The sequence below is a fragment of the Gossypium raimondii genome, chromosome 3 (assembly GCF_025698545.1).
Source record: "Gossypium raimondii isolate GPD5lz chromosome 3, ASM2569854v1, whole genome shotgun sequence".
Taxonomy (NCBI): Eukaryota; Viridiplantae; Streptophyta; class Magnoliopsida; order Malvales; family Malvaceae; genus Gossypium; species Gossypium raimondii.
The window spans coordinates 53,710,055-53,762,463 of record NC_068567.1 but is presented as its reverse complement, the minus strand read 5'-3'; the positions used below and the strand labels follow the sequence as shown (position 1 = coordinate 53,762,463).

Here is a 52,409-nt window from a genome sequence, read left to right as displayed (position 1 = left end):
AAAACCGAGAAGCAATTTGAAGTATTGAGGTGAACTAAATTTCAGCCTAAGACGATCCAAAATTATATGTATTAATTTATAATATAATTAATTTTAATTTATATCAAATTTAATTTAGGTTAATAAATTATTATTATTAATTAATTATGAAAAACTGGTCCAGTTGAACTGAACAGAGTGAACCGAACCAGCCAAGAAATGGACAGCCCAAAAACCGTCCCAAGAGCTGACCCAAATCAGCTTATTAGCTGATTATTTAAGCTTGCAAAGAGGCCTTTGAAGACTTGTTCAAGTTGCATTCAAACCCCTCCACAATTGGTGGCTTTATAGATTTGCCTCAAGCCTAAATTAGCAAAGTTGAAACTATCAACCTTGCCACATGTGTGGCCGACCAAGGGAGGGCTCTTTGGCTGATAATTTTAGCTATTTTTAGCAGCCCTCCTCAGCTATAAAGACCCCCTTAGGCTGGTCATTTGGAAAAACACACCTCAAGCATTCACATATTTCCTCTCTTCTCTCCATTTTCTCTCTTCTTTTCCATTCCAAAATTTCCTTGCTCTCTTACCGATTTCTCCTCTTAGGAAAGGGGCATTCATCAACTATTTGGAGTAGCAATTAAGTGTTCATGGTAGCCTTGGTCGACGAGGACAACGAAGAAGGAAGAACGAAGCAACTAGTCAAGCCACGGAAAAACACCAGATTTGATTCTTGTTCCCTATCTCTTTAATTTTTGTTGTTATGCTGAACATATCTATGAATATTTATGTTGTTGGAATGGTTAATTTAATCAATTTAGCTTGAATATAATTTGTGTCAGGTTGATTGCATTTTGTTTGTTAAAATTATTGAAATTGTGTTTATGTTGTTATTCGCCTCAATAAGATGCTGGATTAAGTAAAATCATGACTAAGTTATTCTTGCATTACAATTGTTAGGTAACTAATGAATTAATTATTTAAACGGATTGAAATTGTAATTAATGGATACAGTACTTAATCAGTGCATGTTTAATCATCTAAGGTAGCTGAAGGCTAGATTAGCAACGGTATCTGACGATACATTTGCCTTGCATAACTTGCAAGATTATTGTGATTAAACTGTTTCAAGGTAAGGATACTTTGTTACCTCACATAGTCTTTTATGTGCTTATTAAATCGAGTTAATTGTTTGAATTGACATAGGGATATGTACAAGAGATTATTTGGATTTAATAAGTATGTATGTGCAATAACATATTTGGCTATTAAGATTTGTTTAATCGATTGAATTGACATAGGGATATAGTCAAGAGATAAATGGATTTTGGTAGGTGAGTATGCTCATAAGTTAGCAAATTACCGAGTTGTCGTGAACTTATTCGTAACAATATAAACATGAGTTTAATAATTCTAAGTTAAGAAATGTAATTAATTTAACACAATTATGTCATCTTGATTAAAATCGTATTTTGAAATCGTGCATTTGAGATTTATTTATTTAGTTTACTTAGTTTAAAATCTTAGTTTTTAACCACCCTCTTCAAACAAAATATTTTTCATCACCAAATTGTTTTAAATAGCACTCATAAATAATTCTTTTCACAGTCCCTGTGGGTACGATAACTCGACATTTACTTGTCACTTTATTACTTGTTGCGATTGTGTACACTTGCACATTTCCGTCGTTCCATATAGTTCTATTAAATAAATTATTAAAAATCATAAAAAAATATTTAAAAATAAAAAAATTGGTTCAATCAAATTTTTAGCCTACTTCAACTAGTTCCTATCGGTTCGCAGGTCAATCAGTTTGATGCCTCTCTCCAGACCAACACCTACTTAGTCCAGTTTAGTTCAAACAACCATGACTATAAGTCTCTACACTTCGTAGATTTGGAATTCAGTCCTCTTACTTTTATTTTCAAAGAATTTAATCGCTCTACTTTTTAGATTTAAAAATTCACTTTCAAATTATATATAACCACATAACATTTTAATTGAAAAATGAACGATATTAACTATTTAAATTAATTAATAATATTATAAAAGTATTCAATTAATTAATAAAATTATAAAAATATAGAGATCAAATTATGTTAGAAATTAAAGTATGAGGATTAAATTTCCAATTGAAGCATATTGGAAGGACAATAACTGAAAATAAACCATTTTCATAAAATGAAAGGAAAAAAAAGAAAATGAGCTTGGCTTATGCACGTGTCAGCATGAGAATATATAGGTATATAAATTTAACTTGTAAGCTGAAAATTGAATTGAATATGTATAATTACAAAATAAACTAAAATTGAAATGGAGTAGACAGAATCAAACTGATGATGTCCAATTGATTCTCATTTTTTATTGGTCGGAGAAAAGTTTCCTTCACATTATGCCACTACCCAATTAAACTTTTATCTATTTACACTGTTATTTTTAAAATTAAATTTAAATAACCTTAAAATATATAATAATAATAATAATAAATAAACTCTTTTCATTTACTATTTTTAAAAATAAAAATAAAATATTATTATTTAAATTATGCAACATGTCCCTCAAAAATTTCTTCAAGTTTATCTAAATTTAAACATTTTCAATTCATTTCCTAGCCTATTTGAATTTAAATAAACTTGAAAAAAAAATTTGAGGACATATAGAGTAATTTAAATAATAATTTTATATAGTTTTTAAGTTAATTTGTTTTTAAAAACTTTAAAAAATGACTATTTAAATTTAATTTCAAAATGAGACAAACCTAACATGCAAATAGACCAAAAATTCAATATGGTGCCGGCATTTTTTTTAGCCAATCTAAAAAGGTAATTACTTCATCAGGTCCCTGAACGTTTTGCCCATTCACATTTCGGTTCGGTGCCACCAATTTGTCAAGCGATACAAAAAAAAATGTTTTTTTTTTGTAATGATTAAAGCATGACTGGGAAAATTTTTAAAGTAATGTTACCTGGAGAGTGACGATATCAAATTCTATTATAAAAATCAGGTCATTCTCATAATTAATTTTAAAATTATGTCATTTTCATAGTTTTTTAAATTTATATGATCAAATTATTAAAAAGCCCCTCCATAAATAGGTCTAAATTAATGATGATATGCATATACTCTGCCATAATGTGATAGGTTTTTTGGGCGGATTTGGTGGGTTAGTGCTATCCGATTCTAATGAATAGCTTAGCTTAGCTACCCTATCATCTCTACTCGGAGTGTCGGGTTTGAAGCTTGAATTTTAAAGTTAGTGGTGGATTTTGGTATTATTATATTTTAAAAATTAATTAAACATTTTTAAAAAAAGAAACTTTTAAATTTATGAGGAGTTTAATTAAAATTTTTAAAATTTTAAGAGATTTAATGAGAAAATTTAAAAATTTTGAGGATAAGACCCTCAGCTTCCATGACGGTCCATCTTTGCTTAAGATGTTAACAGAAAACTTCAACCATTTACATTTTTTTTGGGGGGGGGGGGTACAATAGCAAGAAACAAATTGCGGGCTGGAGAAGCTAGTGAAAACTTTGAATGCACATGCTACCCATTGTTTAATTTCTTTTCTGAGTTGCAGGTTGTTCGTGATCCCTTGGTGGATTGATTGTTATCATTACCAAGAAGCGTATAAGAAGTTACATTAATACGCAGCAGTCTTGCGATTGCAATTCCACTTATCATGTCGTTTTGATTGTCATGGATAATATTTAAGCAAAGTGTCCAATGAAGAGTTGGGCCTTTCGGTGTCAAGAGATCTTGAGACCCTTGGTCGAGTGGTCAGAGGAAGATCAGAGTCAAAACAGCTCAAAACAAAGAAATCATTCATACTTTTGAGGACACCCTCAATCTTTTTTTTAAAAATGAACTCGTTTCTAGATTTCTAAATGATCCAAATGTACAAGTAAACAAGTGCATAAAAGCTCCTTGAATCATGAGAATTAATGTTATGGGACTGTAATCATTGAAAGGTTTTTTTCTAATAAATCTTAAGTTTAACTAAGTAGAAATATAATTTTTGGTATTCATTTTGGTTCTTAAATTTGAAGAAGTTTGATGATGTGATATTTTGAGATTATGCCACATCATCACTTTAAACTTAAAAAATTTATATAAATTTTCAAGTAATGACGTTATACAATCTTAAAGTGTCACATACAATGTTCTAATAGTTGGACCAGTGAACCGATCAGACCATAGTTCCCGATTCAATCGGTTTAATCAATTCAACTGCTAGACCAACAATAGTTAAATAATTAATTAAAATTTTAAAAAATAAAAAATTTATTAAATATGTTCAACTACCTGTTTTTGTCTCAATTTTTGATTTTTACCATTTTCGAGCAACTTTCGATTCAACCCCTTTATTTGGGCCAGTATAATGATCAATTCTCGGTCCAATCAATCTGACCAACCAATCTAATTATATTCCTAAAACCCTAGTTACATCATCAAATCTTAATGGAATACAAGTTCAAAAATCAAAATGAATTTAATTTTTCAAGTTCATATACCAAAGTGGAAAAAAATACGAAAACTAAAGTAAATTTAGGACAAAAAGTTATATTATGTTTTAAAAATAATAAAGTTTTAATACACAACAGGGTTTGAACTTCGAAAGTCAATTATATCTGCAACAAGGTATTTATCACTTTCGCAAGGTTAATCCAAATGAAATTCTCCATTAATCTTGTTAAGAAATGAATTTATAGTTATTTAGGGTGAGTTTAAATGAGCGACAGTGCATTTAGTTTACCTTTTATTTTACGTTATAATATTTAATCTCACTGTCACTGTTATCTTTATCTTGTTGAAGCAGATTTAAAATTTTCATTATCACCGCTTCAAAATAATTAACAAATAGTATACGACACCATTGGGCTAAACTCAATTAAGAGATGCGGTGAAGTGTAGGAACATGGTTGGGGTTCTAAAGCTCGAGTGACAAACTAGACCTAGAAACCGAAGATTGAACTCAAACATGACCGGGTAAAATTGTAGAATTGAGTTAATCCAGATTAAAACAGGTAAAAGTATTATGGAAGTTATTATATTAAGAGTTAGATTGTATTTTATTTTTATTAGAAAATTAGATTGTATTTTTATTAAAATTTTATCCATTTCTATATTAAAAGATGTTGTGACTAATAGAATAAACTAACATACAAGAACCAATTTTAATAGTAGAAATTAATAAAATTTTTAACAAAATGATCAATTTGCTATTTAATCTAACATATATAGATTAATTTGTTCATTTTAAAATAAAGAGAATAAAATCCAATCTAGATTCCATAATACTTTTACTGATTAAAATGAATTGACATAAAAGATAAAACTTTAGTTAATTATTGAACACAATTTAAGTCAAACTAAAGCTAATTAAAACAACAATAGGTAATTAACAAAAGATTATGGCAAAAGGCTCAGATTTCTTTTAATATTCTCCACATTTATCTTACAATATATGTTCAAAATTTATAACTATTTTTCTCAACAATGTTGTCCCCTTTGTTCGAATTTAAGTTCTTTCTCTAGGAGTGTAATGCATTTTATCATTGCATTCAATACTTTTTGGACAAAAGGCTTGATTTTAATTTAACTGAAATGCATGTTATTAAGTAAATTGTGGTTGTAAGGTTTAGGATTGGCAACAATAGAATTATAGCATCAATAGAACATTATGACACTGTTGACAATTAACTTTTTCATAACTCAAATACGACGTATTTGAGGTGATTTTATTGTTGCCAAATACTAATACAATAATAAAATACGAAAAATACAACATAGATAGAATGAGGTGGGAAAATCTAGAGGTTAAGGCAACCGTCTTAGCCCCTTAAATAAAATGATATAATTATATTCGTAATTTTAAAATTAATAATTCAATTTAAAAAATTCAACATATAATTTCTAACTTTTATCCACAAAAATTTATATTTCTATCCTAATAGTTAACAATCTTTGCCCCTAATATTGAATTATATTTTTCCCACCCTTAACCATATAATATCCTTAGATTGTCACACTTGTCATGAAATTAACTTTAGTTTGGGTTGGGCAGAAACATTTTCCCTCTCGTTTTGCTCTCCTCTGTAGTTGTTGGTTGTTGAATATTTGAGTGAAGACGATAGAATCGGAGACTTATATAAAAATAAACAGTAGACTTCGAGGCGTGAATGACACTTTCAAAGAGAACTATTTACCCCTACACAAAGTTGCTAGAGGGTTAAGACTAAGGTCCTCCCAAGATACAACGAAGTTTTGAATTTCCTTTGATTAGCGAAACCGAAGAATTCTTTAACTCTTACTCTAGTTTTTGAAAGTATGATTTATTGTAATTATGTGATTTATGAGCACCATAATGCCTCTATTTATATGCACTTAATGAATACAATTTGGAAGAGCCACAACCTTTCATATTGAACATACTTCTTGAGAGAAACATGTACCATGAAAATGTATCCATTGGATGATAAATCATCACTTTTAATTTGAATAGTGCTCATGAATAATTAATTTGTAATCTATAATTTCCAATAATCCCCCACTAGATTGCTAATTCCAAAAAATAAGTACACAACGATTATGCATAAAGAAGGTGGTCTGCAGATTGAACATTCCTTTAGTGCGAACTCTCAGAGTATCAACAAAGTGAATGATGGCTAGTCACTTGAACCATCACTCTTAAAGTCAATATCGAAACAATTTCACACATAATCGTAAAGTATTAGATTAAGAGTTTAATTTGCTTTAGCACCGTTATGGTCATGTGCTCATCCCGTTTCATGAACATGTATGAGAGGAAACCATAAAGAAAATCTCGTTGAAGCGGCACCACTTCATGTCTATATAGGTGGATTTCATGACAATTAATGTTCATCCATTAAGAGTAAAACTCATCCTCCTAAAATATAAACACTAAATCCTGATCCTTAGTGTACATTATCATTCAATAACTTGTTATTACCCTTTGAACCTTGAAACTAACTTTTGGCTAGAACAAGGTAGGATTTCCATTATCAATGACGTGATTAGAATGGTTTTAATCCCTTCTTAGTGGTCGTACTCTTAACCAAATCCCTTGACAAACCTTTTGTTAATGGATCTGCTAAATTGTAAATTGACTTAACATAAGTAACAATTATCACACCGTCCCTAATCAATTGTCTCACATACTCATGTCTCAAACTTATATGTCTAGACTTTCCATTGTACACCTTATTGTACGCTAGAGACATGGTAGATTCACTATCACAATATACGGAAATGGCAAACCTACGTTGTGGCCATAACTTTATATCTAGCAAGAGATCTTTTAGCCATTCTGCTTCCTTGCCAGTAGCGGCTAAAGCTATAAATTCAACCTCCATAGTTGAATGTGAGATGCAAGTTTGTTTCTTGGAGGCCCAACTAATGGCTCCACCTCTTATTGTAAAAATTCATCCCGATGTGGACTTATTGTCACTTAAACTTGTAATCCAACTTGCATCCGAGTAACCTTCTAGTACTGCGGGATAATCGCTATAGAATAATCTCAAATTTTTTCTTTCTTAATATAACCAAAAATCCTACAAATTTCTTTCCAATGATCGGTACTAGGACAATTTGTAAATCTCGCCAATTTGCACATAAGAAATGCGATATCGGGTCTAGTGCAATGCATTGCATACATTAGACTTTCGATTGCACTGGCATACTTAAGTTGAGCTATAGCCCTGCCATTAATCTCACTTAACTTGAAGTTCAAACTGTATAGAGTGTTCAAATCCTTGATATTAAAGTGTTTAAACTTTTACAATACTTTCTCAATGTAGTAAAATTGACTTAGTGCAAAGCCCTTTTCATGCTTTTTCACCTTTATACCTAGAATTGTATTTACCTCGTTAAGATTATTCATTTTAAATTTCAAGGCTAGATACTCTTTGGTCTCACGAACACCTTTTATATTCGTACCAAAAATCAACAAATCGTCTATATAGAGACAAATAATTACACTATATCTATAGGTGAAATTAGTGTAAATACATTTATCAACACCATTATGTAAAAAACCATATGACAAGATAACCGAGTCAAATTTCTCATGCCACTGTTTAGGCGCTTATTTTAAACAATATAATGACTTGATCAATTTACACACCTTATGGTCATTCCCAGGAAGTACAAAACCTTATGGTTGCTTCATGTAGGCTTCCTCTTTGAGATCACCATTCAAAAAAGCCATCTTAATATCCATTTGATGTACATGTAACTTATGGATAAATGCAAGTTCTATAAGAATTTGAATGGAGGTCATCCTAGCCACTGGTGCATAAGTTTCAAAATAATCTAGGCATTCTTTTTGTCTAAATCTTTTAGCCATCAACCTAGCTTTAAAGGTTGGAGAACCCCCTGTTGGAGTATTATTCCTTTTAAACACCCATTTACACTCAGCAGGCTTCGATCCTTGAGAAAGATCAACTAGAATCCAAGTATTGTTGGATAATATTGAATCCATTTCATCATTGATTGCCTCTTTCCAAAATGTTGCATCCCTAAAAGTCATGGTTTCACCATAGGATTGTGGATCACCATCCACATTAAACATTATAAGGATCTTCCTAATCACTGATTCTCTATTTCCCTCAACAATAAATGCTAGAGATTGCAAGGAAATGAAATTAGGACCAAAGTCTTTTACTTTTCTCACTCTTTAACTTTTCCTCGGCTCCGTATCCTTATTATCAAAAAGACTTCTTTTGGTTTGATCATTTGAGATCACTGGTTGATATTCTTTTTTTGAATCTGTTGAATCATTGAAAACCTTATTTTCAATAAATACAACATCTCTTGTTTCAATTATCGTATTTGGCACTAATTTAAGAACACGATAAGCCTTAGAGTGTTGGGCATATCCAATGAATGCACATTAACGGCTCTAGGACCTAACTTTGTTCTCCATTGGTCGGTAACTCTATAGTAAGCCAAACACCCTCACATTTTGAAATAATCTAAGTTTGGCATCCGACCCTTCCGTAACTCATATAGAGATACTTTGAATTTTCTCGATAGTATTCTGTTAAGAATATAACACGCAGTCAATAATGCTTCACCCCATAGATTATATGGTAGTTTAGCATTTAACAACATCGAGTTAACCATATCTACTAAAATACAATTTTTTTCTTTTTGTCCTACACATTCTTGGTCTTGGATGTGACCTTTCGCTTACCATTTCAAAAGTTCTTGGACTCGCTCACATGGTTCACTTTAGAACTTTGGGGAAGATACATCGCATCACACTTCCGAGTCTCCTCTTCAATACACAAATGCCTAAGTATTTTTTTCACCGTGAAGTCCTCTGCCATATGCAAAAAAAAATTTCCGTAATTATTCCAAGACGAGGGCAACTTCGAGATGATAGCCTCGACTTGTAACAATTCTGGAATAACAACTTTCAAGTCACGAAGCTTGCTTACAAGGACTTGTAATTCATGGACTTGATCCATGATCGGGATACTATCGAGCATTTTGAATTCAAAATATTTCATCATTAAAAATTACCAGTACCTTGCCACTCGATGTTGTATTTCTCTTCAAGAGCTTTCCATATTTCCACCGGGGATTGCATCGACATGTAAAGATCATACAATCAATCAGACAAGGTGTTGAGGATGTGTCTTCGACATGTGAAATTGTCTTCTTCGAGCTTCTTCTTGAGTTTAGCCGCTTTTGCAATTTCCTCGGAATTTGCATTGGGGGCGGGATCCTCCATAGGTTGTAGGTTTGGATCCAGAACGTACGCCACATTTAAGATAGTAAGAAGGAACAACATCTTGTCCTTCCAACGATTGAAGTTTGAACCATCAAATTGGTCAAGTTTCACAAACTCTTGGTTCATCACTTTGAATTCGGTGTTAGCCTTTGTCGCCTTCTCCAAAAATAGTTCTATTTGATTGTTGAATATTTGAGTGGAGACGATAAAATCAGAGACTTATATAAAAATAAACAATAGACTTCGAGGCGCGGGTGATGCTTTCCAAAGAGAACTATTTGCCCCCACACAAAGTTGCTAGAGTGTTAAGACAAAGGTCCTCCCGAGATACAACGAAGTTTTAAATTTCCTTTGATTAGCAAAATCGAGGAGTTCCCTAACTCTTACTCTAGTTTCTGAAAATAGGATTGATTGTAATTATGTGATTTATGAGCACTATAATGCCTCTATTTATATGCACTCAATGAATACAATTTTGAACAGTCACAACTAGAGGTGCCGCCCGGCCCGACGGCCTGCTGGAAATATGGGAGAGTTCGGGTAAAATTATAGGCCCGAAATAAGGGCTTGGGTAAAAAATAAGGCCCATTTAAAAATGGGTGAGACCTCGAACAATTTTTTTGGCGGGCATTGACCGACCCAAAATATATTAAATATATATATTTTTTATTTTTAAAATATATTAGTTTTAGTTTTATTTTAAGTTTTAAGTTACAAAATGTTAGATTTTGTTACAACAATTAATACAATTAATAATTTGATATAATTTGATAATTTTACTAACAATTAATACAATTAACAATTAATAATTTTACTAACAAAATGTTAGTAACAATTAATAATTAATAATTTGATATAATTTGATAATTTTAGTAACAATTAATACAATTAACAATTAATAACTTTACTAGCAAAATGTTAGATTTTACAAAATATTAACTGGTACAAAAAAATATAAATTGATACAATTTTAATAAAAATATAATTTTAATTTTAATTTTAAATAAAAAACGGGCCAGGCCGGGTCGGGCTCGGGTTCCATATTTTTTCCTTGAGCTGGGCCTGGACAAAATCTCAGGCCCATATTTCAGGCCGGCCCGGGCCCGAGCCCGGGCCTAAGAAGCGAGCTAAAAAAATTTTGGGCCTGGCCTGGCCCATAGACACCTCTAGCCACAACCTTTCATATTGGACATACTTCTTGAGAGAAACATGTCCTATGGAAATGTATCCATTGGAAGATAAATCATCACTTTTAATTTGAATAGTTCTTATGAATAATTAAATTTGCAATCTATAATTTAACTGAAATACATGTTATTAAGTAAGCTTTGGTTGTAGGGTTTAGGGTTGGCAACAGTATAATTATAGCATCAATAGAATATTATGACACGTTAACAATAGAACATTATGACACATTAACAAGTAACTTTGTCATAACTCAAATATAACGTATTTGGGGTAATTTTATTGTTACCAAATACTAATAGAATAATAAATAAGAAAAATACAACATAGATAAAATGAGGTGGGAAAATCTAAAGGTGAAGGCAGCCGTCTTAGCCCCTTGAATAAAATGATACAATTATATTTGTAATTTTAAAATTAATAATTCAATTTAAAAAATTCAACATATAATTTCTAACTTTTATCCCAAAAAATTATATTTTTATCCTAATAGTTAACAAGCTTTGCCACTAAGATTGAATTGTATTTTTCCCACCCTTAACAATATAATATCCCTAGATTGTCACACTTGTCATGAAATTAACTTTAGTTTGGGTTGGGCAGAAACATTTTCCCTCTCGTTTTGCTCTCCTTTGTAGCTGCTGGTTCCGGTGACTTCTCTAACCATGACGGTAGGGGTTCAATAGATCCCCCTCTCCTCTTCACAACGGTACGTTTGGCTGTCCCGTTTGGTCCCTCGACCCCTTTGTTATCGGTCGACTAAGTTTTGGAACTTGTGCTGCATTTTCTCCAGCAACCTTGTATATATCTTCTGCTTCCGTGTTTCCTCCAGGTAGAAGAAAGACGTCATCGGTGGTTTCAAGTTCAAGAGAGCCGCCTACATTTCAGGTAGAAGAAAGATATTGTCTGTAAGTCGGTTTCCGGCCATTATACTAGTAAGGTGAGGTCTGTTTGGGATTAATATTTTTCCGTCCTTTGTGTTGGATGGAGGTTTCCTCGAGTCTTAGGGACTCATTTTCCGAGTCTTTCACAACTTTGTTGTCTGTCGTATGGTGTGTGATTTCGAGTTTGTTTTCTTGTGCCTAATGTTACTTTTTACCAATGATATCAGGGGATTAATAAGGTAGGCGGGATCAAATGACACGTATAAAATCATATTTATCTCTGTCTCACTTCAATTAAAATAAAATGATTGTGGTAAATATAAACCACTGTTGAAATGATTTTAGATTTAATTAATTAATAATAATAATAATAATAAAAGAACCCACGAACATCACCAACCAATTTAGGCCGACCCGCTAATTAAGCAACAGACTATTGCCACATAAAGCCCACAAAAATTGTTGATCACAAATAAAGCCCATGGGATAATTTTAACCTATTGATAGCAAGTTTTACAATTTATTCTCTTTTTTTCTTTTGTTCATTATAAATAATTAGAACAAAAACAAACAAATATTTTATGTTATAAATAAATTGATTTTAAAATTTACAATTAATTATAAATAATTTATTTGAATTAAAATAAATTTAATTAGATAGATAAATACATAAAACAAATATATATATATACTAATTTAAAATAATTTTAGTAAAATTTTAATTAAAATATATTCATTTATATTAGTTTACTCTTTTCTATTTACGAATAAAATAATCATGTAAAACATAAATTATTTATGGAATATAAAATTTTATTTACCTTATTTAATTTAGAATACGTTTATTTTATTTTAAAAATAAATTTTATTTCAATTAATATAAAATATTTTATATTTTCTTTATATTTATTTATAAACAGACAAAAAGTGATAACAAATATAAAATTAAGTACTTCTATGAGCCACTAAAATTTATCGTTATGGTCTTTAGTTTAAAGGACAAAAAGTTATCAGGAGATAGATAAAAAAAATAGAAGAAAGAGCAATTTTTAAAAATAAATATAAATTAGTTTAATATTTTAAAAATAACTAATGCCTTCAACGCCAATACATATAATCACTAAGTTACACAAATTTCTATTGTTGTTTAAATTAGTTCTCTAGTTCGATAATTAATCTCAAACATAACATTTTAAACTCAAATAGTTATTTTCAATTTCCCTCGATATCATACATTGCATAACAAAATAAACATATAACAAATATAATTATTCAATTTATAGAAATAAAAACATAACCTGAATTAACTTAGTAAGTTCGATATGAACTTACCTGGCGAAACAGTAACCAAACGAGCTTTTAAGGACTAGTTGACAATTTTGATTTGGTTCAATTATTAGTCTATACAATAATTAAGTTCAAGTTATCAATTCCAAACATTTCATATCATCCTATTATTAGCATGTATCAGTTCAATTTTATTTTCAAATGTCCCTTAAACTTTTATATTTTATTTAATTTAGTCCCTAAAACCGAAATAGCCATATCTTTCAAATTTGACCTTCGTTTTCTAATCTTATTTCAATCTCATCCTTTATAAACTCTCTACTATCTATTTTTATCAAAGTCTCGTAACAGCGTTACAAATAATTCTTTTAGTCTTTATGTTACAAAACTAACATTTAAACTTTACAACTAGTCATTTTTCATATTTAAGCTAAAATCTACCAATTTAACGCAAGATACTTCAAGAAATCAACAATGTAAACTTTTAAAAACTTTAACAGTTCTGTAAAATAATACATGGGCTAGCTAAATCAAGCTTCCATGATCTTACAAATATAAATTAAAAAAAAGACTTGAAATAGCTTACTAATCAAAGGGTTAAAATTAAAACGTCTGAAACATTCTTATTCTCTTTAACATTAGGCCAAAGAGAATTGAAAAAAAAGATGATAAATATCACTAATTTTTGGGTTGTTACAAAATTAAAAGATAAATATATATATATATATATATATATAATTGTTTAGAATCTTAGTATACATGTGTATATATATTAAATTTACGTTAAATTAGATAAATCACTTAATTCCGTTTAAAGAAAAATTTTAAAATCTCTTGCATTAAAATTTGATAATTTAAATATAGATAAAATAAATAAATTCTATACTTCAATTTTAGTCGTCCACGTGACAAAAAAGTAGGTTATCCATGTTAATTAGGAACCTAATACCTTATATTATATAATATACTAGTTTTTTATTGTTTTACTTGTGCATTGTATAAACAAAAATTTGATTGAGATTTTAAATTTTGTATAAGTAAAAATATATAAATACAATAAATATAAGATTTATAATTGGAAACATGTAAATGAAATTAAGGAATTATTGGAATATTTTAAATTATTCATGATTATATTTATAAAATAAAATATTCAAAACTTCAAAAGAAATTAAAATATGTTTTTAATTCATTTGGTTTTCATTTAATGGAATAAAATTAATGTTTTAATATTTTTAAATATATAATTTTATATATCCAATCAAAATATAAAAAATCTAAATAGAATACAAATATTAATATTCTTCAACTGTAAAAGAATTTAAACAAAAAAATATTTGAGAGAATAAAATAACATTTTAGAAGTAATAAAATGAAAAGTGGATAACATAATATTCGAGATGTGCTTGTTATCAAGGCGAATTAGAGACCCGCCATTGCTAAATTATATAGAACACAAAAAAATTAATAAAAAAATATTTCTTGAAAATATTAATAAAAATATAATAAAAATAGAATTTGGGTAGAAATAAAATTTTAGTAAAAAATTTAAGAGAGAAATGTGAGAAATTAGTAGGTGGGGGTCTTTATATATATATAAATTTTACTGTTGGGGGAGGGGAAAAACGTACTGACCTGGACATGTTTTTACTTAGCGCGTTGAACTGAAAGCGCTTTACTAGTCAGAGGGGGAAAACGCTTCCAACTGGAAGCGTTTTTTTGATTTTCTCATAAAAACGACACTAGTTGGACACGTTTTAGCAAAATCGGCCCATTTCTGTCATTTAAAAAAAAAACTAGCCTATTTCTGTAATTTTGAAAAAAATGGGCTTTATTCCGTAATTTAGCCTTTTATATTTATTTTTTTATTTTGTTTAAATTAATTTGGGTTATTTATTGTGGGGTCCCCATAAAAACAACACTAGTTAGATGCGTTTTAGAAAAATCGGCCCATTTATGTCATTTAAAAAAAACTGGCCTATTTTCGTAAATTTGAAAAAAAGGGCTTTATTCCGTAATTTAGCCCTTTTTATATTTAATTTTTATATTTTGTTTAAATTAAATTGGGTTATTTATTGTGGGGTCCCTAGAATAATTTGAAATGACAATTCATTATCCTTATATATATATATATATATATTACGAAGTAATTTGTTAATATTAGAAACAATTAAAGGCTTTATGGGCTAAATAAGACTTTGGGTAAGTAAAATTATTGTTATTTGAACTTTAATCCGGTAGTATATAAATTAAATATGAAAATAATAATTTTAAATATTATACAATATTAATATCACAAACCATTTATAAATTTTATAATAAAATAAAAATATTTCAATTTCTAAAATTTTGCACGTGGAAAAAAATCTATAATCTATATAAAAATACAAGTTTAGAAAAACTTTTAAATTGATAAAAATATTCTTTATTGTAAATTATATTACTAAATTGAGATTAAAATAATAAATTATTAGTATTATTAAGTGATAATAATAAAAGTAATATTAATTAATATGATAGTGTACTAATGTAAAATTAATTAATTTGGTCATATATTTTAAAATTTTTACTTAAAAATAGCAAATAAAATCATAAATCTATAAAATCGTTTAATATATTTGGATAAATTAAAAATAATGAAAATTCAAGATTTTAATTAAATAAATATAATTTATATAATTTATTTTATTTTAAATACTATAATAATTAATAAAAAGTAAATATGTGAGATTAACATTATATATAAATCAATATATTGTAATGCTATCTATAATGTATAAATTTATTTATTTATTAACAATATTTTCATTATCAATGAAATAGTTAATACCAATTAATTAGACTTTGGATTAATATTAAATTATAGTTATTATTTTAGATTAATTATCACTTAATTAGTGGTATAGTTATATATCGGTTAAAACTAATATTTAGCATCATAAATATGTGCATTATCGGAACATTTCGATTGAAAATAACATCTAAAGAATTATTGGAAAAAAATTATATTTTAGTATTATTTAATAGGTTTTGTTTTCGTCACAAAAAGGGTATGATTTTCATTATTATTTGAAATGCTTACTTATTATTACTTGATATTCGACGGTTTACTATTATTTGATTATAATAAAATTTATATAATTGTGAATGTTGTTAACCATTGTGTTCTAAAATATTATGTTAAAGTCAACGAGTATTAAAGTAATAATTTTTGTAGGTGAAATTTTAATTCATATTCGAATGATAAGTTATTTTATCTAATTACTTAATATTTTATTACGAGTTGTTATCCACTTTTCATTTTCATTATTTCTAAAATGTTATTTTGTTCTCTCAAATATTTCTTTTTCAAATTTAATGGACTTCTATTATAAATTAGAATAATTCTCATTTAATTAATAAAAATATATATTTAAAAATAAAAATAAAAAACGTAAAATCAGGTACAAGTTACAAAATACGTAATTGGGCCTGGGGCCCTGGAGGCCATTAAACTCGCCTTTCGTGGTCCTTAAGAAAATCGCCTTCGGTAGTTCAATTCTTAGACCGCATATTGAGGAGGAGACAGTGACGTCACTTTGTTTGCCAATTCCCTCTCACTTTATATATTTATTGCCAAGGTTGAGAAGGGACAAAATTATTATTAGATATATCTTTTATTTTTAATATTGTATAAAAATTTTATTTATTTTATAATATAATTGCCCACTAATATATATGTTTTTTATTATTTAATATCTAAAAATAAAAATATATTTAATTGTAATTTGTTTGGTTTTTTTTTTCTTTTACCGTTCAAAAACATATTTTATTTTAATCTTGAACAAGTGTGATTATATGATTATAAGTATGTTCCCAAATATAATTACATTGATTTAATGTTCATTAACTTAAAAGAAAAAAAGAAGAATTTTTAATGAATAAAAAAATTAAAAATGAACAAATGAACACACAAAAAAACCCTCTCATTTAAGATGTTTGATTCATTAATAGTTATCTCAACGAGGGTTTTGGTGCCTAATTTTATACCAGAAGCCACAGAGCAGTAGCGCGTACCCAAGGAAAGCCGTGTTGCTGATTACTTGATATTGCAGGGTGCAGCTTTATCAACCGAAAAGCCGATTGCTTTGGTTGCAATAGGTCTTTGACTCAAGGCAATACATAATCATCGTCATTTAATGAACAAAATTCAGCAAACCATATAGGTCCTTATACTCTTCACACATTTAAAATTTAATCTCTATATTTTTCATTTTTAAGAATTTAGCACTTGTATTTGTATTTTTAAGAATTCAAAATTCAAGTCCCACTATTAAAACTTTTAAAGTTGTTGATATGATGTTTTGAAATAAATAAAAAACGTAACTAGAACAATGATGTTGTAATGAATTTGAAATTGAAAAAGTAATTGTCGGTGTTAACAGTTGGACCGAATTTTAAATCGAAAAATAAAGAAACTAATTTCCTAAAATAAAAGTACAAAGATTAAATTTCAAATTCATGAAAAGTATATATACTTAATTTTAAAAGCAAAGTTATAAAACCGCCATGAATCTCATTTATTTACCATTTTTAATTATCAGTTAAGGACAAATAAATTTTTTTAATTTCACTTGTGATATTAGAAAAAAAATTTTCTACCTTTAATATATAAAATAATCATGCTTATTATATATACTAATATGGTTCTCAATTAGACCTGATCATGGGTTGGGTTATGTGTCTTACACCCGAAGGCCCATCCAAAAAGTGAGAGGATTTGGACAAAAAATATAGGCTCGAAAAATAAGTTTTGACAAAAAAACAAGGCTTATGTTCTAAAAGGGTCGAACCTTGAGTAAGATTTTTTTGTTTAGGCCAGCCCAAATTTGCTTTTTTTTTTTTGCTGTTGTTTTCCTATCATTTTTCTTGCTAAATTTTAACTATCTTAATGTTATTTAAGTATAAATATTTTTAATGTATTTTCAATTTGCTGTGAAAAATTTATTTTAATGTTTTTAGTATATTTAATATATTATTTTTTTAAAATTTATTTTTATATAAATTAATATAAAAAAATTTAATGCAGGTAGGGTCGAGCTCGGGTTTAGCATCTTTTTATTTGGAATGGGCATGGACAAAAATTTTAGGCCCATTTTTTGGGTTGGATCAGAGCCTAAAAAACATGCCTAAATTTTGGCATCACCCCGATTCAAACTCGGCTTGACCCATGATCAGGTCTATTCTCAACCTACGTTTCGCATTGAGTTGGTTATTTGTTCGTGTCAATTTATAAAGTAAAAATTTGAAAGTTTAACATGCTCCAAGTCCCTACACACCTCCTACATTTGAAATTTAATCCTTCCTTTTATTTTTAGGAATATAATCTTTTAGTTTTTGGATTTAAAAATTGATATCCCAACAAATTAAAAATACATTTAAAAAAGTCTTTATACTTAAATAATACTAAGATAGTTGCAACTTAGCAAGCAAATATCTTTAAAATAGTAGCAAAATTTACAATAAAACAATAGTTATACAATATCTAAATAACAACAACAAAATAGTAGCAATATAATAGCGAAATGACAATAAAATAGCAACAAACAACAACATAAAAGAAAGTTTAGGTTGATTCAGGTCGGGCCAAGGAAAATCCTACCCAAGGCTCAATCCGTTTAAAAAAACAGGCATTATTTTTTTGTCCAATCCCATTTTTTGGGCCTATATTTTTGCCCAAGCCTCCCACTTTTCGAGTGGACCTTTAGGCTTGGACGGGTGGCTCGACTCATGATCAGGTCTATTACTACTGTTAAAATTCTTCTATTAAAATTTTAAAATAAAAAATATTCACTTGATAGTCACGTAACAATTAAAACAACGTTGAAAATATAGATTAGGATTTTTCTTAAAAGCACACATTCGAACTCGTTATGGTAAAAATAAAATTTTTGTTAGAATAATGTTCTTAAGAAAAATAGCAGTAGCATTTTGATTGAAATAGTTAATTATTTAGAGTAACTAATGATATTATAAAAGTAAAGGGATCAAATTATGTAAAAAATAAATATATAGATTAAATCTTAAGTTTCAAACGTAATCTAGAGGTTAAAATTAAAATTTGATTATCATCTTATAAATGGGTAACGGATATTAGTCTCTAGGACTCTTAGGATATTTCAATTATACATAATCATTCAATATTTTAATCGGAATAAAAATATTCTAAAACATAAGCATCAAATTAGGTTAAAATTTAAAATATAGAAATTTAAATTTAAATTGAAGTATATTAACTTGAAAAAGAAAAAAAGAAAAAGAAAGAGAATTGCCACTTGTATAACCTTCCTTCCTTTTATATATACGTATTATAAAAGTTGGATTTAAATTGCTAAAACATTAATTATAAAAGAAAATACAAACTAATATAAGTAGATCTCCTGTACAGAGAGCCGAACCGACAAGGCCAGCTTAACTTGGGTCAGCAATGGCGGTTGAACCTCGGGTAATCCATGGGCTTAGCCCTCACTTTATGTATTGTTCACTGACCCAGGCTTTCACCAGCCCATTGCTTTTCACTTCTAAATTTCCCTTTTGCAAGTAGTGTTAAGTACTAACACAAACCATCAAACAACTCAAAAACAATTCTTTCTCCAAACCATGTAAGAAACTGTTTTAGTGTTTTCTTTTACTTTCTCAATGTAAGAAAAACTTTTAATGTTTTGTTTTGTTTTTTTTATGATATACTCTTGTCCCTTATTTTTTCAAAGCACGATTGTTAACACTTAACATGATCCAAAAATAGAGAAGAAAACCCAGAAAAACATGAACATTGTCATTATTCACATTCAAAGTCTCCTTCTTCCTGTATTTGAAGTTGCAATTTTACAACATATCCTTTGCTCAAGTGTACTCGCTCCCTTCCCAATCCCTAACCCTAACCCTAATTTCAATCTCATTCAATTTACCCTTTTACCCTTATTTCCCCTTCACAATCTTTTAACCCTATTATTGAAGCTGCCACCCTGCTTTCTCGATGCTTAAGATTTCATAACTTGAGACCCTGTTTTTTTTCCCCCAGTTGTAAAATATATAATTATAACTTTAAAAAACTATGATTAAAACAACCGAAATTATTAAATTATTAAAATTTGAATTAAATATATATATGCATATTTTTGATGAATTAACATAATAGAATATGTTAATACACATATTTTTTAAAAAAGATTACGAACAATTTAGGAATTTTTTTTTAAAAAATTGCCTCTTAGAAATCCCTAACCATACCCTAATTTTCCTTTTATTGATGAAAATAGAATTACCCTTCCAGCACTAACCGACGATAACCGGTAAACCAAAACGAAAGCAACCGGCTAGCGGGCGTGTAATTAGCTATCCTCCCCATACCTCCTTTTCTCCTCTTCATAGTTGTAATGAGAGAGCAATTGATATCCATCGCGCACTTCCCATTATATAAATAAATCACAAATCTTAAGCTCTTTTCCTCACTTCAAAAATTTTACATCAACAACAAACTACACTGTTTCTCCAAAGCCAAAAATATTAAATAAAAATAAAATAAATTTTAATTCTCGTAAAATCCCCTCTCTTCAACGTCTTTGCCACAATCACGAGAATCCTTCGATCTGAAATATACAACTCCTTTTTGTTGTTGTTGTTGTTCTTTGCAGAGTTTGCTTAAGAACACTGAATTTTTTTTTGTTTGTTTTAATCTTTATAATTTGGCCATTTTTCCCCCTTTTTGTGTGAGAAAACGGAAGTAATATTTTGGTTTTCTGTTTCATTTAGCGTGCCTTTATCTGCAAGTAATGTAAATTTACTTGTAAAATTCTTCTTGGTGATGATCTGTTGGGGAGGTAAGGAGATAAAAGAAAAAAAAAAGAATTTTCTCCGTTTGGTGAATTTCTGTTTTGTTTTGAGATCTGCTTTGTGTTTAATTTTTGGTTTAAATAACTGTGTTTTTTTTCATCTTCTTGTTGTTGATTGTAGGAATTTCTGTTTGGAGATAAATCAAAGTTCAAAGCATGATTTGTTGGTGAAAATAAAGAAAAGGTTGGAAAAAACTTCTATCTTGATTGGAAAAAGGAAAAGTGATGAAGCGGTCTAGAGATGAGGTTTGCATCGGCGGCTCCCAACTTAAAAGACCTGTGGTTTCTTCTCGAGGAGAAGGGTAAAATGGAAATTTATCTTCTTTGTATATTGATTATTTTTGGGTCCAATTTCGTGTTTTCGTTATGAAAGCTACAATGAGATTAAGTTTGAAATCGTTACAGGTCAATTACTGTCGTTTTTCTTTCGCTTGTTTAGTTTAGCAGATTTGATTAGTGTTTTTGCTTGTTTAATCTTAGTTTAAGTAAGTTTAGCCTCTTTTATAATTGTGAATTATCTTTGACCTTTGACGAAAAGATATGTTTTTTCCCCTAAAGTTCTGGTTGGAAATATTTCATTTTCTCTAAAGATGTTTGGAGATAGCAAAAAATAGTAGTATTCTTTCTTTTCCGGATGGGCAAGTTTCCAATTTTTCATCTGTGAAGAGCCTGTGTAGTATTAAGATATGGTTTTATTTGTGCGTAGAAAGGTTAAATGACCCTAGCTGTTGATATTCTTTTTAAGGTGATAATCATATATATACACATGTATATGGATATATATTTAAATTCCACATGGAAAAATATGTGATGATTTACCGGAGATCTTTGATCTTATTTTGTATTATGTTTTTCTATGATGAAGCTCTGGGCAACAGCAGATGGCAGGAGGGACAGGAGCTACCCAGAAACTTACGACAAATGATGCATTGGCATATCTCAAGGCAGTTAAAGATATATTTCAAGAAAAGAGGGAGAAATATGACGACTTCCTTGAAGTAATGAAAGACTTCAAGGCTCAAAGGTTTGATCATTATTGGCTTTTTTCTGAAGTTTTGCTCTTTATCCTCTCATAATGTTTGTACGAAGCAATTTGTGACTTGCTGTAATGGTGGGCTGAATGTAGAATTGATACTGCGGGTGTCATAGCCAGGGTAAAGGAGTTATTTAAAGGGTATCGAGACCTAATTTTGGGTTTCAATACCTTTTTGCCCAAAGGATATGAGATCACCCTCCCATTGGAGGATGAACAACCTCCCCAAAAGAAGCCTGTGGAGTTTGAAGAAGCTATTAATTTTGTGAACAAAATTAAGGTAGAATTTGTGCATTGCTGAATTTTATGAGATAGCTGCAAAATATCTGATCTCATTCTTGGATTTTTGCAGACAAGGTTTCAGGGTGATGACCATGTCTACAAATCATTTTTAGACATTTTGAACATGTATAGAAAAGAAAATAAGTCTATCACTGAGGTCTACCAGGAGGTATGTTAGGTTATATTTCCCTTCCTTTCTCTGTCTTCCCTATTTGAATGGGAATTGTGTGCTGCCTAGGTTGTTGGATTTTGTTGATCAGAAACTATATTTCATTATAGGTTGCTGCTCTTTTCCGAGACCATCCAGATCTGCTTTTGGAGTTCACTCATTTTCTACCTGATACCTCAGCGACAGCCTCTAATCATTATGCTTCCACTGGTAGAAACTCTATACCCCGAGAGAGGAGCTCTGCTATGCCTGGAATGTGTGCAGTGCCTGCTGACAAGGTTTCTTTTAGCCTAATCCTTAAGTCACTTCTGATTACTTATCAGCAATCAAGCTAACATTTGATTTATGAGAATATCTGGCAGAAAGATAGGAGTACAGCTCTGCTTGGTGACTGTGACCTTAGCATGGAACGTGCTGATCCTGATCATGATAGAGTTATGACGAAAGCTGAAAAAGAGCAAAGAAGGCGTGGTGAAAAAGAAAGGGACAAGACAGAAGACAGAGATAGAAGAGATCGAGAACAGGATGATCGAGATTTTGAAATTGATGGCAACAGAGACTTCAACATGCGGTTTCCACATAAACGGAATGGGAAACCTGCTCGTAGAAGTGAAGAATCAGGTGTGGAACAATTGCAGCAAGTTGGGGGGGATGGTTCTGCATATGATGATAAAAATGCAATGAAAAGTGAGTTTTCTGCTTCTCAGTTGAACGGTATAGGAAAAGCTATGGCTGACCATAATAAAACATAAATAGGTGCTTATCTTTCTGTAAGACATTTCTATCGTATACAATATAATTTTAACCTCATAGTAATTGTCTTCTGGGGTCTGCTATCATGCTACTAATGAATTTAATCTTCATTAAATTCCTTAGTGTCTGCTTACTTTTCCTGGAAGTACTATAAGGGATATTTCTTTTGTGTGAATGGCTATGCTTTTCCTGATTGGATATTATCATTTTACAGCAACTTTCATCTGCATGTTTTTCTTGTTGAAAATCTGGCATTGTAAAATTTTGAAATGTTAATAATTGCCTTTTGATTTTCCTTGCCATGTTTTTTCTTTGACTGACTGGATCCCATATCAGGTGTTTACAATCAGGAGTTTGCTTTCTGTGATAAAGTGAAGGAGAAGTTACGAAATCCTGATCATTATCAGGAATTTTTGAGGTGCCTTCATCTCTATAGCAATGAAGTAATCTCACGCACAGAATTGCAATCTTTGGTATGGTTAACAGACGTCATTTGTTTGTAATTTACTAATTTCTTCATCAGCTCACATGAGGAATTCTTGTAGTTTATCTTAATTGTTTTAGTTTGTTGGAGGGGTTCGTGTGGTCTTACATATTTTAGTTGGAACACTAGAAGTTTTATTATGTTTTCCAACTGAAAAGCTCAAGGCATTCCTGCACTTTTTTGAATTGACCTATGCAATTTGCAGAGATTCAACATCAGAACATTTTGTGCCCCTCAAAATGATAATTTGGTGTCACCGATTTTTAATGTAATTCATGTAAATACGCACATACATATATATTTGTGCATATATACATATGAAACCTGCTTGGTTAGGGACATGACTGAAATAAAATTAGTAACTTAGTGCCTTGTTGTAACTCTTTCTTGTTAGGTGAATGATTTGCTTGGAAGATACCCAGAAGTGATGGATGGTTTTAATAAGTTTTTGATGCAGTGCGAGAAGAATGGTACGTATCTGCAAAAAAGTTTTAAGTTGGTTTTATATAATTCTGCAGTGTCATTGTTGACTAATCAAATCTATTATTATACAGAGGGCTTGCTTGCGGATTTTGTTAGTGAAAGTAAGTACTACTATCTGTTCTCTTATCAACTTCAGTCAAGGTTTCCTTGTGGTTTATAAAAAGCAAAGTAATCACTGTTACAGTCTTAACTCTTAACATCCACTTTAGATTCATGTTGAACAAAACTAGTGGAGCATTATAGTTAAACTGAACTGACCTCTACTTTTGATTGAACTTAAATATATTCTTAGCAAGTTATTATGCTTGCAGAGTACTTGCGGAATGAAGGGCAGTTACCTAGATCAGTTAAGATGGAAGACAGAGATAGAGATCGTGAAAGGGATAATGGGGTCAAAATTAGAGACCGTGAAACCCGGGAAAGGGATAGACATGACAGAAGTTCCTTTGCCAATAAAGATGCAGGTCACAAGGTTTCTTTATTCTCCAGCAAGGATAATAAATACTTTGGAAAACCCATCAATGAACTTGACCTCTCCAATTGTGAACGGTGCACTCCTAGTTATCGACTTCTTCCAAAGAATGTATGCAGTTTTTGCTTTATACTCAACCTTGTTATCTTGATCAGGAAGATATGTTGATTCTGTTATTACTTACTATGATTGTCCAATGCCTTGCAGTACCCAATACCTTCTGCAAGCCAGAGAACAGAGCTAGGTTCTGAAGTTCTCAATGATCATTGGGTTTCTGTCACTTCTGGGAGTGAGGACTACTCTTTCAAACACATGCGCAAAAACCAGTATGAAGAAAGCTTATTTCGATGTGAAGATGACAGGTTGGACCTTCCATCAGCTGCTATAATTCCCGTGTTTTTCCTTATTATACATGGGTGTTTTTATTTCACTTTAGCTCTATTTGGGGTTTGCATTTGTGCCTCCACCTAAGCTTTTGTTGTAAATTTACCTTTCATCTAGTCGGTGGTGCATGCACATAATTTCACAACCATTTTACGCCTTTGTTAACTGTATGAAATTAATTTGTGTCTGCATGCCTTCTTCAACTTTACATCCCTTGGCGCTATTAATCACTCAAAATATATTTTAATGTTTTCAATTATAATTAATCAGTAATTTCTAATATCTTTATTTTATGTTGTCAGGTTTGAACTGGATATGTTGTTAGAGTCGGTGAATGCAACAACCAAGCGAGTAGAAGAACTATTAGAAAAGATTAACAATAATATCATCAAACTAGACAGTCCAATTCGCATCGAGGAGCACTTCACAGGTTCTAACAATGAATAAAATATCTGCTTGTGCATTGTATAGCACGCCCTTTCCTTTTTTTTTTTTTCCTGATGACTGTTCTCTTATGACTGTCACTGCAGCTCTGAATCTTAGGTGCATTGAACGTTTATATGGTGACCATGGACTTGATGTGATGGATGTTTTAAGGAAGAATGCCCATCTTGCTTTGCCAGTTATTTTAACCCGCTTGAAGCAGAAACAAGAAGAGTGGGCTAGATGTCGATCTGATTTTAATAAAGTTTGGGCTGAAATTTATGCTAAGAATTATCATAAATCGCTTGACCACCGTAGCTTCTATTTTAAGCAGCAGGACTCCAAGAACTTAAGCACTAAAGGTATCTTTAGCTTTCTCCTTTTAATGAGCAGAAAGGATATAGAGCTTGATGGTTGAATACATTGGTGTCCAGGAGGACTATATTGTGTTGTATATTTTATATATTTTTATGCAATGTGATTTTTACTTTTAAAAAACAATTCTTTGAAATTTATCATGAACTGATGCCAACTGACAGTGGACAATCATAATAATTGTAGCTGGTCTTGAAAACTTCATTTATCAGTGACTTGATGTTTCCCCTTTTTCATGCTCCAGGAAATAACTTGCATAGTTGATTGATTTTATACAGCGTCTCTTTCTGAATCCCCCCTGCCCGATTTATTTTGGACAATATTAGTAATTTTAAAATATTGTAATGGAAATTTACTAATTGAAAATTGCTTTAAATATTTTACTCTTGATTATTCTATAATTTGTTCTTTTAACTGAAATAATTGTATCACATTTATCTTGAACTGTTTTCATTGTCCCTTTTTCATATTTGGTACAGCTCTGTTGGCTGAGATTAAAGAAATCAGCGAGAAGAAGCGCAAAGAAGATGATGTGCTTCTTGCTATTGCTGCTGGAAACAGACGGCCGATTATTCCCAATTTGAAGTTTGAGTACCCCGATCCTGAAATTCATGAAGATCTTTATCAGCTCATCAAATATTCCTGTGGAGAAATGTGTACAACTGAACAATTGGATAAAGTAATTAAAATATGGACTACCTTCATGGAACCTATGCTTGGGGTTCCTTGCCGTCCTCAGGGAGCAGAGGACACTGAAGATGTTGTGAAGGCTAAAAACAACAGTGTCAAAAATGGTAGTGCTAGCGTTGGTGAGAGTGAAGGGAGCCCTGGTGGTGCTGGCGTTGCCATGAATTCCAAACATTCGAATCCTTCCAGACATGAAGTTGAAAGTATTCCACCTGAGCAATCAAGTTCTTGTAGGTCTTGGTTGCTGAATGGGGATAATGGTGTCAAGCAAGATGGTTCTGCTTATATAGACAGTGTTGGTCATAAGAATGCATCTTCCTGTGATGCTCCTCAACGAGACAGAATGCAGGTTAGTCCAGCTAATGGTGACGAAATAGCCGGGGTCAGTAAACAAGCTAGTACCAGTGAACGGTTGGTCACTTCAAATGCATCTCTTATTGCGCGAGTGGAGCAAAGCAATGGAAGAACTAGCATTGAGAATACTTCAGGTTTGTTTTCACCTCTAAAGTTTTTCCTTTTTAATGCCAATCTAGTTATGCTATTGATTTTTTCAAATTTCCTAAACATTTAACTAGAATGCTGGGATATATTTTGTTGCTAGGTCTTATTGCTACTCCTTCCAGACCTGGTAATGCTGCTGTTGAGGGTGGACTTGAATTAAAGTCAAATAACGAAAATTTACCTTCATCAGAGGTATGGGCAATATTCATTTGGCTGTCAGTTTGAGTTCATCTCTGAGATGGTGAACAAGTTATTTCCTTTGCTTCACTATTGCTCTCTAAAATATGTCCCCTGCGATTGATACTCTCTCATGATCTGATATTGGGACTAAGCAAACTGTACTTTCAGTTGACCATTTGGATATTTAATCAATCTATAAGATTTATCAATTTAGATGTTGTATGCTATTGACTCATCTCCTGCTATTGGTTTTTGGTTTTTAATGAAGTGTCTGCCATGGGACTTAGTGATTGTATCTTTTATAATTATCTATTATTGTTTATGGGAGATGTGTATAAAAATAAAACATTAGCCTACATATTTTCTGTGACTGGACAGTTCGGCTTGACTCAAGTCACAGACAATTTTGCCAGTTGTAATCTTACTTTCAAATTGTGCTAAAATATACATATACTGCAGGGTGGCGGTTGTTCTAGGCCAATCATATCTGGAAACGGGATGATGACAGAAGGCTCTAAAAACCACAGGTATAATGAAGAATCTGTTGCACAACTTAAAGTTGAAAGGGAAGAAGGAGAACTATCCCCAAATGGGGATTTTGAGGAAGACAATTTTGCTGATTATGGAGAAGCTAGTTTGGAGACTGCTCTTAAGGTGAAGGAAGGCGCAGCAAACAGACAATACCAGAGACATGGAGAGGAGGAAGTGTGCCGTGGGGAGGCTGGGGGAGAGAATGATGCTGATGCTGATGATGAAGGTGATGAAAGTGCTCAGAGGACATCAGAGGATAGTGAGAATGCTTCTGAGAATGGTGAGGTTTTTGGAAGTGATTCTGGTGAAGGTGAATCGAGGGAGGAGCAAGAGGAAGATATTGATCATGATGAACATGATAATAAAGTGGAGAGTGAAGGGGAGGCTGAAGGGATGGCTGATGCCCATGATGCGGAAGCTGATGTTACATTGTTACCATTTTCAGAACGTTTCCTGCTAACTGTAAAGCCCCTTGCAAAGTACGTCCCTTCACCATTACATGAGAACAAGAAGGATTCACAAGTTTTCTATGGAAATGACTCATTTTACGTGCTTTTTAGGCTTCACCATGTAAGTAACATTTTGTTGAAGTACTAATATTTAACTGATCTTAATGGATATTTCTTGTATAGTTTGCTCATCAACTCAGTAATCCCTTTGCAAAATTTTGACAGACTTTGTATGAGAGAATACAATCAGCAAAGATTAATTCATCATCTGCAGATAGGAAATGGAGGGCTTCTAGTGATCCTAGTCCCACTGATCTCTATGCTAGGTAATATAGTTTAACTTCTGTTGGTGCAGGCTGATGTTTAAAAGTGGTCAGTACTTGTTTCCTTTAAACTCTTTTATGATACAGGTTCATGAGTGCACTTTACAATTTACTCGATGGCTCTTCTGATAATACAAAATTTGAGGATGATTGCCGAGCTATCATTGGAACTCAGTCTTACGTCCTATTCACATTGGACAAGCTGATATATAAAATTGTCAAACAGGTAATGCTATTGTTTTCCCCTAACTTTCCCCCTTCTTTCACTATGCGGTCTCGACCTTAACTTTTTCATCTTTGTGGTGCTTGCCTCAGCTTCAAGCCATTGCAAGTGATGAAATGGACAATAAGCTTCTTCAACTATATGCATATGAGAAATCAAGGAGATCTAGAAGATTTGATGTTGTTTATCATGAAAATGCTCGTGTTCTCCTTCACGATGAGAATATATATCGAATTGAATGTGTAAGTCTTTTTTTTTAAAGTTTGATGATTTATTTGATCTGTGTGACATAGAACTCTCACATGCACTCTGCATCTTATATTTTATGTTTGCAGTCATCAACTCCAACGTGTCTTTCCATCCAGCTTATGGACTATGGACATGATAAGCCTGAAGTGACAGCTGTTTCCATGGACCCTAATTTTGCTGCATATTTGCACAATGACTTCCTCTCAGTTGTTCCCAAGGAAAAAGAGAAGCCCGGAATTTTCTTGAAGAGGTATATTGGCTAATAATGACTATGGATGTGGTTGTTGACATATAGTCCTTGAAGTTAACATGATATTTAAGTATGGTGTTTGCAGGAATGTACGCAAATGTGCGGGTGGTGATGAGCTCTCTTCAACATGCCGGACAACAGAAGGACTTAAAGTGGTTAATGGTTTGGAGTGCAAGATTGCTTGCAATTCTTCCAAGGTATAATCCCATTAGAAGTTCCTTCTCCTTTGAAATTTACTAATATTCCTTAAGGTTGCATTTCTTGTCAATATATTTATATGATTAGTTAATTGAGTGGAATTGGTACCTGGTAGGTGTCTTATGTTTTGGACACGGAAGATTTTTTGTTCAGAGTGAAACGGAAATCAGCCTTGAACCAGAACAGCCAATGCCAAAACCGGGCAAGGGTTTCAAATGGGAATTCAATTAGACTGCGAAGACAACAGCGATATCAGAGATTGCTTCTAGCATATACTTCCATGGCATAAGTAGATATGGTACGTCTGTATCCATTTGCTGCTATGTTCTGTTTGCTCTGAATTAAAGGACAATAATGAAGCATAATTTCCCCTTTGAGTTAAATCCGTTTCATATATATATAAGTTAAATAAAATTAAGAAAAATGAAACATCCTCCGACATATTTGGCTTCAGATTTCTGTGTGTTTTGTCAGTTAGGTCATGCATTAATTACATACAAACACAGGAGTTAGGGGGAGCGGGTGAAAGAGTTGACAATGCCAAAGAGCAAGTGGAAACCTTTTTTATTTTATTATTTTTGAAATGAAATCATGGTTCAATGTACTATCATATATATGAGCAAGGAAATAAAGGAATAGATTTTGAGGGCTCAAAAGAATTGTAGTTAAATCTTTGTAAGTTGGTGGTGGTATTTTGAACCACAGGGCACAGTCGTCTACTGTACATAGGAGGGTAATATGCTATCTTATTCTGGTGTAATACTCGACATAAATGTTCATTACCCATTCATATATTTATTTCTCTTTGTGCTCCCTCTTCTTTTTTGTTGGCATGCATTTGTTTCGCTTTTATTATTATATTGTTTTTGACGTGCTTATCTATCAGCTTTACACTTGTAAAAATCGAGTGAGACATGGAACGGATCGAATATCTGAAATCCTCGACTTCTTTTATTTATTTATAGTAATATTTGTAGGATGTTTAAATTATGTTATTTTTAAAAAGCATAATATAAAATGTGTGTTGTATTTGTATATTTGAATATGTTATTTGTATAGATAAAACGAATTATTTACATGAAAAATCATAGTGGAATTAGAGAGTTTATGAATATTGAAGTTGAATATCGTGGTTCTGGGTTCAAAATTAAATGTTAATCTAATCGGGTATGATCATTTCTTTTATGTTTTAATAAATTTTATTATCACACACATATATATAGACTGAAAAGGTATTGTGGTAATCATCCTAGGCGGGGGCTTGGGCTTGACGTGACTAATTGGAGAATTAGACCGATCCTATTGGATTAGGTCTAGTCAGGATTGAATAATAACTCTGTGCTTACGTATCATGGGTGAAAGAGGGGAAAATGAGGAGTTGACATGAAATCAAAGGAGGGTTAGAGAAAATGAGGAACTTTGGTGGTTAAAAAAATACAGAGTCAAACCAAAATTGAAGCGAGAGGTCATGGGGGTTTGTTGAGTTCTCTCTAGTCTCTAACATACAAAAAAAAAAATCAAAGAGAAGCTTAAATCATGGAAGTGGGTGGACTAATTGAGCCTAGGCATAAGCTAGTGTCTTCTGCCTAACTGGCTTACCGTTACCAGCAATTGCAGGCACGCGTAATGCTCTTCAACCTAAACAATGGATGTCAATGATTGTACTGCATTCTGATCGGATTCGAAGGAAATATGGAGCTGTGCAGCGGTATTATAACATAATCTCGGTAACAATGTAATCTCGAGCAAAACATTGGATGGGAGTTTAAAGCTACCCCGTCAGTTGTTATTCATCCCGATAATGCTGGTTAAAATGATCAACATCAACATCACATTCTGTCCACTCAGTGGAAAATGGCACTGTTGTTGGCCAACATACGGGTCTTAAGTGCACAAATGATATTGTATCATCAGACGCTATAGCTGCAGAAGCTCGTCGATTGATGAAACTAGTTTCCGTTTTCCAACTAATGTGTTTTGTCTAAAGAAAAGCATGCGGGTGACTTTGGGGTTTCAATTTTCCTCTCAATGTTTTTTGTGGATTGCGCAATGTATAAGTATGGTACCAAACACAAGGACAAACAATCGTAAAAGAATCGTAAAGAAAGCAATTTCAGAACAAACTCTCTTCATGTTTAGCAATATTAACAATTAGGATTTTTCTAGTTTAACCGATCTGTTATGGTATGCCAATATTGCTAACTTATAGAGAGTTAACTAGAGAGGCTTAATATTAATTGAAATTACACTTCAATTGAAAATGCCTCCCTTCGGCAGCATAACCTTGCTAGCTCCGCAAGTAGCTTCCCTTCACCATATGGTCGACTAGGGTTAATTTGGGTCACATATTTATTTTGGATAAGAAATTAAAATTATCGATTAAATAATTTTCAAAGATTCTATTTTGACCTATTAAAATCATGATATGTGCAACATAGTTTAAGTTATTTTCATTTCAAATATTTAGACTATATGATGATGTTCCACTTTAAATTCATCATTTAGTCCAAAATAAATATTTATTCAATTACATAAATATTTGAAATAACTAATTAATCTTATATTAAACTAATTATTAAATTGAGAAAACATATATTACTTCAACAAATAAATCTAGTGATTCATTTCTATTTATTCAATCGTTAACTATTTTATTTAAGTGTTCAAATTAGACGTAATCTGTCAAGAGTCATATTAAACTAGTAAACGGACCAAGATAAATAAATTGGGCTACAATAACCTATGCAATTGAATTTCAACTTTACATCTATCAGTTACATTGTGATTAGTCTTGGTGTTGTACCATTAAAGGTCCAAGACTAAACTCTCAATTATATGTCATTACAAAAGTTAACGGGAAAGCTTTATCGATTGACCTTGCCATATGTATATAACTTTCATAAGACACTTGTAATTGCTTCAAGTTTTATCCGTTCACCAAATTTAATCATTTTTTCTTAAAGTGCTATTATATATATATATCATAATTTAAATAATCATTCATTTATTAAATAATTTAAGTCACTTTGACATCACCTTGAATTGAGTTCTATTTACATAAGTCATATAATACCTTTAAGAGGAAATCCTTGGCTCTCTCTAAGAGCCATGATTTCATATCTATAAGTAAATTGCACTACACGAGTTGCATAGCCAACAAATGGACTTACTTGCTTACTACTTTGAGTACCCTTTAGTCAACAGCCCATCAAAGCATACAAGTTATAAATGTAAAGTCATATACTTACTTAGGATTAAAGTGTAGCATACAATGAACATCACGAGTAAATTGATTTATAAATGGATTCAAGATTATTCAACTTGAACCCAATCCAATACAATCTAGGCCGATACATCTAACTCTATTTTGAGAGTTGGACCTATTTCAATAGCCAAGACAAAATTATCTTCCTATGAGGACTTTAAACGACATAGTAATTCTCACACAAGGTATTTACTACTTGTAACCCCATGAATTACAGTCATATTAAGATTACCAACTGTAGAGAGTTGTCTCTGCATACAAATGTTCCTTTGTTATGCCATTTTCTTATAATTTAACATAGATACTTAGTGAGTCATGTTTACTTATACCATTTGCATTACATGTAAACTATTTGAAGATGATATAACACCAAGAAAATTAAATAAAATGTATATATTTCTATAAATAACAAGTTAGAATATTTTAAATGATTTGCATCAAATATGATTAAATTACAAATCTAAAGGCCTTTGATACGAACCATAGCCTGAAAGTGTCTATAAAGGGAATCCAAGGGAAGTGCTAGCTATTTCTAGTGTTGTTCAAGTAAGAGATAATCTTGCTCAAAGTATTCTTGTATAATTAATTTTTTTCCAACTTGATTTTTTTTAAAACCAAAAAACAAATACAAATCTAAAGACACAATAGTCTAACAAGCTGAACCAAAACACACCCAAATAATAACCTTAAAGCCCTAGTATTTAGAAAGGGTTAGCATATACAAGGTATCTAAGCTTGAAAATTTATACCTACTTGGTACCTTAATTATTTTTGGACCTAACTAGTACCTAAACTTGAAAATCATAAGCCAACTTGATATTTTTTTTAGGTACTTGACTAACACTATTAAAATATGCTTACGTGGTACGAACGACTAATATCATGGTGATACATGGTAGCCTCACATTTTGACATGTGGCCAAGAAATGCTACGGTGTATTTTAACAATGTTAGTCAGGTACCTAAAAAAGGTACAAAGCTGGCTTACAATTACAAGTTTAAGTACCAATTAGGTCCAAAACAAAAAACATTTAGGTACCAAGTAAGTATGAATTGCCAAATTCAGGAAACTCTATATTAACCCATTTGGAAAATAAATAAAACTACCGATTAAAATAATAAAAAATTATATGATTGTAATTAGTTGAGTTTCGATTTATAGCATGTATAAAAAAAGTAAAAAAAAAAAACTTATAACTTTTTCTATACATATAAAATATTATAATCAAGTTTAATTATCATATCTTTGTTCCCCATTATGTCTTATGCTACCATGAGGCAAAATATAGGAATTTTATAATGTGCACTTCTTTTAAACTTTGATTGTAATCTCTACCGCATTATTGTTGTTTTAGATCATAGATTTTGTTAAGTACTAAATGAAAGCTTCATTAAACAATTGATTCATCCCTCCTTCATTGCTGTCAAATGGAATTTTCCTGATTTGAGTTGCTGGTGCGGGATGGGTTTTTTACATCAATAATATAAAATAAATATCAGAATAAAATAAGGTGATTAATAATCACAAAACTAGGCAAAGTTAACAATAAATAATTAGTGTCGTCTACCCAATCAGTGACACTGTTTCTGTCTTTAAAAAAAATAATTTTTTTGAGTGCAACCTGACCAATTGGTGGCACCCGTATTTAAAACCTAAATTACGAATTTTTTTTAAAAATAGCATACGCATAAAAAAGAAAAAAAATATTTTTTTATTGGTGCTACCGATGTGTCAGGTGGCATCCTATTATTTTTAATAAAATATATATTTTAAGCTGAAAAAAACACTGATATAATAAAATTTATCGGGTATTGGAACCCGGGCATGTGACCAATCATAGATCACAGGCCCGGGTTCCAATAGCCGATAAATTTATTACATCACTTTTTTTTTCAACTTTAAAAAAACCTTTTATTATTATATTATTATAAAAGGGGTTGATTTGGTCCCCTAATCCCTACACATCAGTTCTTGAGTTGAAGTGAGAAAAAAAGTTTTGAAGCCCCTCCCCTCCCCCATCCGAAAATTGCAGTTAAGTTTCTTTACCGCTATTTTAAAAGGTTAATACTAGTTGTTTTGTCATTTTAATTTTTTTATATTACAATTTATTTTGTTTGTTATGGTTTAAATAATTGTGTATGTTTACTTTTTATTGTTATTTTATTAAGTTTTTTTGTTCTATTTTTACATTTTAAAACAAATAGAGAATCAACTTTTTTGTAGCAATTCATTTCGATGGTGTTATTTTAGAAACAACTGTTGGTTGTATTCTTGAACCTCATAAAAAAATCGAAATGAGATTCGATAGGAATGTGTCTGTCGATGATATGAAAGAGAAGGTCACTGAAAAAATTTCCCGGTGTTGCGAAAGGAGGATGATGGAACTATTTTGCAAATTTCCAGTTTCGTCAAATCCTATCACATTTACCGAGATGAAACTTATAGACGATGACGACGTCGAGACAATGATGGCATTGTATTGCCTGCATGGGACGTTGAACACTAAACCATTTCAGTTATTTGCTGAGTTAGCAAATGTGAAGCCCGTTGAAAATGTAACACAGTTAAGTCAGCAATATAGAGTTGAAGACCCGTGTACAGATGTTCCCAGGTCGTTTGTGCACGGATTTGACATCAATCTCAATGTTGGATGTTTAGATCAGTATGATGGTGGATTACAGAAACATCTAGTCGTTATTGAAACCAATGCGCTTGGTGAAGATGGATCCGATAATAATGATTGTTTTGATTACAAAGGTGAAGATTTTAGTGAACCTAATTTAGACGATCTCCTAGACGATATCGACGACGAAGGACCAAGTAATAGAAATGATTATGCCCCTTCGGCCGGAAACCTGAGTCGTAACATCATCATACTTAATGATCTTGTGGCCCATATGTCAATGTCGATCTCGATGTAGCGCATGCTTCCGAGTTCCCGAGTACTTGGACATCATACATGCTAATCTGATGTTAGAAGATCACGAATTAGAAGAGTTATTCGTGGGTCAAAGATTCGCGAACAAAAACGAGTGTGTTGATACCATCAAGCGCTATGGTTTGAAGGTGTCTGTCGACTACAGGGTGGCTGACTCTAAATCAACGTTCTACGTTGGTGAGTGTTGAAAGTTGATAGGAGGTTGCAAGTGGCAGGTACGAGCTGTATTTATCCAGAGGTCCCAATAGTAGGAGATATAGAAATATGTTGGGCCTTATACATACACTTCTGCTCATATGATTTAGGACCACCAAAAGTTTGATTCAAAAATCATATACAACTGCATATTGGCAATGGTTAAAGATGACCCCACCATTGTTGTATCGGTGCTGATTTTCAAAATGCAAGAACGGTTCCATTATCGAGTTTCATACCGGAAGACATGATTAACTAAACAGATGGCCATGGATCAGTTGTATAGAAATTGGGATGCGTCATACAACGAACTCTAAGGGTGGATTGTCGCAATGTGAGAGTACATTCTAGGGACTATCGTTGAGTTACAGATGTTGCCTTACCACGACTGGGGCAACCAACTACATCTGGGGAAAAGTACTTTTCACCGTATGTTTTGGACATTCGGTCTATGCATTCAGGTCTTTCCCCACTATAAGCCGCTTGTGCAGGTAGATGAGACCTGGCTGTACAGAAATATACGCAGATCCTCATCATTATGGTTGCACAATAAGAGAATTAGAACATTCTACCAATAGGCTTTGCCATTGTCAAAGGAGAGAACTCGGAGTTGTGAGAATTTTTCGTGGAGAACTTGCGAGATATGTTGTCACTCTCTGTGGAGATCCATCTACTGCATTAGGCACATTGCAGTGAACTTCCATAAGGAATTAAAAAATGTGGATTGGCAAAGACAAGTTGTGAAGATGGGTAATTATCTGTCCAATTTTTTTCCATATATTTAGAGTTCGCCAAACAACACGTAACATGTTGTAACGGTTCAGGGTATGAAGTAGATTTGTTGGAAAATGTGTCCATATTGTAGTAAACATGTAATTGTTTTCTATTTATTTGAACGGTGAATAAATAAATAAAGTTAATTTCATATTTCACTATTATGTTTTTTGTATTTATGTCTTTTATATTTTGCATGCATAGCGAATTTGTGACAAACAAATATTAGCTCATTGATTGTCTAAAGTTCAAACTGAAGATAAGTGACATTGTAAATAACATTTACATTACGAGAAAGACAACTTACTTCAATAGATAATCTAAATGAGTCTGTAATCCCGTAAAAGAATTAAAGTGAGCATTTGATTCAAATACTGAGAAGGATTATTATGTCGTCTACAATTCCAATTGGGTAGATAGCTCGTTTTGGCTATCGGAGCAATTGACTCTATGAGTAGAGATATAGATGTATTAATTGGTAGAATGATATATTGGACTGGACTCAAGATGAATTAATTCTAAAATTGTTTGCAAATTAATTCACTTGTGACGTTCATGGTGTGATTTACCTAAATATTGAGTTAGTCACAGACCATACGTATGCAACTCATGTGCTTTGATATGAGTAGAGACTTATGCTCTAAAGATGATTAAACCTATAGCCGATAGGTACATGACTTGTGTATGGCATGACTTTACTAGCAATAGTGGATTTAATAGCTCAATTAAAGAGTTAATGATATCCTCTTATTGACATTGTGTGGATTGATAAATATGGAATGTGGTCACGGGTTGCTTGTTTTCGAACGAGCACTTTATTACAGTCATTTGTTGACAATGATCATATTAATCATTAAAAAGACACAATAGTGACATTGAGATAAAATAAAATTGTATTGAGTGAACGAATTTAACTCAAAGGAATCAATGATATCATATGACGGTAACACACACATGACGAGGTCATTGGACAAAACAGTTGGATGAATTGCTTTCATAAAGAGTATATAATAAATAGTTTTCAATCATGGTACTTCTAGTGGACTGACTCCATGATTAAGTAATTATGAATTATCGGAATGATGCTTCTGGACATAATTGCAATCACTAGAGCCTAATTGTATATGTTTGATTGGTCCCTCTGCTAGCTCAACAAAAACTCGATCGGACTGCATTTGAATTAGAAGAAAATTCTACAACTTTGGGAATAATTTAATTGAGTCAATTTATTTGATGTGGAATTAAATTGATGGTAGTGAGAATTGTTCAACTAGAGAATTTGATTAAAGAATTTTCTTAAAGAATTAATTTAAAAAATCTAAGTGATTTTTGGAAAAATTAATTTTGATTAAGTAAAATTAAATTAATCAAATCAATTAAAATTAATATGATATTTTTGAAAGTTAATTTTCAAGTCAGACCATTGGCCCAATGAGTAGTTGAACTTGAAAATTGGACCTGAGATCGTAAATTGGGTCCGAGAGCCCAAAACCAAGACCAAGACCCAAAAACTGGTTGAACTAGACACGATATATGAAATCGGACTGACGGTCCAACCGGTGGCTAGATCGGACCAATCGGGTTGTCAATGACCTAGATCGAACCGGTAGCGGTAGCGGTTGATCGTCAGTGGTTGAGCAGTGGAAGAGTTACACTCCTATTAAGACTTTACTAGAGAATTTGATTTCAGATTAATTATTTCAAAAATAATATTATTTTAATAATTTAATATTAAATTAAATTTAATACTTATTTTAATATTATTTTATTAATTTAATATTAAAGTGATTATCTTAATATTTAATTTAACTTAATGTTTATCTTGTAAATAATTATTCTATTGTTTTAATAATATTTAATTTTAAATTTAATCTAATATTATATTGATAAATATTAAGATAAATATTAATTTAATATTAAAGTGATTAAGTTTAATTATAGTTGAACTCTCCAAACTCTCCCTATATAAAGAGAGTCTTCGGTCATTATTTTTCACACACTTGAATTCAAGAGAAAGTTATAGAGAGAAAATTCTCTAAAAATATTATTATAGAAAATTTCTAGAGATATTTTCTAATTTACAATTTGACCCAAAAGTTTAGAGAAATTACAAAATTACCTCACTGGTAATTTTTATGAAAAATTTTCTAATTCAAAGCGAGCCCACACTTGACAGACGTGAGCTTGAGGATAATGGAGAAGACTACTCAGTCGAAGCGCTCATCCTAGACGAATCGAAAATGTACAATTTTGATTAAGTGTTTATTACTTTAGATATTACAACAAAGGTCATGTTTTGGAAAAAAATTAAAACTCTATTTTTTCCCTAAATTTATTTTTCGTTGCATTTTCTAAACCCGTTTTTCCAACAGAAGCCACATCGGTTTAGACAGAGATGGGCTGACTTCGAAGCTGATATGCATAGTCAAACGACTACTATATTACAAGAGTGATTTGAGAGTATGGAGCCTTGGCAATGGGTTCAAAGTTTCGATAATGGTACGAGATATAGTCATATGACCACCAATTTGGCAGAGGCCATTAATGCGGTATTAAGGCGTACACGACATCTCCCAATTCCATCTGTATTCTCAGCTACTTTTTACCGGATAGCCATACTAATGCCGAGAATGGGGCTTAGACAAGTAAATCAAATGAATGTGGGGTTCGTACACGTCAAGGCGGTTAGGAAGGCAATAACAATCAACAGCCGAAAAGCAAGAACCATGAACGTTCAATTATATTTTTGACATTATGAAACACTTCATTACCCGAGTGCGCACATTGTTTTAGCATGCGTTGGTGCCTCTATTAATGTCGAACAATATATTGATAAAGTATACATACTGGAATACACATTACGTATTTGGGAAAACGAGTTCCCAACAATTGGGATGTGTCAACGTGGAAAGTTCCCCCCTCGACTTTGAGTTGGTTCCAGGTCACCCGCATGTCACTCGGATAAGAAATGGCATATGAACATAAAGGAAATGGTTGACACTAAACATTTTGGTGTGTGTAGATCAACATGTCCTAATCGAAACAAATGCCCGCATCGAAACTATCACTCGGAAGAGTCATATCGGCCGGATAGAATGTAAATCATGTTTTGAATTTTCATTCTTGTATCAACTTCAATTATTTACATATATTTGTATTATGTGTCTATTTTTTTTATTGAATTTTCATTCTTATATCAACTTTAATTATTTTCATGAACTTGTAAAATATTTGAAAGAACTTGATGGGCACATATATTTGCATGAACCAGTTTCAAACATTTCATTAACACAAGACAAACTTTAGCTTGGAATAAAATATGTCAAAATTTAAATAAACAAAACATTACAATAAACGAAATTATTTGAACTAAAACCATCAAAATTTATGGTTTGACGGGGTTGTCTGTGGGGTGTATCCTGTGGTGGCCTTCTTTCATGTTGCGGCTGCTTTCGACGGTCAATATCAATCTCACTTGAAACTATAGTGTCATCATCCATAGGAGATCCCCGGGGTGTACTAAACAAACTTGCAAAATCATTGGTCACATACAATTGCTCGAGAGGGGTGTAGTAATGGGGTGGGGATGTGTTAAACATGTCAAACGTCGTTGGTGAGCTCAACTGCTGATAAGAACTGCAATTGCCCCTCCTTCGGGTCTATTGCATAACTTGATTACTTTAGGGCAAAATTGCAACCCCTCATCTTTAGGTGATATGAACTACTGATTGAGTGTGTGTGTGTGTGACAATGAAGGTGTTGGCTTGGATTGGGGCCAACTACCAATCTCTGGGTAATAGGAACTGTCAGTCGAGTGTGTGTATGACAATGAAGGTGTCGGATCGAGCTAGGGCTCGGGTAGTGGAGGAGATTACTGATGAGGACGGCTTTGTAGGGATCTCATCATTCCATATGTGAAGAGACTAACATCAATCGACCACCAGATAAGTAGGGCAACCCATTCTGCATATACCACTATTGTTAGTCCCTTGAGGGAGTGAAATCAAGAAAGCATGATTCCAAATAAGGTCTTCTCTCCAATCAGGTGTTCCATAACACAATATATGGTTGATGCTCTAATACCCAATTCTTTGCATGTTTCCCCTTCTTGTCAATTTTGTGGACATCTTTTCTCAATTATATAGAAATGTCTAGAATATGTTGGCAACACTCGAATTGATGAAGCACCCGATCCCCGGCATACCACTCTACCATTTGAAAATTGATAATGGGTGCGTTAACACAAGATACGATTGCATGTGCTCTAGCCAACGGAGGAATGACGAAAACAACATCTAGCATGATATACGACATTCACACGAGCTAAACAATTAAACACATGATTAAAACAATAATTACATCGTAATTTAATAAATAAACTAATTACATAACATTAATATAATTTAAGGATTTGAAATTAAATTACCCCATCCCCGGCGTATGCCTCAATCATCTATCGGTATACAATGAGTGTTTCTAACTTCCCGATGTTCGAACAAGTATACCATCTAAAAATATAAACCAAACTCGTTAGAAAATATTTTCATGAAAAAATATTAATCCAAGTTTAATTTTTTTTTTACCTATTCACAAGTGGGAACACATATACTTGGTGACCTACTGATGCTAGAAATGACATCCTGTATATACCGCCCAAGATTGTAGCAGTATTAGGCAACCACATATATCGATCATTCTGTGCTTTTTCGTCTGACAAAGCTCATGATATAGCGTAACTAGTACTGCCAAACCCCCAACTATGTGTACGGGCACCTTGCAAGTTACTAAGTAAGGGCAAGTACATCAAGTGAACTCTATTATTATTGGAATCTAGCATAAGTAACCCCCGTATAAACTGTAGTATATAGGCCCGAGCAACCTGTATCTTCTCCATCTCGATTGCATAATCCAATAATGTTTCAAAATTTACCTTTAGCCACGAAAATTTTAAACCCGTAAATTTATCAGTACTATCACTGGGAGAGTGTCCAAGCAAGTCATAGCAAAGAGTCGCATGATTTGCTATGCCACTTGAATCGGTTGCCGTATCACCCTCTACAAAGAGTTCTAATTGCATTGCGACATCCTCTAATGTGATGGTGCATTCCCCACATAGTAAATGAAAGGTGTGCGTCTCTAGACGCCATCGCTCAACTAGTGCCGATATTAAGTCACCCCTCAACTCAAACACATGAATTAATGCCGCTGGTCCAAATCCCGTGGCATCTAAGTAGGCATAATTTGTCGTCTGGCTAGTAGCTCGGCCCATGGCTACGTGACCTCAACACGCGGTACAGACCCTAGTCATATTATAAAATTGATTAATATCTCACAATTAAATAAAAAATTATGTGCAACTATGCCAAAAAATACGTACAATATTTGAACATTCTCTTACCGATAAATTGACTGTCCTAACTGTGTTATCTTCAGCAGTAATTAAAGAACTCATATCGATATCTATAAAAATAATTAAAATTTTCTTTAATATTCGACTTAACACAATAAATAATACTATTACAAATATATAAACTAACACAATTACTTTTACCTTAAAAGATAATATCAACGAATAAAAATGTGAAATATAGTACAGTTTACAACCAATACAAAACTAATAGTACTAACAAATAAAAATAAAAATACTATTACAAATATATAACCTAACACAGTTCTAATTTTTTCAAATTTAACATATTATTATAGAAAAATTAAATTTTAAACACAATTCTAAACTATTATTAATAATTATACTATTAGGAAAAAATACATACTCGTTTTTGGGACACCTTAAACTATGGGGAGGGGGAGGAGTCATCCAAGTGTTTGTAATATAAAAATTCAAAGATACAAAATAATTAGTACTAATCTTTTAACACAAATATCATACCTTAATACTAAAGGTCTACTAATATAACTAATTATACTTTAAAAAAGAAAAGATAACATACTTTTGTTTTAATTTCCGGAGACTAACTTTTTAACAAAATCACATGCTTTAATAACACTAAACTATTTAAAAAAATTAAAACAAACCTTACCTTCGGTGGAGAGAGGGGGACCTCAGCAGCAGCTTCAAACTCTTTTTTTTCTTTTACCTTAGATGTGTGGGGGTTGGGACCAAACCAACCCCTTTTATAATAATAAATATAATATTTATATAATATATTTTTTTAAACACAAAGGAACCAAATATAATTTTAATAAAGCCGCCTGTCAATTATGAGCCTAGGTTTTAATATCCGATAAATTTTATTATATCAGTGTTATTTTTTTAGCTTAAAAAAATATTTTATTAAAAATAACACCGGCGGCATCAATAAAAAAAATATTTTTATTTTTATTTTTATGCATATACTGTTAAAAAACTCGTATTTTAAGTTTTAAATACGAGTGCCGTCGATTAGTCAGGCTGCACCTAAAAAAATTAATTTTTTTAAAGAGAAAAGCAGTGCCACCGATTGGTCAGGTGGCACCAGTTATTTACCGTTGTCTTTGTCTAGTTTCGTGAATATCAATCCCCTTATCCTATTTTAATATTTATTTATTTATTTATTTTATGTTATTGATGTAAAAAACCCTAGAGTTTTATGTGTATATTAAAAATAAGATATAATGTATTATTTAAAGTATTATTCAAAATATTTTAAAACATTTTTAAAATTACAATTTAAAAACATTTTAAATAATTTTGTATCAAGGTAGCCGTTTATTTGGAATTTTAATTGGTATATTTAAATAAAATTATAAAAATATATTGAAAATATGAAAATTTATATATAATTCTAAAATTGACAAATAAATAGAAATTAAATTTATTTTAAAAATATTTTAAAATTGGGATTTAAATATTTTATATAGGTTTTAAATAAATTAAATAGAAATTAATATGTTTGTAAATCCATAACAAAATTTGTATCGTTATATGGAAATGTCTAACAAAAATCACAATTAATAATCGATTACAATGTTAAAAATTTGAAAACCAATAGAAAATTGGTATATATAAACCAATTCAAAAATCGTAATGAATACTCAAAATTTAAGGGATACAAAATTTTGCAATGAATACTAAAATATGTGTCGGTTAGAAATTTTGAAATTATATTGGAGATTTTGGTATGCATTAGAATAATTCTGTAAATAAAAGGAGATTTGGCATTTGGTTAGTAGTTTGATATCCCACGAAATCATTTTGGCATTCGGTCCGAGTTTTTCTTATACATGACAACTTTTGTTATTTTGTATAGAGTATTTGGTACCTGTTAGAGATGATGATATTATGTTATACCTTTCACAAATTTATATGGAATAACAAAATTTGTAACAGATTCAAGAATCATTAACGCAATACCTAAACATCTAAGGGATGCACAATATTGTAACGAATACCAAAATATGCATGAGATGTGAGCCAATCCCCTATTGAAAATAGTTTTTGACTTTTGAGGCAGATATATTCGTACTCATCTTCATTTCTATGATTGGATTCTCATTGTTAAGGTTGCATGGTAAGATATTGGTGTTAGCAATATTTTGATTGATATTGCAAAGAATTCTTATGGGTGTTGGTGTAGAATCGAAAAAAAAAAAAAAGAAGAGAAAAGAGTAGTATTGAAACTTTTTGAGTTTAGTACACGTTATATTTTCGTAAGTGTTTGCCCCTAAAAAAAAGGGGTCGAGATTAATTTTTTTGGCCGATTCTGGTGAGGGAAGAAGAGGAAGATGACTTTATCAATTAGAAAGTCAAGTTTTAGTTAGAAATTTTAGTATCTGGTTAGAGATATTGGTAACCAGTATAGATAATGGTATATGTTGGTATGCATTAGAACAATTGTGTAAACGAAAAGAATTTTGGCATTTGGTTAGTATTTTGGTATCCATTAGAAATCATTTTGTATTTGGCAGAGATTTTATTATACGTGAGTAGTTTTGCTCTTTGGTTTAGAGTATTTGATACCCGTTTGAGATGATGATATGTTGTTAGAGCTTTCACAAATTTATATGGAATAACAAAACCAGGAATGAATTCAAAAACCTCTAACGCAATACCCAAAAATCTAAGCGATACAAAATTTGGTAACAAATACCAAAATATGTATGAGATGCGAGCAACTCCCCTCTTGAAAGTGGTTTTTAACTTCTGAGGCTGATTTATTCGTACTCATCTCCATTACTATGCATGGATTTCCCTCATTTAGGGTTGCATGATGAGATGCTGGTGTTAGCAAAACTTTGATAGATATTACAAGGAAATCCTTGTGTGTAGAGGTGTAAATGAACAGAACATTCAATGAATTGTTCTTATAACGTTCATTTATGTTCGTTTATTAAGTTAAATAAACGAGTATGAACAAAAATTTTATGTTCGTTTAATAAACGAATGAACACGAACAGAGGTGTGTTCGGTTCATTTATGTTCACGAACAATTTCATTTAAAAGCTTGTTTATAAGTTTGTTTATTGACTCGTTTATTTATTAATGATATTTTCTTATAAAAATTCCATTAGTATATATTAATAAAATTATCTTGGTTTGTATTTTTTTTCATTTATAATATAATTATTAATATTTATATTTGATTATTTTATATCTAAACAATATGTGTGTGTATGTATATATTTATTGTTTGTTTGTTTGTTTATTATTTATTAACATTGTTCGTGAACATGTTCAATTATATGTTCATGAACATGTTCGTTTAATGTTTGTGAACATATTTGATTACGCTAAATAAACATGTTCGTGAACATTAAACAAACGAACATGAACAAAAAATTAAAATTCTTAACGAACACAAACTAAATACGAACAAGCTTAAAAATAAACAAACGAACATGAACAGAGGTTTGTTCATTCAAGCTTAGTTCATTTACAGCCCTACTTGTGGGTGTTGGTTTAGAATCGAAAACAAGAAGAGAGTAGTATTTCCACTTTATGAGTTTAGTACACACTATGTTTTCAGAAGCATTTGTCCCAAAAAAGTGTTGGGGTTAATTTTTTTGATAGATTCAGATTAGGAAAGAAGTGGAAAATGACTTTATCAGCTAGAAAATCAGGCATGGAAAAAACTACTACATTATATTGCAATAAAAGTGCGACTATAGCTAATACCAAGGAAGCAAGAAATCATAAACAGGAAAAACACATTGATCGAAAATATCACATTATTCGAAAAACGATGGTTGACGGAATAAAAGATGTAATAAAATCGCATTTGAGAACAACTGATCTGCCACGAGATATCATGTTATCTGTTATCCATTTTCACATAATTTTAGCTTGTTTAATAGTAAAATCAAGTAATTTATTGATAATTTGTAACACCCTATACTCGACCCGATCGATAGGTCTGGATAGGGGTGAGCATTCGATCGAATCGAATCGAAAATTTTTGAGTTAATCGAGTTTTCGAATCTCATTTTATCAGCCTAACTTTATTTGAAGTTTTCTCGAATCGAGTCGAGTGAGATGGAAATTGAATCGAATCGAATCGAATATATTTATTCTAGTTAAATTTTAAAAAATAATTTTGGGTCCTTTTAACTATTGTCACCCATCGTAATAAAATTTGTCCACCTTAATAAATTTTTTATTAGCTTTCATCACCTCATAATTTATTTATTAATTTTTATATCTTGGTTAGCTTTTTTGCTTGCTTAGTTGTTTCAATTATCTTGATTCTTGTCCTTGTGTATTTTGGAATTAAAAATATATTAATTGTAAAAATATGATTTTTTAATAAAAGTTATTTTAAAATAAAATTTGAAATTGATACCAATATAAAATTTTAACACGAATATTTTATGGCATAATTAATAATTCAATTTTAATATAAATATTCAATATGACTAAACAATTCAATAATATAAATAATATAAAATGTGAAATTTAATTTAATAATATAAATAGTAGATATAAATAAAATTATTACTATTTATGTTTAGTGATTTTTTTTGGGATAATTTTGATTTTTTAATTGAGAGTAAAGGGTGAGAAGTAAAAGTTTAGAAGAAAAATAAAAAGTTTTGGGGAATAAAAGTTTGAGGGAAAGTAAATAGGGGGAGTAAAATTTTGGAGGGAAAATATTAAAAAAAAATTGGAGGGGGGAGGGTTTGGGATAGATGGGAGGTGGGATGGGAAGGGAATAAAAGTTTTAGGGGAAAAATGAGAGGAAGTAAAAATTTTGGGGGAAAATAAAAGGTTTTGAGGGTTTTTGGGAGTAAAATTTTGAGAAAAAGTAAATGGGAGAGTAAAATTTTGGTGGAAAATGGATTTTGGGTAAATTGGGGGGTTGGGAGGGGAGGGGAGTAAAAGTTTTGGGGGGAAAGTAGGAAGGAGTAAAAGTTTTGAAGGAATAAAAGTTTTGAAGGAAAAGTAAAATGGTTTGGGAGTTTGGGGTAAAAATGTAAAATATTATAGTTTGATATTCGAATTATTCGAATTATTCGAATTCGAAAACTCAACTCGATTCGAACTCGAAATTCGACAAAAAAAATCGAGTTGATTCGAATAACTCGATTAACTCGATTCGTTTAACTCGAAATTTGAATTTTTTTCAATTTTTTCGAGTCGAATCGAGTTTTGCTCACCCCTAGGTCTGGATATAAAATGTCACATCAACACCGAGACAAACTAAACAATGTACAACTAAGTTGTAAAACTAACGTGACTAAAACTGCCAAATATGCCTTTATTAACCATACTTAACTTAGTTCGCATATTGTCATGCTTACTTAGCTGAACTGCTAATAAAAAAATACAATTATAAACTTCTAGATAAAAAATCTTAATAGGCAGACTTATGGAAAATTAACAATAACAGTTTTAATATTTTGAATCGATTTCTCTTCGTTGTAAATAAAATACTATGATTCATACTTAGTTACAAAAAGAAAATTCTGACCTTGAGGCTCAACTTCTAGGTCGTCCCACTATATGCATGTTACAGTTAAAAACATAAGTTCGCCTAAGCTTGATCGAATTCTGGCTTGATCCCTCTTTAGCTCACATATAAATCATTATACTTGGAACTAAGTGAGTTACTAATATTTCATACCGTTTATGAAACTATAAGTTAGAACTTCATGGGTTTGATCTCCTATCTGACATCATTTGCATAAGTATAGTTCACCCATTTTCCTGGCATACTTTTATCCTCTCTTGCATTGGCTCGACTTGAAAATTTGTACCCTTTCAGCATTTCCACAACCCTCTAATTCTATTACTCGTGCTATAGGCTACAATGTGGAATGGTTTCGCTTAACCATTTACTCTGGTTTCTTACAAGATGGATTATTACCTCTTTTGTCAGCAAGACATGTGCGTATTACCTTAGCAATTATTTCATTACGATGGATTGATTTCAGAAAACTCATGCATGGAGATTCACATGTAGAGAATTTTTACCTGCGAATTTACACTTAAAATCTTAAAAACACGGACTCGAGCTTGGCAAACACATACTTGCAATCCTTTATATGCAGAATCATAATCACATATTCATATATGTGGATTCTTACTTGTGAACTCATTCTTAAATGGTAGTCACTACCAAATTCTTGTTTTAAAGATAGTCCTTGGCGAATCCTATATGAATGAAGATCCCTACGGTTATTGTTATAGTATGCCCACAGACTAATCACAAGATGATTGTAATTACATACTTATTTTACCTTGTTTATTAATATAAGGCATTGCCATTATTATTTCAGTTTCTTTTTTTGTGTATATAAATAAACTGAATTGTAATAAAGTCCTAAGAAAATATGATTATTCTTAAAAGGTCCTTAGTCAAGTATTATTGTGGGCTTGGACAACAATAATGCATTGAGACTAATCTGTAGTTGATTGATGACAAAAAGTTGTTATTGACATAGGGATGTCAAAATCAATACATGAGTATGTGTTAGAGAATAATATATTGGACTGACCCGCTATGAGTATGTTTATTGGATTATTATGTAATAGTCAAAATATTACTCATAGTGATAACTATGTATATGATCCTCAGACTTGAGATCATCATTGTTCCAACATCGTGAGTCGTATATTTTGATACAATCAAACGTCTACCATAATAGGTTGTACTATAAAAACTGATGTTGGATATACCACAATTCATGTAGTGGGATATGGTTGATCAAGATAGGATTTATCCCTCCTACATAATGAGAAATCTTAGGCCTTTTGATGGAGTGAGACTAGAAATGCATGACCATGCTCGAATAAGTTGATATGAGATATCACACTTATTTGTTTATTGTAGTCTACTTAGAAAATCAAGAAATATGAGATTGGACTATACAAGTGTGATTGTTTCATGACTTGTGTCCAATCTAGATATTAAGGATAAAAGAATATAATACATGAAAAGATTATCATAGAAAGGTTATGTCGAATTACGACTTCTTGTAACTTTGGTAGCAATGATGCATTGCTAGATGCCACTCATTGCTTGTATTATTAGAAAGATTCTAGTATTACTACTAATGTTACAATAACCTACAGGGTCACACTCTATGGTTAAAAGGAACAAAATCGAAACACATTTGGTACTGTGTTTAGCTGTCACGTGGATTAAATTAATTATTGAATTAATTTAATTTGACGGTTAAATATTAAATGAATTAAATGTACAAGCTTGTTGTACACAAATAGAGAACATAGTTAAAATTAATATATGAATTTGATCCATATAAAATTTTAATGAATATAGTTTATCGAAATTATTATAATAAATTATTATTTCGGTCAAACATTGAAACATGGTAGTTTTAATTCTTTTTGGAAAAATATAATGTTTTTAATGTTTTCCATATGTTATAATTCTTTTGGAAAGAACATAACGTGTTTAATGCTTTCCATATGTTCTTTATAAGATTTGATTCCGTTTTCAATATATGCATATCAAAATCCCAAATTAGGGTAAGTGTGTTTTAAATGAAAATTGAGAAAAAAAATGTCTAGCATTCGTTTTGGGAGATTATTCTCTAGAATAGTTCCAAGAGAGTTTTGTCATTCGTTTTAAAATCGGGTAAACTACGCAAGGGCCGAAATATTTTTATTGTGGCTTGGAATCGACATCGAATCAGCAGCATCCTCTTATCGTTTTCAGTTAAGAAGGTATATCTTCAACCTTAACTCAAACTGCCTCATGCATGGATCCATGGTTGTGGACTGCTGAAATAATTTTTCCGCTGCACCATAGGGTATACCGGCGATCCCAACTGTTTTTGCTTGAGAAAAATAACTTATACAAACTCTCTTAGTTTGAACATAAGGACAAGACCATGCGATCTCTTACTTAGATAATAGTCCATACTGACTTTTGTGAAATATAGTCTCTTTGAACTCTTAAACTTGAAACATGGATATAAGATCAGCAGACAACCATAGCTTGAATCATAAAGACACAACCAGTGGCCTGTCTATAATAGTCCGGTTTTAGCTAAATCAGAACAGTGGTTTCAAAACCACAAATCCAAGATCGTAAAATTATTTTAATATTATTTTTTGCATTTACAACATGTGAATTTGATGGTATTAAATTTTCATGATTTAATTTTGCTGATCGAGTGTTTAATTTGATAAAAGGACCTAATCGCGTAAAATGTAAAAGTTTCCTATTAATTGTTAAAGGTGTTAAATTGCTATGGCTTATTAAATGTAAAGCCCTTATTATGTAATTAGACCATAATTTTAGTAAATGGACATGGATGGACATATGTTAGTGGATTTTAAATGTATTAATAAAGGTTAATATAGTAATTTGCGAATTAATGTTAATAATAAAAACAAAACAAAAGATTAGTGGAGGTTCATCTTTGTTTTTGCCGAAAATTGAGAAAGAAAGAATTCATCCATGGCTATTTAGGGTTCAGTCACTTGGAGCTTCAATTGGTATGTGATTTTTGTTCCGTTTTTTATAATTTCTATGTTTTTGAGATTGTTTCTTCGTATTCTAACTAGCCCATGCCCTAATTTTTAGATTCGTTGATGAATTTGTAAGTTGCTATTGATGATAGCTTGATTTTTTTGTTGTTTGATGATGAAAAATAAATATTTGTTGATAGATTATTATATTTTGTTTAGTAATTTTTTTATAAAAATCTAAATTAGGTATTTATTTGTGAATTTTGTAAATTGAGGGGTTGAAATGTGAAATAAATGGAATTAATGGGCTGCTAGGGACATAGGGAAGATTCGACCAAGCATCAGTCTATTGAAATTTTGTGTATTTTGTATTGTTTTGAAATAGGGACTAAATTGTGAAAATGTGAAATGTTAAAGGCTAAAGTGAAAATTTTCCATTTATGTTTTTTTGGATGAAATTGAATGAATATGTCTTTAAATAAGTTAAATTTGAATTGGCTTAGATCAAGAAAGGAAGAAATCAGATTTGGATCGGGGGAAGGCGAAAGTTGTTGAATAGTCGTTCTGATCCGTTCGTTTCCGAACGAGGTAAGTTCATAAGTAATTAAATGTTCTTAAATTCAAATGTATATATATTATATGTAGTCGAATTGAATTGTATGTATTGATATATATATTGCCGAATTAATTTGAGCATTGGATGACTAGTTTCGAGCATGAATTAATTTAATCACGAAGTCGAAAGCCCTGAACGAACCTTAGGAAATGTATAGGATACTGATGTCATGACATAAGGACTTTCGAGATGTGATTTCATGTAAGACCATGTCTGGGACATTAGCATTGAAGTGAGAGAACATGTAAGACTATGTCTGGGACATTGGCATCGTATATGAGTCGTATAAGACCCTATCTGGGATAGTGGCATTGAAATGTGTTAACATGTAAAACCATATCTGGGATATGGCATTGTACAAGCTTTATATGATTTCTGCGTATCCTTAACAATTCCGAATGGTTTATCAGGCATTGATACTTTAAAAGTTTGTACTTTTGACATATGGCATGTATAGGCTAGTTTCGATATGGTTCATTTTGATCTGTATATATATGTAGCCATGAAAAATGGCTTGATAATGATGCTAATGTTTGTGTATATTCGGTCATGGTATAATCTTATTTTGGGAAGTATGTTTCATGGTATATATGTATGGTGTATTGGTTGTTTAGGTACGGTTTGTGATGGCAAAGTACTAATATGTTTTATAATTTATTTGATGGTTATCTAGGTACGGACATAAATGGTAAATAAAGTATATGATTTAGGTATGTGTAGTTATTTATATGGATACTTATAAAGTGACATTTTGATGTTTGTATTAGGCTATGAAATGGTGTAATTAGCTTTGATTTGAGTTGTGAAATTGGTTTGATTATTGGAGGTTGTATTGATGACTGAATAGATGAAGTTAAATGGCTTGGTATAGGTAGTTTGGATTGGTTATTGAGCATATGATTTGGATATACAATAAATTGTCTTTTGTGTCCGAAAATGGTTAATGATATTATGGTAAATTGCGCATGAATTGGTAAAGTACAAGATCATATTTAATCGTTTGGTAATATTTGATAATGTCTAATGTTTGGATGTTATTTAAGCAGTCGTATGGTATGTCTTATTTTGACTTAATAATTCGAATGTGCATAGGTATGTAAAATGTACGTTTGACAATTTGCTAATGAAATAGATTTATAAAATTGAAGATCATAATCTATGTGCTAGGTATCACATATGAAATGATACATGCTTGGTTTTAATTTAGGTAGTCGAATACTATGAATGTGATGCTCATATGGTTCGAAAATTATATTTATAAAGCACATATTGTATGACTTTGATGCATGTTAGTTGGTTCAAAAATTTGACTGAACAGAGGATATTGATATGAAT

General features: G+C 31.3%; 1 protein-coding gene and 1 long non-coding RNA gene across 7 annotated transcripts; one reads left to right on the top strand and one right to left on the bottom strand.

Moving 5' to 3' along the window:
- Positions 1 to 20,520: 20,520 nt before the first annotated feature.
- LOC105794712 (paired amphipathic helix protein Sin3-like 4) lies at positions 20,521 to 30,222 on the top strand. 5 transcript variants are annotated; one of them, XM_012624014.2, is made up of 24 exons: positions 20,521 to 20,948; positions 21,082 to 21,262; positions 21,826 to 21,984; positions 22,087 to 22,273; positions 22,346 to 22,444; positions 22,555 to 22,722; positions 22,807 to 23,131; positions 23,534 to 23,670; positions 24,076 to 24,151; positions 24,236 to 24,265; positions 24,476 to 24,747; positions 24,844 to 24,998; positions 25,323 to 25,450; positions 25,551 to 25,805; positions 26,298 to 26,993; positions 27,107 to 27,198; positions 27,646 to 28,287; positions 28,392 to 28,492; positions 28,577 to 28,715; positions 28,805 to 28,954; positions 29,048 to 29,211; positions 29,297 to 29,408; positions 29,525 to 29,707; positions 29,916 to 30,222. In XM_012624014.2, the coding sequence occupies exons 2-23, from the start codon at positions 21,186 to 21,188 to the stop codon at positions 29,696 to 29,698; spliced, it is 4,338 nt and encodes a 1,445-aa protein (XP_012479468.1). In that variant the 5' UTR covers positions 20,521 to 20,948; positions 21,082 to 21,185; the 3' UTR covers positions 29,699 to 29,707; positions 29,916 to 30,222. The 5 variants fall into 5 exon arrangements, with proteins under 5 accessions (XP_012479468.1, XP_012479466.1, XP_012479465.1 ...); XM_012624012.2 differs by having other exon boundaries at positions 29,888 to 30,222; XM_012624011.2 differs by having other exon boundaries at positions 29,884 to 30,222.
- A 10,358-nt stretch (positions 30,223 to 40,580) lies between these two features.
- Positions 40,581 to 42,687, bottom strand: LOC128039639 (uncharacterized). Of its 2 annotated transcripts, XR_008194085.1 has the most exons (5): positions 42,624 to 42,674; positions 41,981 to 42,042; positions 41,166 to 41,882; positions 41,009 to 41,090; positions 40,581 to 40,877 (listed from the first exon to the last, which is right to left on the bottom strand). It is a non-coding gene; the product is annotated as an uncharacterized LOC128039639 (long non-coding RNA). The 2 variants fall into 2 exon arrangements; XR_008194086.1 differs by lacking the exon at positions 41,981 to 42,042 and having other exon boundaries at positions 42,624 to 42,687.
- Positions 42,688 to 52,409: the final 9,722 nt, after the last annotated feature.

Bases quoted from the DNA above. Each gene is read 5' to 3' on its own strand.
- LOC105794712 (XM_012624014.2), top strand. From the start codon at position 21,186: ATGAAGCGGTCTAGAGATGAGGTTTGCATCGGCGGCTCCCAACTTAAA. The intron at 21,263-21,825 runs GTAAAATGGAAA...TCTATGATGAAG, and splicing joins GTTTCTTCTCGAGGAGAAGG to CTCTGGGCAACAGCAGATGG. The intron at 28,955-29,047 runs GTAAGTCTTTTT...TTATGTTTGCAG, and splicing joins ATATATATCGAATTGAATGT to TCATCAACTCCAACGTGTCT.